This window comes from Malania oleifera, chromosome 6 (assembly GCF_029873635.1).
Source record: "Malania oleifera isolate guangnan ecotype guangnan chromosome 6, ASM2987363v1, whole genome shotgun sequence".
In the NCBI taxonomy this organism is placed as follows: Eukaryota; Viridiplantae; Streptophyta; class Magnoliopsida; order Santalales; family Ximeniaceae; genus Malania; species Malania oleifera.
Window position 1 is genome coordinate 80,644,365 of NC_080422.1, and position 72,089 is coordinate 80,716,453.

Sequence of the window (72,089 nt, forward strand, 5' to 3'; positions counted from 1 at the left end):
CTGGGGCAGTAACCAGCCAGTGCTTCAACTCGAGAAAGCACTGCTCGTAATCACTTGTCCAGTCAAACTTCACTCCCTTCTTAATCAATCGTGTCAGAGGTCCAGACAATTTAGAGAAACCTTCCACGAACTGAAGATAGTAACCTGCCAATCCCAGAAAACTCCGAACCTCCTGCACATTCTTCGGCCGTACCCAATCAACCACAGCTTCAATCTTACTAGGATCAACTGATATACCATCCCCAGTAACCACATGGCCTAAGAACATGACTTGATTCAACTAGAACTCACATTTCTTCAGCTTGGCATACAGCTTCTTCTTTCACAGAACTTGTAGTACCAACCTTAAATGGTACTCATGCTCTTCCGAACTCTTCGAATATACCAGGATATCGTCGATGAACACCACTACAAACTGATCCAAGTACTCATGAAATACCTTGTTCATTAGATCCATGAACACTTCCGGCGCATTGGTTAACCCAAACGGCATAACCAAGAATTCATAGTGGCCGTATCTGGTTCGGAAAGCGGTCTTTGCTACATCCTCATATCTAACCCTCACCTAATGATACCCTGACCGTAGGTCGATCTTTGAAAAGACCCGCATTCCCTGCAGCTAGTCAAAAAGATCATCTATATGAGGCAAAGGGTAACGATTTTTCACAGTTACCTTGTTAATCTCACGATAATCAATGCACATACGCATAGACCCATCCTTCTTCTTCACAAATAATACTGGAGCTCCCCAGGGCGAAACACTAGGTCGAATGAAACCCCTGTCCAGTAATTCCTGTAGCTACTCCTTCAACTCCCGAAGTTCTACTAGAGCCATCCGGTACGGAGCTTTAGAGATCGGTGCCTTGCCAGGCAGCAACTCAATCGTAAACTCCACCTCACGATCCGGAGGTAAACTGGGTAAATCGTCTGGAAACACATCCGAAAACTTGTTGACCACCTGAATGTCCTCAAGTCTCAACTCATCCCGCGGCAGTTCCTTCACGCAAGTTAGGTACCCCTGACAACCATCCAAGAGTAACCTCCTCGCCTGTAATGTCGATAAAATATATGGGGTCGAACACACCCACGACCCCACAAACTCATACTCCTGCTTCCCAGGAGGTTTGAACACTACTACCTTCTTACGACAATCAATCACCGCATAGTTGGAGAACAACCAATCCATTCCCAATATTATGTTGAAACCTAACATGTCGTATACTACAAGATTTTCCGGTTGCAGTCTCTCCTGAATCACAACTAGGAAGTTTCTTAACATCTTACTACAAATCGTTACACTCCCAGTCCACGTAGTCACAGACAACATCTCATTCATCACACAAGTTTCTGCCTCACACAACTTCACAAAACTAGCAAATATGAACAAATGGGTTGCCCCCAAATCAAATAAAACAACAGTTCTATTCGAAAGCAATAACATGGTACCTGTCACCATGTTCCCAATGTGTTCTACATCTACTGGAGTAAGTGAATTTATTCTCTCCGGAGCTGTGGTTTCCTGGTGGTTCCCTCGAGGCATCTGATTACTCCCACGGTTCTGGCTCTGTGTAGGCATAATCCTCCTCTATTCCTAATAGTTCTTCACCATGTGGCCTGACTTGCCACAGTTGTAGCAAACACCCCAGAATGGTTGACATTCGTCATCATGCCATTTATGACATTTGGCGCATAGTGAGGAGGATGGATCCCCCTGATAACTCGGTCGCTCGGTGTTCTGCCAATAACCAGAGCTGTTATTCTTCTTCTTCTTCCACTGACTCTATTGAGGACCACTCTGAGCACCAGAAGATACTGGCCTCTTCCCCTGAGCTTGCACTACCTCATCTCCCCAAAGGTCAGTCTCAACTATGGTGGCTTTATCCATCAAGATAGAGAACTCACAGATCTGCAGCATCCCCACAAGACGGCGGATGTCTTTCCTTAGACCCCTCTCGAACCTCTGAGCCTTCTCGTGCTCATTCGGAACCAAGTACGGCATGAATCGAGACAGCTCGATAAACCTAGCAGCATACTTCTGCACCGTCAAAGTTCCCTGTATCAGGCCCGAAAACTCATCGGCCTTTGCATCCCGAGTGGAGACCGAGAAGTATCTCTCGAAAAATACCTCCTTAAAGCGGCCCCACGTCATACCATATGGACCAACTCTCTGCCTCTCAAGTAAACTCACCGCCGTCCACCATCGCCCTGCCTCCCCAGTCAACTGGAAAGTAGCATACAAGGCCTTCTACTTCTCAATGGAGTGGAGGACTTCCAAAATCCTCTCGGTCTACTCGACCTAGTCCTCCGCCACTATTGGATCAGATCCTCCCGTGAATGTCAAAGGGAGCATACGTGTGAACCTCTCGATGGTACACCCCACATCAGTAAGAAAGCTCTCGTGTCTCCTAACACTCCGCCTAATCTCTCGGATCACCTGTCTCGCCAAACCATGAGACACGAAAGGAGACTCATCACTTGCCGTCTCCTCGGAGCCACTTTCCAAGTTCTTATCCTTGGGCTCCATTCTGAAAACAGAATAGGAATCAGTTAGAATTCCTATATCGTATGCAGTTAACACTATCATAGACCTAATCATGTCAACTATTACTCTCACAGGTCTAAGCCTGTCCCGTCACACCGACACGAAAGTTGTCAATGGTCTGCCCTGCCTTTACTAGAATCGTCATCCCAGGAAAAACACGAAATACTGCCGACAAATCACAATCTAGCAACAGAACAACCCCCGACCAACACTACCCACTTCCTACATCCTATACTCTGATATGTACACATCAATACTCCAAACCAAGTCTACAAGACCTAACAACCTGGTCAGCTCTGATATCAAGTTGTCACGCCCCGAACCTACAAGTGAGTCCTAGGTGTAAATTTAGTAACCTAACCTGTCTCTGTATCAATTTAAAACATACATGACACAATACAAATAGAGGGTCCGATCCCGTGGGGTGAACAGATGCCTACATACATACACACAACCTTCCATACTCATCCAAAATATGCAGCGATATACGGTCTTTTATATATAAACAGTATCATATCAGAGTCTACACAAGCTAGGATATACATTCCCATAATACCAAGCATGCCCCAGGTGTCTACAAAAACCATCCCGACAACCTAGATACCAAAACTCATACCTAATAGGTACTAGTAGTAGCTAAAACACCCACGGCTTCCAGATGCTAGGATGCTAATTATGGCTACCCGAAGGATCTGAAAAACATTTATATATATATATATATATATATATTCGGGGTGAGACACCTCTCAGTAAGGGAGAAAACAGGTTATATCAGTGTAAGGCATACTAGTGTTATTTTACATACTTCATAACACTATAAAATAAGGATACAGTTCGAAACATTTCCATACAGTTTCATACAGATACATACAGTTCCAGTATTTTCACAAAAACCATTCCAGTACATACGATACCCAAAACATACGGTCAGTGTCGTCACACTAGTTCGCAACTACACAAGGTCATCCAGTCTCACCACGATTACATTGCTACATACGCAACTACGAAGCGACGACTCAGGCCCAATAGTGATTACATTGCTCCATACGCAACTACACGAGGTCACCTAGTCTCACAACGATTACATTGCTACATACGCAACTACACTGCGACGACCGAGGCCCAATAGTGATTACATTGCTACATATGCAACTACACAAGGTCACCTAGTCTCATAGTACATTGCTACATATGCAAATACGCTGCGACGACCGAGACCCAATAATGATTACATTGCTACATACGGTGTAGAACACACCCTTCGATGACCAGCCGGAACATACTAGTGATATTTCACACCTCGGATATAGAGTCGGCCACTCTCGCCCATGGTAGTTAACCGATACATGGCTATTTTACAAATCCCTAGAATCATTTTGGAACTCACATTCCTATACATTTCAGCGTATGGTAATTAGTCGCCACATAACTGTTTTACAAATACCTAGAACAAATACATACAACCATACATATCACACTTATTTGGTTTATGAAAAATCGTATCGTTTACAAATTCAAGTATACAGTTTATGCAAATATGGATTACGGTCACCTCAATAATATAGTTTTAACAACACCAACAGTTTTCCAAACAAAGTAAAGATGATACCTGAAATCCCCAATTTTCCCAAAAACTGTAACCCAAAAATCCCGCATTTTTACCTGATAGATTTTCCCAAATAAGTAGCCAAAACATACATACAATCATAGCCTACAAACTTTTTGATCCTGATTTCAAAAATAAACTGATATAAACAGAATCCCCTTACCTTAACCCGAATTCCAACTACGAACTCTACGGTCCTCAAATATACGAACCGAGACTCCAAAACCTACAAACCACAGTACAGTACATACTTACACTACATACTACTACACATATACTGAATCAGAAATGCAAATCGAGCCTTACCTCGATTTTAGCCTGAAACCCAAAAACGCTCGAATCGAGATTCCGATCTGTTGGAAACGTAGAGAATCCTTCATTGATCCTCGCAGTAACTTTGGATCTGCAAATCAGGCGACAAACGGCGAAGAAAACTAGAGAGAGAGAGTGTAGGTAGAGTGCTAGAGAGAGAGTGTGTGTTTTAGGGAAACTTAGTCCCAAAGCAACCCAAAATCTTATTTATAGCACCTTTGACCCAGGTGGATTCATTGACGAATTGATGTCCTCGTCGAAGAATTCTCCACTAGCCTCGTCAATGAATTGGCAGCCTAGTCGACGAGCCAGATATTCCAATTTTTTCCTGAACCCCTCGGCATTCACTCGTCGAAGAGCTTCTGAATTTTGTCGACGAGAAGCCTTTAATCTTCGTCAACGAATTATGGCCTCATCAACGAAGTCTGTGAAATTTCATTTTTACCCCTCTTTTACATAATAAATCCATATATCACAATTTGGGTTCTTACACGACTTACCCACTTTCTACTAAACTTGGGATGGTTAGGTTTTATAAATATTATTTTTGGTAGTTAAGGACCTAAGCCTTGGCAAGCCTACTAGGTATTTATAGACTCTGGGAAAATTTTGACCGTTGGGGACACACTTGGTATTTTTGAAATTTTTAATTAGAAAATTAATTATATTTTAGTGCTTAAAAAATTTTCAATCGAGAGGTTCAGTCAGCTAACCTACAAGGTTGATCGACCGAACTCACACAACCTATTGAATTTTATAACAAGTTAAGTCGGCTATGGGAATGACCAGTTAGCTGAGCAAGGTGATTTTCCAAACTTTTGTAGGTTTGGTCGCCTAGTCTCAAGGCCAGTTTGTCGGTTCTTCAGGGCCGGTCTGCTGGTTCTTCAAGGCCGGTCGGGCGAGGCATTTTTGAACTACAAGTTCAATCGCCTAGGACTGGTGGAAGATTCAAAATCCTATGGTCTGTCGACCATGGAAAGTATATTCATTCTAAGGTTGGTCGGCTGAGGCTTTAGTCAACTATTTGACTTCTGATCTACAGAGCAGCCGATCGACCATGGTGATTTAAACGTCAATGGGTCAGTAGACTAGGGCTATTTAATTAACCAAAAAATCCAACGTCAGTCTGCCGAAGTCTTTGTCAAATTCATTTTAACCCTAATTTTTTATCCTAACCAATTAGTTATTAAGAAAAAGTTTTTCTGTGAAAAGTGTTGATCCCTAAGGTCTGTCTATGGCTTTTGATTCCCTATGGTCAATCTATGGTGCTGTCTAAGCATTCAAATCATATCATACAAGATGTATGCATTATTACAGATCAGATATGAAAACTAAATGCCAATACAAATTAAATCAAATGTCTTCTTTTCCCTTGCTCTTCAAGTCTTCATGGAACATGCCAGGATGATGTGAGCTTTAAGCGTTTCATGGCTTCCATGTTTCCTTGATCTTATGTGTGATCTGAAATATGTACTTGTTCACGCACTCAAAAACACATATAAGATATGAGTGTTTTTTTAACATCAAAACAGGGATCAGACTCAAAAGTTCAGCAAATTTTCATAAGGCCTATATGGATGACAAAGCCCCACAAAGGACCTTACAACTTCTTCCTTTTCCTACAACTTATACAGGAAGGAGTCCAGGCATAGAATTTGTGCAATGTAGTGAAAGTATTGAATTAGAGTACTTATGAATATGAAAAAGATGCATGAACATAGCAAGACTACTGTGATATGTGGCTCACATATGGAAATCAAGATGGAGTAGGGAAAACCATCGATGGTAGTCCTGTAACCGTCGACGATTTGGGTCAGTGACTGAGAGTTTTTGCTCTCTGCTTGAAACCATCAATGGTATGTCACAAATTATCGACGGTTTGGCTTGGGAGCTAGTGCAAATTTTCAAATTTTAAATAAGGGACGTTAAGTTGGTCAGGGTTTGGAGGGAAAGCCTTTGAAAACTCTATTTACATGTCATTTGTGATGTATTTGTAATGGTTGTTTGTGTCTTTGATACAAGATAGTATGAAATACTATCGATTGCTCCCATGGGTGTGGCATTGCCGAACCACGTAATCCTTTGTGTCTTTTGTTATTGTTTTCATATAATCTGCATGGTTGTGTTATTCTATATTTTCACCGTTGAGTGTTGTGTTATATGCTTGTGTCATTTCACTATGCATTTGATTTTACACAACATCTCAAGCAATAACAGACCTTCTAAGTCTCACTATATAAATTTTATTACTTGAACTCGCACTGTGCTAACTTATAAGAAAATAATACTCTTTATAAGATGAAAGATCACAAAATTCTTTCAATATTCTTTTTATCAAAAAATGGAACTTTACCATATATTTAGTGGTTTATATTTCGAACTTAAGATTTGGATTTATATGAATTTGAATAAAATGCCATTCAAAATTATATATACGAAATTTTGTTTAAATCAATAAAAATTTAAATCTAAATCCTAAAATTTATTTTCATTAACACAATCATAAATTTCAAAGTTTTTACTTTAAGACAAAATATTATACAAAATTAAATTAAATTTCATCCAAATTCACAAACTAACTTCAAAACTTGTAATTCATATTGGGAAGCACAATCATAGTTCAAAGTTTTATAGCTTTGTGCCTCCTATTATAATTTCTAATCCTTAGAAAAGAAATATTTTTTTTTGGTTAGCATGTTATTGAATTTATAGTGTAAGTGGCTAAGTTATCTTAAATGCTTTTTTCTTTTACATTGTTGTGTAAAATTGATATATTTAACTTATTATCAAAATCTTCATTCCTATTTTGTAATACCTACACTATTTGTTATTAATTCATTTTGAAATTAATTTGTTTCATTTCATTTGTATTTGAATTAAGAATTTTGTTCGATGCAAAGAAAAAAAGAAAGTAAGGAGAAAATTTATTTTCTATTGTATTTTTTCATATAAAATACTATTAAAATTATTAAAAAATCTATCTAATATTATTAAAAAATTTAAAATTAAATGCTAATAATGTGTAAATTAAATTTCTGTTATACTTTTCCTTTCACATTTCTCATCTGAAGCAAAAGCAAAGACTACAGTGAAAAATTTTTCATAGACGAATAAAAAGAACTGGAGTTCTTACAAACTCCGGATTTGACTCAAGTGGAAAGGGTGATTTGTGACTTTAATGACTCTAAGGTCACAAGTTTGATTTCTCCTTAAGAGTTACCCCGACGAATTATTAGGGGTGCATCAACAGACGGACGACTTTCACCATAATGTCCAAAGTGACGCGATTGTGATTGGAGTCTCCGATTTATCAAAAAAAAAAAAAAGCATCCTTAAAAACTCAATAATGTTAAGAGTAATAAATGCGGAAAGCCACCCATGGCCCAAGTCCTCTTTTTATTTTTATTGCTTGCAGAGATATTCTCACAATTTTCAAACATTTTGACTTTCACCCCAAATCCCAAACACAACCAGGGGATTACCTGTCACTTTCATTTTGGTATGACCCAGTGACAGAGGCCAGGAAGGTCAGCTCCAAGAACAAAAGCACAAGAAAAAAATTGTTGAGCTGACCCCAAGGATTAATTATAGAGCCCTAAAAGTACAGACATCGTCCTCTCAAAGGAACAGAAAAGAAAAGTACGCGCATTGAATCCTGGGTCAATCTTGCTACAGCTCCTCAACAAATTATTATTCTAACAAAACTTGTCAAGGGCATTTTCGTCATTTCACAAACTGGACAGGTCATGTCGAGTATGCATATCTAGGGAAAAAGAAGTTTGACTAAATTGATCCTACTATCTTTATGGGAAGGTTAATGAGGATGTTCCCTTCCTTAGTTCATTCTTTTCTAAATAAATTAAGACCTAGAAATGGTCAAATAAAAGTCCCAAGAGTTTTTTTTAAATTTTTTGAAGTATTTATGCTCTCCTCGATTAGTCTAAATATAGAATTAATTATTTTTTTTAAAAAAATTATTATTAACTCAAAAGCTAAATGAAGGATGAAGAAACTCCGTTACCGTGCATGTGATTTAGCACACAGATATGAAAGATGTCCCATTTCCGACTCACCCTTTTCCTGACTAACTCATCCTCCAAATGTTGGGATTTTGAAGAACGAAAACCAATGGCTTCAAAGGCCATCCATGCATTTTTATGTATGGTCCTATTAATACAAAATTTTTTTTTTTTTATCATGAAATCCGGTCACAATTTCATTCATTTCTAAGCTGATTTTCCCTTTTTGTTTGTATGATTAATCATGTCGACACTTTTTCTCTCCTCTGACTAATCAAATGAGATAGCAAAAAAAAGAATGCTTAAAAGTTTAAGTACTTTTAATGAGCAGATAAATCCCTTTTTTAATTTTCTGTTTATGAATATTAATTTGCTTAACTACTAAAAAAAGAACAAAAGAAGGTCATTGTCCCGCGTCGCCGACTGGCCCATACGTACGAGACCTTGCCAAAATTTTTTTAAGTGATAATGATAAATGAGACTGTGTGATTAGATAGGTTGCTTCAATTAAGAAAACGCCTTTGGTGGTCTATATGGGACAGCTGATCCAAATATACGTAATCTGTTTCAAAACAGATGAGAGGAACTCTCAAATGGATGGCTGATGGCTCCACCTCCACGGTCCGCCCTTTGGGACTTGGGTCTTTTGCTTTTTTGGGCGAGCCGGTGGACTTGGTGACACAGTACAAAATATCAGGCACATGATATTTTTGTGCCTGATTTTCTGCTATCCCATGTGTTACCAATGAAGCTTTGAGGTTGATTGATAGTGATGTTAGATATTCTGCACAACAATGGAAGAAACACTGCCTGCAAAACGATGATGTGAACAAACTCTGGTTATACCGAAACAAAAATCTATGGATTCATTTATTAGCTGGGTATAATAAAATTTATACAAGAACCTATAAACAATCATGATAAACTAAAACAGATTATTCTACACTATGGGCCTATGGCTATGCTCTGCCGAGCAACGGTATAAAGAATGACAACAAAATTAAAAATCAAAAACCAGCAGAAACCACTATAGAAACCCAGTTCCTGCAAGGCTATGGTGGAGGAGATTGTGAGCAATGTGATCCCGAGCCCGTGCGGCCTCCGTCGACCTCACTGCATTCTCCGGAACGGTCTCGTCGTCGAAGAGCTCGAACCCCATGAGTTCTGGCTCCACCTCCTCACCCCTCATTTCACAGATGTTGTGCAGAACGCAGCATGCGCCAAGAAGCACAGGCAGGTCCTCAAGCTTCACCTCTGTTCTCTTCTGCAGGCAAGCCCATCTTCCCTTCAGCCTCCCAAACGCTTCCTTAGCAACTCGCTGAGCTTCCCCAATTCTCTCATTGAAGGCGTGCTGAGTCCAAGTGAGGTTCTGGTGATTGTAAGGAACGAGAACCCAATCCATAAGAGCAAACCCAGAGTTTCCCACCATCCAAACATCCTTCAGGAGTCCCCTGTTTGCCCTCTGAAACAGAGCAGATTTCTCGAGAACTTGATCGTCCTGCATTGAACCAGGCCAGCCAATGCAGACGTCCGTGAAGACCCCTGTGTGATCGACCACGCCCTGCACTGTAATTGAATAAGAAGTCTTCTGGTTGCGTTCCGTGTGGCGCTTGTTGAAATACGCGGCGACGCTGATCTTGGGAGCTATGATGGGGACGTGGGTGGTGTACATTGACCCGCCGACATTGGGAATCCTGGAAATCGATTCAAACCCTGTCTTGATCGTGTTCAACCTCGCATCGTCCGGCCATTGGAGGAATTTGGGCATGAGGACGGCGCGAATCGCAGAGCAGACCTCGAGGACGAGCTTGTGGCAGGTGGAGATGCCAAGGCCGAACCGTTTCGACACGAGGCGGAGAGGCTCTCCCGTCGCGAGCCTCCAGATGCAGACCGCCACGCGCTGGCGGACGGGGATGGCGGCGCGGAGCATGGTGTCCTTCTTCGTCACGGCGGAGTCGAGCTCGCCGCAGATGAAATCGAACGTCGGTCGGCTCATCCGAAACGCGCGTTTGAAATCCTCGTCGGGGAAGTCGGGACTGCTGCACATTTCCCACCAAGCCTTGGACCGGTCCTTCACCCACAGCCGCCGCGCACCGCCGCCCGCGGGGGGACTCTGAGTGTCGGAGTTGGAGTTGGAGACATTAGAGTTGGAGTCTTCCGACGCAATTGCGGCGGCGCCGAGGGCGGCGGAAGTGGACCCACGAGCCCGCTTCAGTCGAAGACGGTCGTGCTCGTCGGAATTCGAGAAACGGTGTTGGAGCTGAAGATTGTACTCCTGCATCGCCTGGTGGGTGTGTTGGTAATTGGCATCGATAAGAGATTTCTGGTGCTGGGAGTCCATAGCCCACTTCTGCTGCTCTGTTTTCTCCTCCTCATCCAACAGAAGAAGAGACGCGAGGATCTCCTTCAATGCCACCTTCCCAGAACCTTCAACCTCGTCGCCGTCGCCGTCGCCTTTTCTTCGCCGCTTCCGAGTGGCGGTGGTACCAGTGGTGATGTTGTGGGCATCCATGTCCTGAAATATGCTGTAAAAGTTGGAGTAATCGTCTTGGTTCAGCAAAGCAGAGAAGGAAGTCATCTCCATGTGAACAAGAGAATTGAGATTGTTGAGTCTGAAAGGTTTGAAGAATGAATGAATGGGAACGCGGAAGGATTGAAGGATTGAAAGGAAGGAGACGGGGTTTGATTTTATAATTGGGGGACGGGGCGTGTGTTGCAGGTGTGAACGCGGTGGGAAAGATGAGAGGGAAGATTCGGAAGGAGGTGAATTTGACGAGGGGATTGGACTTTGTGAGAGCGATGGCGATGTTCTGTTAACGCGGTTGAAGCTGCTGGTTTGTGATTTTTTGGGCTCTGGATTTGAAGAAAACGTTCGGGAATGGGAAGGTCGTGGAGAAGTTTCGTTTTGCCAGTAGCGAGATGGAAGAAGGAAGAAGGAAGGCGGGGCCCCAATATTAATATTAATATTAATAAAATAATAATAATTTTAAAGGAACATGATATGAACCGAGACCGCCACCCACACGTGTAAGTTTTTGCCTTTTTTTTTTTCTTTTAATTCGGTTGGAGACTAAGTCACAGGGAGACTTGTGCACAGCTGGCTACAAAGCGAGGAAAAATACTTGAACAGTATTATGTCACTTCCGCACTTTGACTCGCACGAGTTTGAGATAGAGGTTGGTATTATAATGCCTCATCATTGGTGGTTTCAAATTTTATGTGAAAAAATTATTTCTTCTAAGAACTATGGAATTTCAATATAAAAGCTTTAACTTCAATTAGTGGAATGTTTAGACGGTTGAGTTATTCATATGCATGCATAGTTATTTTATGCTTGGAAGTATGAGTGAGTTATACTATGAGCTACTCGTTTCATAATTTAATTGCACTATGATCGGATCGAAACCAAATTTGAGTTCAATTTGAGTTAATTGAAAATTTTGAGTTGAGTATAATTTTTGTAGTACCAAGTACAAACTTACAAATTTAATTAATTGAGATTTTGTTATTTAAATATTATTTATATTATACCTTAATTGGGACATGTATTTAATATTTTTTAATTAAATGGAATTTAATCGAGTCTAGTTCAAGTTTTGAGAAATCATACTGGGTCAAGTCTACATTTAATAGCTATAATATTAATCGAATTTTGAGTTTAAAATTTTCAAAATGGAGTTAAGTTAAGCCAAATTTGGATAAAGGTCAACATGATTAGGATATACTTCTAGAGCTCATCCTAATTAACTAAAGAGTTAATGTTCAAGTATTCAATAAATTTTTTGAAATATTTTTCCTATTATGACGTTGAAAAATTACAATGACCGCACATAACATTTTAAAAATATGAGTATTTAATTTTAGTATTGGCAGCAAGACTCATAATTTAAGGGGTTGTAATTGTATTTAGTCTTAAGTAAAGAATTAGGTTACTTAACTTCGCAATAACACGTCAATAATGACATACCTTTCTAGCAAACCTTAGTTTTCTACTCATATTAATTTTGCAGTTTAATTAATTATGTAATGGAAAACTCATTGACACTCTCGATCTACCATATCTATTAATTAATGCAATTAAAGAGTTAATGAGTACTCTTGTTTCTCTTTGGAGACATAGTCTTTTTCATTTTCATTGTTTTATGCCATGAAAAACAAACAAACTATCTAAAGAACAAAACATCAAATTTATCAACAAGAAGCAATGACGCTAAACTATTTAGAGACTCTTACTAGATTTACTTTTTCTAGAACCCAATTTTGCCAAATGAACAATCCACATACTGATTCCTTTTGTAAAAGAATTTCATAATTATGGTACATTTTGAATTCTTGAGATATCTAATATCTGTAATAAGATTTTATAATGGATGTGTTGAGCAAGATCGCTCCCAAATTTGTCGTGTTTGGTGTTTTGTGATGTATGGTCTTGAATAATTCCCCTATTCTCTCTCAAGATTACTCCTCAAATTGTCGTTAACATTTATTTTTATCCGATCACTATTATGGGATATCATTGTACTACTGCTCAAGTTTGTGGTCTATAAGTCTAAAGTCATATAATGACCCAAAAGCACTATCAGCATATACCATCAACATCCTTATTTTAAAATTTTGTGATTGTATAGCTTCTACATTTTTATTCCTTCAAATAGCTCAACAAGTCATAATGAGGGCGCCGTTATACTATGAAATCACAGAGGAAGTCTGTTGAAAACATGAGATATTATACTCAATCCAAATAATCATATGTTGTATAAAGAAATATTTAATTCTTTTGAATAAATGGAGTTATTACCAAATATTTATTGCTTTCGAACAATCTTGGCGCATATGTATAACATCTTTTGTAATACCATAGCAGCGGCGGCCATAATTCTCTAAATTCCCAATTTATAATCATCCACAATACTAACTTATGTGAAGATGTTTATGAAAATAGGATATAGCTCCCAAGAGGGGGGTGAATTAGGTTTTAAAAGATTTATATTCTTTTTGAAAGTTTTTATATTACAACAATAAACAAAACACAATCACAAAGTAACAATAAAATAATCAATCCAAATCAACCACAATCAAGCACTTGATTCTTGTGACAATAGCCCTATAGTAATATGCAATGCTTGTTAGATTTATATAAGCCATGTATTCAAATTCACAATCACACTTCTTCCCAAGGTTCAGCTTTTAAATAAACCTTCAGTTTAATAAGTTTAGGATGATTAACCAACGTAGTTCCTTTCGGTTTCCGCAATCAATGCTGATCAAACCAAAACAAATTATCTTCCAGTCTATTTAATAACCAAACACTCAGAATTCAAGAATTATAAAGCATCCACGTAGTTTGTAAAGTATACTGAAAAGTAAAGAGTAGGGAAGAGAGAGAGGAACACAATGTTTTACGAGGTTTGACTTGTACCTAACCTACGTCCTCGCCTTTGGCAAACCACTGGATTCACTAGGTCAATTCCTTTGCCAAGCGGAACAATACAGTTTACAACACTCCTTCGATTAGGTTAAAGCCCGCCTCTCCAAATGATATCCCCTCGCTTGGCACAACGATCCAACAACCTTGAATCATCTAAAAATAAGAAACAAGTAAAGAAAAGTTTTTGTACAAGAGACACTCTCACAATAGAGCTGGTTAGTACAATATTCAGCACAAATATACTTAAATGTAATTAATTAAATGTAAATAAAGTCAAAAGGGAGGTCCAAGCTATGTGGGGCCTAATGGGTCTCGAGCTTACTTGTTTTGGTGTTCAGGCGATGGTATTTTTTACTACGTTGCACCCCTAAGGCTCCTGGTCGCACCCCTGGTCGAGGTTCTCGAGATTTTCTCAGTGTGCAGGCGACCTGGTCGCACTTCAAGGTGTCCTGATCTTGACCTAGTTGAGACTCTTAGGAAAATTTGCCAACTGTTGATGAATAATTTCAGTCGCGAATATTTTCAGTATTTAGGCCATAAATTTTGCTACAGAGTTTCAAATAAAGCGATCTTGGTATCAAAAGAAAGCTATCAAAATTTCCCACAACTTTTGTGTTAAACCCATTTGAAGATGGGAAGGTCTTGATAGAGAAATTTGCACATCAAATCATGGGTTCCTGTAAAACAGATTTAAGATTTAATGGTGGTGGACTTTCGGAGGCTGTCCACGTGTTACCATATCAGCGAACGAAAGTGGAAGTGGTTGCTGATCCCCATAAACTACAAATTATATATTTCATTCTTTGCATTAGATTAAATCAGGTCATGCCAATGGACAATGAAATATGTTTGTGACAATAACTTTCAAATCCGAATAGATTTCTAAACCATTAAAGTTCCAACATTTTTCATTAAAAATTAGATCCTGCACTACAAGGAGACGGGGATATAGTTTTAATTCTTTAACAAGTTTAGTCAAAACAACAAAGATCAATAATACACCAATACCATTAAGCGAGACCCCAATAGAGGCACATTAGGGTAAAAACACTAGTAAATGTACCAAAAAAAATTAACTTTTTAAAATAATAATCTCAATTATTTTTCAATGAATAAGCTAAAGAGTACACTCGTTTTCCCTCATTCTTGGATTGCCTTTGTTGAACAATGCTCCGCAGAAGCAAAAGGCTCTCAAGATGTATTATCAATGAATAAGCCCACATGCCAAAAACGAAAGGATGTAAAAAGACCACAAGAAGAAAGGAAAGGCACAAGCCCCTAACTATTAGAGTAATCAACATACAAGGAAATTAGGTTGGAATACTTCAAGAGAGCATCGTAGAAGGATAAAACCTCCAGCTCTATAATAGAAGATGATGAAGTGAATCCCATGGCACAAAAAGTTGATTTCGTTCGTGCCTTTTTATATTATATACAACTCGACCCATGATGTGTCTGCAATTGCAAATGTGGAGCATGAAGAGTTATGATACCAATTGTTGAGTGTAAGGTTTTAATTCAAAGTTAAGCTTTTGTCACTAAAGAGAGAGGAATTTGCTACCGTACGAATTTGTAATTGAAAGACTCTCCTTTGTTGTAAGATCACTGAAGGAAAGGTGAATATATATAATAGAAAATATTATATGTGGTTTTGTTTATAGACTTCAAAAAAACACGTTTTGATATCTATACTGTCTTTTCATATAAGTTAAACAACTTAAATGTATGACCAAGTAAACGCTTGTCTTGTACCAATTAAATTTTAATCATAAAAATAAAACCCACAGTTTTAAATAATAAGTTCAAGCACTCTTTTGACACAAAACTACTTTAATTTTAAAATCCAATTATTCTATAATATTCAAGGATAATAATAAAATTTTCAATCCACGTAAGTGTGAAATGGTAAAAGTATATGTAAATAGTCATATAAAATGAATTGTTCATATAAATTATTTATATAATTAATTTACAAAATATAAATATAAATATAATATCATAAATAAATAAGAATAAATAAATTGTACGTTGTGACAATTAATTGTGCATACGGATAAATTCCCCAATACGACGTCATTGCTGTCCCTATGGGGCCGTCATATGAATACTAATAAAAAAGTCAGACATACTGTTGCTTTGTCGGCTTTAGGCTTTAGCTTCGCACCCTGGATATTCTTCCAGAAAATTGTCTCTGAGCCCCTTTAATTTACCATAATTACCTATTTCGCCCCCTTGTTCTTTTACTTTACTAATACGCCCCTCAGATGAAATTGTGGCTGCTGTTTCTTTCCCCAAGCTCAGAAAGGAATTGGCTGCTGCAACTAGGTCGGTGTCGTAGTGAGTTTTTCCTCTTCCATGGCGTCTCTTCTGAGCCCATCTTCCACTTTCCCTCTCCGATACAAGGTAAGTTGCACGAGTTTCGATTCCTCTGCTTCGAAAGCCTCATCATTGTTTCAATTCTCGCAGTTTAATGTTCTTGAATGTCAGAAGTTGTGATTTTTTTCCCCGGCGAGATTGAAAATTTATCGTCTTTTTTTTTTGTGATTTATTGTTTTGAGAATCGGGTTGCGCTTAGGAATACGAATCTAGGGCACAAAATTGAAATTGTTTGATTTTGGGTAAATTTTATACAGTTTTGGCCCTTTTGGATTGAAATTCGACTGGTCACCCAATTTGAGAGTAACATTCCCAATTTCACATTGGCTAACATTACCTTACCTGTATTTGGGGGAATGTATTTCAGGCCTCGGATTTGAATGAAAGTGAAGACAAATTTATATTATATTTTGACAATCTACACAGATCCAAATTCAAATCCAAGTTTTGAAATTTAATTTCCTAAACACAAGGTTAAAGAATTTAAAACAGTTATTTGTATGTAACAGTGATGCTTTTTGGTTTGTGCCTGATAATTAAGGGTTGGTTGGTATCACTATAAAAAATTAGAGAAATAGAAACCCGAAACGAAAGCCAAAAACCAGAAACAGAGACTAAAAATTAGAAACAAGCAACCAATTTGGTTTGCATTTATAAAACTAATACAAATTAAAAACTTAATTAAAAAATACTCATTTTCATCTTTAAATCAAATAATATTATAAAAATATTATTGAAATAATAAATTTACAAGCAATATACATTAAAAAAATTAAGATAATAAAAATAAATTTTATTATAATTATTTTACTTAATTATACAACTTTCAAAATTTACTTTATATAAAAAATTTTAGTGGATATGACAATTGAAAAATAGTTAAAGTATTTTGTAATTGGCTTTATTATTATTTTTTTAAATTTATGTATATTGTTCTTTTAATTATATTTAAATTCATATGGTCATTTAATTTTGATTTTAATTTAAAAGTGTATAAAATGAATAATTTAATCCAAAACAACTATTTTTGCATATTAAAATTTCTGGCAACAAGTTACTAAAACAATTGAAAATCATAAAATCTACTTTTCAGTTTTTTGGCAAACAAAACCAGCAACAAAAACAGAAATCTGGCAACATAAACAAACGCGTTTTTATAACCTGTTTCTTCATTGTGGAGAAACAAAAACAGAAAACAGAAAACAACTATGATATCAAATAGGCCCTAAGTTATGGAGGATCATTTTTTGTTGTTTTTTTTTAGTTAACAGTGTAAGCTAAGGTCTGATTTAGCTTACATTATTGAAAATTGAGGGGGCTTTTTAGTAAAATTAAGTTTTTAGTCCTGAACACTGAATTCAAATATGATTTTGTTAACTAGTTCTGAATATTGAATTGTCATTCAATCTAAATTCTGAATTATTTTAGTTATTTGATATATTTGAATATCTGTTGCTTTTCAATTTTAACCTTTTCAATTCAACATAAATATTTGATAAAATTATCAGGCAATTACATATTTTTCATGTATTTAATTAATAAATATAAATAAAATAATACAATTTGTTGTTAGACAAAAATAAAATTATTATTATAATTTTTTAACTACTCGAGTGTTGAGTATTTTGTCATTTTCATTTGTTTATAAGTAATAAAATTGGAAAACAAACCTCTAAATTTATGAATTACTAAATCAGACATGTTTTTATATTTGATTTAGACTAATTTTTAAAAAATACAAAGCTGTTACCAAACAATCTGATGCCTGACCAGTTCACTTTCCCTTTTAGTTAATCTTCTCTTTATTTTCCTTTTAATTTCCTTCTTTTTTTTTTCCTGCTGTTTTCTTTTTGCTATTCACTCCTGCATCGTGTTCTTTTTTCTTATTCTCGGTGGAATTTGATTTTTGTTGAATTTATAATCAGTTCAGTTTGTTGCCATCACTGCTGTAAATGCATGTTGGTTTGTTTACTATGCACTCTCTTTATCTCTCTCAAATTCTGAAGATGATTTTTGTTGTTGTTTTTCTTTCCCCAAATTTTCTCAGGTAAGTTGCTTGAGCTTTAGCACCATACCTGCAAACTTTCTTGCCTTACCACCAAGCGAAAAAAGCCAGGCTGTTGTGAGAAATGGTCGATGTAATGGGCATTGCTTACCCACTCAAGCTAAGATGTATGTGGAAAGTGACGTATTGGTGAAAGAATCTAGTAGTGTTGATGATAGCAATGGTAAACTTCTCTTATTTCTCTGTCACTATATTTACACTTTCTTTCCAATAATTTTCAGTTCCCATGTGGGCTTAGGAAGGTAATAATACATCCCTACTAATTACTAAAGAGAAAAAAATGCTTACGTTTATGGCTAGAAACATGCCATTCATCACCAGAAAATCATCACAAGATTTTTTTTTTTTCCATTGGTGAGCATTTTGGGATTAGTTTTTATTATTTTTGTATGGATTAGATTCCAATGAATCTTGAAACACCACATTAGTTGTGACAATTCTTGTCATGAATAGATTCTTTTTGCTTGTCTATTTTTTTTCAAAATTATAGTGACTATGTATAATTGGGTATATATCCAAATGGTTAATATATCTAAATGGACAATCACCAATACATCCTTGCTGATGACATTTAGGTCAATCTAAGATGATCCATTTTGATCCAAGGTTGAAATCGGGATCCTTCTTAGGATCACTAGGATGGTTTGCAAGATCATATTGTACCATGGTTTTAAATCGCGGTAGCGGGTAGCGTAACGTAACGGTAACGAGTGAAATGGGTAGCGGGAGTAGCGGATGTTACATAACAGGAAGCAGGTGTAACGACCATGAATTTTTTTGAAGCATGCACAACCTTGTGCATATTAGCGTACTTGCATGTTTTAAGCTTTTAGTCCTTCTTAGAAAGAGTTTTAGTGTATTTTAGATCCTTTAGTTCGAGTAACTAAGTTTTTGGTAAGGGCAACACGTTTACATTTGTTTTAAACCAGCATTGATAGAAAAATTATGCGTCTGTATGTATTTATACTTCCCATTGTTCTTATTTGTGATAAATTTTTATGTGTGCTAAATTAATTAATAAAACAAGATACATTATACATTCCATTAATCTATTTGACACATAAGACAAATGAATAATAAAAATATAAAATAGCTAGAAAAGAAAGAAGGTTGAAATTGAAAAATATAGAACACAAATATCACAGTACTAATATTGTTAATTAATGCGTCCCTTGTGAGTATTTAAATAAATAGTAAATTTTGTATCATTGTCATCCTAATTATAATATTTTCCACCTCTCGACATATGGTATATTGAGAATGATTTATGAATCAGAGGGAAAAAGTAAGAAGAAAAGGTAAAAAATAAAATAAATTTTTTGATGTAACAGTCCTGTAGTGGTTACATAACGGCCGTAACGGCCTTTACGTAATAGTCACGGTCCGTAACGGCCGCTACAGCCACGATTTTTCTTCCCACCGATTTCGCGGTGTGTAATGGTATCGGTAACCACTGTTACGTAATGGTTGCGGCCTTTATTTAAAACCATGGATTGTACATTGTGGAATTAGATTAAGGAGCCTAAGATTCTACTAAATACATAAATAAATATGAAAAATGCATTTGTATGTTAGTTTTTTTTTTTTTAAAACTTCTAGGACATAAGTCTACAAAATTGGCTAGTAAGTGTTGAAGACTCAAAAAATTATAATTATCTATGGTAGGGGCCTTATATTACAAAAAGAAGAAAAGATGAAGTGTTTAAATTGTTGTATTTCCTAACTTAATCAAACTGGCTTACAAAGAAAAACAAATAGTCGCTTATAAAAACAAGAACATTATTTTGAACACAAATCAGTCAACCAACAATCATACAACATGAATATCCACTATCAAGCTAGCTTCTACTTGTAAAATGTCAGCATCCAAGCCACCATTTGGACTATCATCAATGACTTAATCAAGGCAATCATTAAAATCATCACCATCATTATCATTATTACTGTTAAGTGCATCAATGTGTTACTTACTTATCTTCATTCTTAATGGTTAAAGTTTGCACCCTTTAATAATTACTAATGAACCAAAAAGTAAATTTTTGAGTCATAATTTTGTCAATATAAGATAAACCAAATCACTTTCTAAGGGGTTGTCTGGTATCATTGTCAAAAGTTAGATAAACAAAAACCAAAAACCAAAAGCAGAAATTAAAAACTAGAAACCAACAACCTGTTTGGTTAACATTTATAAAAATAATGCAAATTAAAAACTTCATTAAAAAATGCTCATTTTCATCTTTGAATCAAATAATATTATAAAAATATGATTAAAATAATAAAATTAAAAATAATATACATTAAAAAAATTACTATAATAAAAATAAAATTTATTATAATTATTTTACTTTAATTGTTCTACTTTTAAAATTTACTTTACAATAAAAAAATTTATTGGACATGACAATTGAAAAATAGTAAAAGTATTTTGTTATTGACTTTATTACTATTTTTTTTAGATTTATGTATATTTTTATTTTAATTACATTTAAATTCATATGATTATTTAATTTTGATTTTAATTTAAGTATGTATAAAATGAATTATTTAATTCAAAAAACTATTTGTGGACATTAAATTTTTTGGCAATAGGTTGTCAAAATAACCGAAAATTGTACAATCTAGTTTTCAGTTTTTTGGCAAATAGTTAAAAATCGGCAACAAAAATAGAAAACTAACAACATAAACAAATGCACTTTTATAATCTATTTCTTCACTGTGGAGAAATAGGAACTGAAAATAGAAAACAACAATGATACCAAATAAGCCATAAGTTTTCCATTTCATGTATAAGTTGTATAAGACAAAAGCCTAGATTATATGACAAGTTTTTTAGTAAATATTTAAAAAATGTGAAAGAATGTGGGATCTTACGATCCCACTACAATCCTACTATGGTCCTATGATCCTACTATGATTCTATGATCTTACTGCAGTCCTACCAATTTGTGATTCTAGGTAGGATCAAGGTCGTTTTAGTAAGGATTTAGGATTGTATGATCTTACGATCCAAATCGCGATTTCAACAACCATGCTTTGAACATGTAAGAAAAAGATTAGGGCTTGTTTATATGTGGAAAAATTGTTTCATTTTTCATTTCAATTTTCCAAAAGATTATGGCCTCATTTGGAACTTGGCAATTCTTGGGGAAAGAAAAGGAAAGGAATCTACTTTTTCATGTTTGGTTATCAAGGAAAGTGAGAAAGAAAATAAAATATACCAAATCAATGAACAGAAATTTGATTTTAGGCATCATTAACATTTGTTTTTTCCTAATTTTTAATCATATTAGAACAAACTTTTTTTTATTTTAATAGTATTTGATGTTGAGAGAAAATGCTATGGAGAATGAATTTCCTTCTTATTTTCCTTTCTTTCACCAAACGAATCTTATTGGTTTTTGACATAAGGAAAACTTGGAAAACAATAAAAAGATGCTTTCAAAATTTTCTGTACAAATGTTTGGGCAATTGGAAATCAATGTGTCTTTTTAGGAAATATTTTCTTTTTTATACAAAAAAAATGGTTTTGTAAAACGAAATAGACCCCTAAGCTCTTATTCTTGTAAGCTACTAATCCCTCATACAAAAACTCCTTTGATGCATGCCCGCTAATTGTTAAAAAGGAAAAACTACTGTATTTATGGCTAGAACCATTTTATTTATCACTAGAAAACCATCGCGAGATCATCTTTTTTTTCCTATTAGTGATGGGGCACTCTGGAATTAGTTTAGTATTTTCGTACTGAAGTAGATTCCAATGAATCCTAAAAGATCACATTAGCTGTGAAAAATTCTTGTGATGAATAGTTTTATTGACTGTGTATAATTGGGTACATATCCAAATGGTTATAGATCTCAATGGACAATCATGGATACATCCTTGCAGATGACATTAAGTTCAATCAAAGATGATCAACTTCGAACATGTAGAAAAAGATTAGGGTTTGTTTAGTTGTTGAAAAATAGTAATTTTTCATTTCAGTTTTCCACAACGATTTTAGAAAAATGTCACATTGGTTTCTAACATTTATGAGGAAAACTTGGAAAACAATAAGAAGGTGTTTCTGAGATTTCCTATACAAATGTTTGGGAAATTGGAAAATAATGTGTTTCTTTTGTTTTTTTTGTTGTAATTATATTTAAAAGAAAACTGTTTTCTACAACGACACAGAACCTTAATCTCTTGTCTCTTGTAAGCTACTGATACCTCAACGCAAGCTCCTTTGATGCAAGAGCCCTTATACATTGATTGATTGATTGATGCAGATATTGGAGTTATGAGCATTCACCACGTTGGAATTCTATGTGAAAACCTTGAAAGATCACTTGACTTTTACCACAAGCTTCTGGGTATGTTTACTTTTTCCCTGATAAGTCAACACACTCAAGTCATCTCACAGAAGGGAAAAAATTCATTATTTATATTTGGAATCAGGTCTTCCAATAAATGAGGCAAGGCCAGATGATAAGCTTCCATATAGGGGAGCTTGGTTGTGGGTGGGTTCTGAGATGATCCATTTGATGGAGCTTCCAAATCCAGATCCCTTAACTGGACGACCCGAACATGGGGGACGAGATCGTCATTCTTGTATTGCAATTAAGGATGTATCTAAGCTGAAGGCAATCCTTGATAAAGCTGGTAATTTCTTTTTCCTTGTTCTCAAGTTTTTAATATTTTACATAAGGTGAAAAGGATCTTCAAGATCCATGTAGTTGAGATGATGTTTAAATTGCCCCCTTGCTAGTGCTAGGGAATGTGGACAAGGCAATTGTAGAGATCCTGGTAAAAGGCATAATAGATATGGGAATTTGGAATTTTTGTTTAACTATTTTATTTTGGGTTGGATCGTATTCAAGTCAAGTTCAAAGTTGACATGTAGTGGAATACTCAAAAATCAAGTTGTCGAAAATTTAAGCTCGAAACTTGACTTGAGTTTGGTCAATCTTATAATTGTTGAACTCAAACTTGAGTCCACTCAACTTTGATTCCTTAAAACTTAAGCTCGACTTGATTAAGCTTGATATTGTTATAAAATAATATTATATAAAATATATATTGTTAAATATGCATAATATATGTAGTATATCAATTACGCAATCTTAAAAGTAATAAAATAACGAAAGATCCATTAATCTCATGAATAGTATTGTAAAACTCGAACTTGACTCATTAGTTACTCAAGTATCTCAAGCGCAACTCAAACTTGAATAGAGTCAAACCGAGTTGTGCTCAAGTCGAGTAGCTTGTGAGCCGAGTTGACTCATTGATACCCCTTATTTTGAGGTAGTTGTAGTTGTAGAAATGTGGTGAAGGCATGATAGAGGCGGGGATGTGGAATTTTTATTGAAGTTTTATTTTACAGGTGTTCCTTACACACTTAGCCGATCTGGGAGGCCTGCAATCTTTACAAGAGATCCTGATGCAAATGCACTTGAATTTGTGCAATTGGATCACTAATACTTCAGCATCCATAGTGTATACATAAACTTGTAATATCACTGTTTCTTTTAGTTATGTTATTTCTCTGCACACCACATGTTGTACATATTATCAATGTCAGATGTATGAGATACATTGTTTCTTCAAGTCAGTGAGGCTTGTACAGTGATCTGTTATTCATAAAGAAGGGATTCAAAATTTGTGGTTCAGCAGCCTTTTTTGATCTCTCTTGTGGGTGATTCTGAATGCATATTGATTTTTTTATTTTTGTTCTCGCCTATTCTGTGAATTTTATTTTGTTTCTGTTTCAGAGAGAGAGAGAGAGAGAGAGAGAGAATATACAACGAAGAAGTGTGGTTTCACATTTGTAGGAGCTAGTCCAAAAGTTGTGTTCCCTCTGAAGTTCCCGTCACTAACCTTTATTTTTTGAAGCACAAGTAGCCGGTAATTAACGTGAGGAAGAAAAGAAAGAAGGAAAAGGTGAGTATAAAAAAAAAACTTTAAAAAAAAATCATTTCATAGAGTGAATAGTGGAGAAAGTGAAGTTTCACTCATTCCAAAATTGACTGCATTGGCTTTGTTTGGACTATAGAACTTGGAGCAAGCATGAAGATCTTCAAGATATTTTTTCGTCTTTTGAGCTGTTTTACTGGATTAATTGCTCTAGATCTTTGATCTCTATTTGAACCTAACGAAAAAAAAAAGGGATCTCTTCTAATGGATTTGTTGAGAATGATTTTGATCTAGTTCATCGCCTATGATCTATTTAGAAGAAGGTAGGGATGGAGAAAAAAAAGAAAGAAATAAATTAATTCTTTCATGATATATATTTTTATCTCTAATAATAATAATAATAATATATTCATAATTGATTGAAAAATAAGAAGAAATTAAAGGCAAACAGAATACACAAAAAAAAAAGGAAAAATTTATTCACTGATTTATTAGACATGTTATTTTTATTACTATCTTTCTTGATAATCAAATAGATAAGAAATAAGACCTGTTCAATTGTCGAAAAATAATTTTTTTTTTATTTTAAATTTTCAAAAAATTACAAAAAAAAGTTAATTTTTAAGTTTTCAATATTTGTATAAAATAAATGAACAATAATAAAAAAAAATTGTCACTATTTATTTGTTGATATAGTTTTATTTTTTAATTTGAACTTTTAAATAATTATAAATTAATAAATTTATATAAAAAAGTTGAAAATATTATTTCTTAGATTTCTAATTTCTTATTTTATGTATGGAAGTCTCTTTCAAATCTACGTATTTCAAAATTCATGATTTTAAATACTACTTTACATAATTTTTAGAAAAATTAAAATAAATTATCTTCTTTTTTTTTTTTTAATTATTTTGAAATCAAAAAATAAAAATGAGAAACTATTTTGCACAACTAAATAAAATTTTTATTTTCTACCTAATAGGATTCTTAGAAAACTAAAAAATAAGTTAAAACTTTTATAATTCTTTAAAAACTTTAACATAAAAGATATTTTACACAACTCAACGAGCAGTATTTTTTTTTTTTCATATCCTTCTCCTTTCCTTCCATTTTAAGTTTCAAAAGATCCTTCAAAAATGGGAAGGAAAAAAGAAAGGATTAGCCCATCAGATGGAGTAAAAAGTTCCTTTGATTCCTTTTATCCTTCCTTACTAGCAGAAACAGCATAGAGGTTCTGAGTTCGATCCAAAAGATTTTCCAACACCTTTCCAATATTTATTGAATATTCAGATGTACAAAAGATACAAATATTTACATTTATATAAATTTTGTCATGGCACTAGAGTTCAATCCTGCATTCAACATTCACCTATCTTCTTCGGCAAACTTCCTCCAAAAAATTCAAAAAGATAAAAAGGAAAAGAGCCAATGCCCCCAGTTTGTGCAGAGTGAAGCCTGTTTGAATTAATGCATGTTAGAGTAGTGTTTAGAATCATAAATTTCGAGACTACAAATTCAATTGAATTTGTGTAGATTTAAAAAAAACTCAATACAATTTTATATTATGTTTTGTCTAAATCTACACAAATTCAAATACAAAATCTGAATTCTATGCTCCTAAATGCAGGGCGTTCATCTTCCCAGTTCAGACCCCTGAAAATTTCATACGTAATCTCCACTGTTGTATAGCAGCATGTAAAGTGTGATTCGGAGTAAGTGTAGTATGCTTGAGCCTGAGCTTTGTCACAGGTGACACATTGTGTCTCTCAAGCCATGCCTTCATTGCCCTATGCTCATATGAAAAACCATCAGCTGCAATGTGTGGATCCTCCATTATTACCTGCAGAAAAGAGTTTGGAGCACCATCAGATAATGATCCAAACAAATAAATCAAATACTACAAGGGGAAGAGCGTGATAATTTCACCTGAAGGATCGGACAGAAGAAGTGGCTTGGTGCAGAAAAATTGTCTCTTCCTACCTTTGCACTAGCATCTGCAATATCAGCGAGTTTTTTGAGAACTGGCATCACTTCAGTATCCAGATCAGGCCTGTCCCTGCATCTGAGTCTTGAACATTTCAGCGCAATGTGAGCCAATTCCTCTGTTTCAGCAAGTGGCCAATCTGAAACTGACTTATCTAGCACATCTGCAAAGTTAGCATTAGAAATGGCATTTTCAATTATTGACAGAAGCCCTTTTGGATGGCGACCTGCCAACAATTGGAAAATAATTACTCCCAAAGCATATAAATCTGATTTGGGTCTGAGGGTGCCAGTTCTTTGATACTCTGGATCCATGTAGAAGAGGGTACCAGCAAGCATGGAATCTCTGTATGCTGTGACGCTGTCAGGAACAACATCTGAGATGAGTTTAGCCATCCCGACATCGCTAATTTTGCTCACATAATTTCTATCCAACAAAATATTGCCAGGTTTCAAATCCCGGTGAACAATAGGCTCAGGTTTTGCACCATGTAGGAATGCAAGCCCACAAGCTATCTCGAAGACTATCCGGAACCTAACAAACCAAGGAAGGGGTGGTCTGCCCTTCTTCTGTAGAATGTGCTCCTCCAAGTTTCCATTTTCCATGTATTCATATATCAGGCAACCGCTCTCTGGACAGGCTCCAAGCAACAGAACTAAGTGTGGGTGATGTAGGCGGCTAAGAACTTCAACCTGGAAGGAATTGGAAGAACACAGGAGAAAATGTTCCGGTTCAGAAAAAGGTCCATGACAATAATGGCAAAATCAGGATTCAGGAAATATCCAAACCATAAATGGCAAAATCAGGATTAAAGAAATATCCCACACCAGTAAAAATACAGAACTCACGACTTTATTCAACAAGATAATGCAAAAAAAGGTAGGGGGAGGGGGTGAGGAATCTAAAATTTGAAACAAATTTAGAAAAGAAACTCGTGAATGATTGGTAAAATTTAAATAAATAGATAAAAAATATAACTTTTGGATTTCTTATTTCTTTTTCATTAAAAAAAAAAAAAACAAAATCAGCCCAAAACCTTTATGAGATTAAAAAATAATGAAAAGCGAAAAATACCTCTCTCAGAAATTCCTCTTTTCTGGGAGATGCATCTGGATGGAGAACCTTGACAGCCACAGGGGTGTGATCAAGATTGCATCGGTAAACTTTCCCATACCCACCTTCTCCTATGACATTAGACTCAGAGAAGAAATCTGTTGCACTCTCTATTTGATTTCTTGTGTACATTTTGTACCTCTTGTCACTTAACAAAAGTGCATCAACAATTTTCTGTCTCTCCGATGAATCTTTGAGAGCACTGAGTTCGACCATCTGCCTTTCATATACCTCTTTAGCAAGAAGGCTTCTAGCCAACTCCACTTCTTTCATGGCTTCCAAATACTTTGCTTTCTCTTCAACAACAACTTTCCTCAAAGCTTCTTCCCTTTCCAGGGCAGCCTTCACTCTTCTTGCTTCTTCCAGGCATTCAGAAGAAACCAACTGGACCTGCAAATTGGAGTATCAATGGTGAAAGTTCTATGCTAGCAAGTGGAACACTAGCACACATATACATAGGAATAAATTTTTTTGTAAAGATCAAGCATCACATTCTCTATAATCAATTTTGACAATTTTCCCCTCATTTATCCCACTACAAGTGCATCAATACATATTCAATGTAAAATAATGAATTTAATTTTTGAATCTATTGTTACCCAGGCTGAAGCCAAAAATAATTCATGAAACTAGGAACTTCATCTTTGCATATTCTAAAGAGGCTTGAAATAGAAAATGTGTCTTCAACTAAATTCAACAGGTCATGTGTGCAGTGACATTTGGAATGCTCTTGAATCAAACTCTTACCTTATTTTGGGCATACACTAACTCTTCACAAGATCGTTTGTACATTGCAAGAGTATTTCGCAATTCAAGACGCAGCTGTTCTACTTCAGCTTGCATATCTGACTGAAAAAAAATACTCTATTATATTTAGTTGTATTACATACAGGAGTAATCTATATTTTATTTTGTTGTGCTGTGCACAGAAATATTAATTGCTGGTACATGAAAAATTTCTAATAAGAACTTCAACCGAAAATGTTTTTAATAAATCACCTGAACACTGTTTGCAGAAGCCAAAGAATTGCATTGCTCAACAATACGAGTTTCAAGGTCACCATCCCCCAATGTTTTAGCACTCATTCCTAGTTCTAAAACAGCACCTTTACAAGAGTCCTTATGCATAAAAGCTTGAGAACTTGCAAAACTTGATTCTGATATTGACGAGGCTTCAAAGGTTTTGTGAACATTGGAATCCATAGATGAATGAAACTTGGATATTTGCTTATGAATGCCACTGTAACTTTGACTAAATTCTCTCTGAGTAAATTTCAGGAGTCTGGCGCTGGTGCCTGTCAAGATAAAGAGACAAAAAGCATGCCAACTAGGAAGCAAATAAGAACACAATAACTTGTAGATTGCAAGAAATGCAAGATTTCCAACATACCATTGGTAGTCAAATGATTGGCCTCTCTTGTAATGATTGTACTCTTAGATACAACATAAATTTCACAACTGTCTCGTGCATATCTCAAAACAGTTGATGGTACTGTAGGGCCCTTGAACTTCCTGAAAAGTGAGCAGTTGACTTAAGATTTAGCAAAAGCGCAAGACAAAATGTCATACTTTTATCCACAGGATACCAAATGAAAAATTAAAACCATAAACAAGGCACTGACATACGCATTTAACCACAGATACAACTAAATATTGGTACAAGAAAACTAAAAGGATTTGTTAGTTCTACTCCAACTATTACCATGCAGAGAAACTTTCAAATGAGCTTGTGCAAAATATTAGTATAAGTAGAAAAAACTAACGAATGACTTTTTGTATTATGTTGTGTATAATGTCATTACATATTGCTGCTTTTATACATGAAGTCAGGTGTCTATAAATAGAAAGAAATCAACTCACACTTTAAACAATTAATTCTAGGAAATTATAGCTAATAAGGCAAGTCTAATTTAGGACACACTAATTGTGATTCTCAGCACACTATATTTAGAGTTCCCGAGAATGGTAGCTTTCCATATGCGGCAGATCTTCAACATTCCCCTCAAGCTGGCAAATAGATGTCAATCATTCCAAGCTTGTCCACCAGAGCTTCATAAGTCTTCTTGCCTAACCATTTAGTAAACAGATCTGCCACTTGTTGAGCTGTAGGGATATATGGCGCACACACTTCTTCAGACTCAATTTCCTCTCTAATGAAGTGTCTATCAATCTCAATATGTCTAGCTCTTTCATGCAGTACCGGATTGTGAGCTAATGAGATTGCTGATTTGTTGTCACAGTAGAGCTTCACGGTTCCATTGATGTTCATTCGCAGGTCCTTCAGGATTAGCTCAATCCACAGTATCTCATCTAATTCTTTAGCTAGGGCTCGGAATTCTGCTTCTGTACTGGATCTAGCAACAATTGCTTTTTACTCTTCCATGTAACTAAATTTCCCACCATATACACACGATATCCTGTAGTAGATCGTCTATCATCCAAACATCGTGCCCAATCTAAGTCAGTATAGACTTCTACATTCAGTGTATCATATTTTTTGTATAGGATGCCCTTTCCTAAGCATGACTTCAAATACCTTAGGATTCAATTCACAGCTTCCATATGTTCTTTACCAGGACACTACATGAACCTGCTCACATACCTTACCAAAAATGTATCAAGTCTAGTATGTGATCGGTAAATTAATCTACCAACTAACTGCTGATCTTCCCTTATCAACTGCTTCACCCCCTTCATTCACTATTAGCATGGCATTTGCTTCAATTGGAGTTCCTGCTGGTCTACTTCCTTCCATCCCAGCCTCTTTTAATAGATCAAGAACATATTTACTTTGAGTGATAAAAATACCCTGTTCAGATCTGGCAACTTCTATTCCCAGAATATACTTTAGATTTCCAAGGTCTTTGATCTCAAATTCTTGGGCCATCCTTAGTTTCAGATTCTCCATTTCTTCTTTATCATTCCCTACAACAATAATATCATCTACACACAATCAGGACAGCAATCTTGTTACCTATAGAGTGCTTGATGAAAAAAGTATGATCACTTTGACTCTGCCTATAACCCATTCCTCTCACGAACCTTGTAAATCTCCCAAACCATGTTCTAGGTGACTACTTTAGTCCATACAAGGATTTCTGAAGGTGACATTTTCCCCTTTACATCTTCTCTTGTTAGCCCTGGTGGAATTTCCATGTAGACCTCTTCCTCAAGTTCTCCATGAAGAAATGCATTTTTAACATCATACTGTTTCAGTTTCCAATCCAGATTTGTTGCTAGAGACAGCAGGATTCTAGCTGTATTAATCTTAGCTATTGGAGAAAAAGTTTCAAAGTAATCAACACCTGGAGTTTGAGTATATCCTTTAGCTACTAGGCGTGCTTTGAACCTTTCAACACTTCAATCTGGTTTATACTTTACTGCAAATACCCATCCGCAACCAACTGCCCTTTTTCCTCTTGGTAGTGTGCACAACTTCCACATCTGATTCTTTTCTAATGCTCCCAACTCTTCAAATACTGCTTTTCCCCAATTGTCTTGTTGAAGTGCCTCTGTGACATTCTTTGGAATGGAAAGACTTGTTAGGCTGCTAGTGAAAGCTTTAAACATTGGTCCAAGTCTATGATAGGATACAAAATTTGACAGTGGATGTTTAGTGCCTGTTCAAACCCCACTTCTTAATAGCAATAGACATATCAAGTTCACTGTGTAAATCTAAAGCTGAGTTTGTACCTTCAGATATACTCTCCTCTATTGTGAGCAATGAATAAGTTCAGTTGTGCCTGGTTCTTTGTATGGTATTGGCAGTGTCTTTCTCCTTCTTTGGTATGTCAGAAAGTCTGCTGTTTTTGGCAATTTAGAAGAGTCAGTCTGCTGCAGGCTGTCTGTGGGTTTGGGTTCAGGTTGCAAAGTGTCTGGTGGTAGGATGTCTCTAGGTGCATGTTCAGGTTGCAGGTGGTAAGACTGTTCAGGCTGTAGGTCAGGGTGTTCTGTGATAGTTTCATATTCCTGCACGTCAGTAGGCATAGCAATTGGCATAGAGACTTGATCTAGACCTTGATTAGGACTCCAAAACTGCTCGGGATTGACCCTATTCTCCCCCTGCCGAGCAGTAGGAAGGTAAAATGGGACAAACTTGTGAAAGGTGACATCTCTACTAATAAATAGCTTACAAATCTGTGGGCAATAAAACCTGAACCCTTCGTGAAACATTGACTACCCAAGGAAAATACACTTTGTTGCACAAGGTTCTAACAAACTAATATTGCTCAACACATTCTGAACAAAAGCAACACACCTGAAAACACGTAGTGGGAGATCAGAATAGAAATTAACCGAGGGGTAAATAGCTTTGAGTTTGTCCAGTGGAGATTCAAAGTCCAAAACTCTAGAAGGTATCCTGTTAATAAGAACGGTAGCAGTTAAGAGCGCATCACTCCAAATATGCTTAGGAACATTATGATTAAAGAAAAAGCTGCGAGTGACATCTAGAAGGTGCCAGTTTTTTCTTTCTGCTAGACCATTCTGAGGAGAGGTGTGTGCACACGACATATGGTGAATGACATATTCTCTACCTTGGTCGCTATGAAGTATTCTGATTTTTGTGTCGAAGAGATTTTGGATCATGTTGTAAAAAATAACAAACAGTGAAAAAAACCTTACATTTGTCACACATCAAATACACCCACATATGTCTAGTGCACTCATTTATGAATGTTACAAACCAACGATGACCAAAGACAGAAGATATGGAACAAGGTCCCCACACATCTGAATGAATAACTGAAAAAGGAGTAGATGCTTTATTAGTACTCGAAGGATAAGACACTATGATGTTTAGCTAATTCACAACTAGAACAATGAAACTGGGATACATCAGAGGGCTTTATTAGGCTAGGAAACATTTTACTAAGAACAAGAAAAGATGGATGACCAAGCCTCATATGCCACAGCCAAGCTTTAGGAGGATCACCAGGTCATTGCAATTCCATGAAAACTTGTAGATCGTATTTGCTGTTGGTGCCCGTTGTGCATCTTCACAAGGTACAACCTATTTTATTCCTCACCCAGACCACTCTTCTGCATTGATGTCAGATCTTGAAGAAAACAACCAAATTCAGAAAAACACACTAAACAGTTAAGTTGCCTACATAACTTTTGAATAGAGATTAGGTTTGTTGATAGTTGAGGCACATGCAGAACATTAGGTAATGTCAGTTTCCCTCCAAGACGAACTGTTCCTTTTCCTGCAACTACTGATGCTGAACCATCAACAATTTCAACTTTATGGTTACCAGGGCTAGGTTTATATGAGATAAAAATAGAGCTAATTCCGGTCATATGGTTTGAAGAACCTGAATCAGCAATCCACGTGTTATAGTTATTTGAAGTAGTAAAGAGAGCATAGGAAGTTTTACCAGTCCCTATGGAGTTAGCAGTTGTGGTATGAATTTCTAGTAACTTCATTAGTTCTGCAAGCTGCTTGTTGGTAAAAGTTGACTCAGTCTCCTCCCATTGTTGTGCACCTTCAGCTATATGTGCTTCACTCATGGTTTTACCTTTATCTCTATTAGCTCCTGGTCTTCCATGTATCTCCCAACAAGTGTCAATAGTATGCCTCCATTTATGGCATCAGTCACACCAAAGATTGTCCTCCTCGTTCCTTTTCTTCCTTTTATTTGGAGGTCTACGATCTATGTTGACTGCCATAGCCACGGATTCTCCACTCTGATCCTTAGTCATGGCCTTTCTTCTGCTCTCTTCACTTCGTACCATCTAGAAAGCTTCACTAAGGGAAGTTCTACTAATCACCATGGAGCACACATTATCAAACTCAGATCGTAAACCAACCAAGAATTTATATGTCCTACTCTTCTCCATAAGGCGAGTAACTCTAATTGGCACATGAGTATTCTCAAGTTCTAAATTTTGATAATAATCCAATTCCATCCATAATCCCTTTAGAGTACTGAAATAGGAGTTAACATTGGAATCACCTTGTTTAGTGTCTCGGACTTGATTCTCCAACTCATACATTGAACCATCATTACCTCCACTTGAAAATTCTTCTTTCACAACTGCCCATAGATCGCTTGCCTTCTCCATGAATAGGTAGTTACGTCCAATGTTTGGCTGCATAGTGTTGATCAGCCAAGCCAACACCTGTGAGTTCTCATCTTCCCATCTCTTTGCTGCAGCTTCATCTTCTTCTAGCAGCTTCTTAGAGCCATCTAAATATACCAACTTGCTCTTCCCTCTGATGGTCATCTTGACTGATTGTGCCCAATTGACATAATTGGTGGAATTCAGCTTCTCAAACACCATCAGGAGGTTGGATTGATCATGTTGGCTGTTGAATTGCATAGCTAACATGAGATGCTTAATGTCAACAGACATGGTGATTTGTGAGGTTTCTGGTTGCAAGTGAGTAGGGACGTGCGGCAGCTAGGGTTTTGCTTGAGAAGGGGGTGGCGGTTGAACTTCTTTCTCAGCCTGGGATGGTGGCAGCTGAACCTCGTGGCTGGACTTCTTTCTCGGCTTGATAGGGTGGCAGTTGAACCTCTTTCTCGGCCTGAGTCTGTTTGCTCGAGAAGCTAATGGTGTCTAGGGTTTTCCCAGGAATGGAATGTGCAGCAAGAGTTTTTTTCATGATTGTGAGGCTAGGGTGTTAAGAATCTTAGTGTAACGCCCCGAACCCGAAAGTGGGGCCTGGGATGCTACTCTAGTAATATCTGCATTCTCTGATACCACACTCATCATATAAATAATGTAAACATCCTCAAATACATTACCAGAGTTCTAGACTACCATCATACATAGAAGTCTCCAAATACCCATATTACAACCCAGCGAAATGAAAGAAAACTAACACAGTTCATACAAACCACTCACTACTACTAGATAGTCTAAACTCAGTCCCTTAGCCTGAAAAGTCAAATGATCATTGGGGTGAGACACCTCTATTGGGGTGAGACACCTCTCTAGTAAGACAAATTAAGTTATTATCAGTGTGTGGGCAACATGAGTTTTAGTTGAAGCAGAAAACATTCCTTTTTTCCTTTAACCCAAAAAATAGCATTTGTAAATTGTACTCACGCCTATATAGTTGAAAATACACATTTATTTCCACAGTATAAACTAGTTCAATAAATAGATAACACCATTTACATAAATTCACAGATATGCGTAGAAGAAACCCCCTGTTGGACAAACGACATGTTTAACCCCCATGACGGGTTGTGCGGCCTGGACTTAGCTTGGGTGATCAACCCATACTAAATCAAAATCGTTCCTTTGCGAGTACGTCTGCAGGCATCTGCAAGTTCGTCTGTAGGTCTGATTACCTTACCACTTCCTGGTCCGGACTCTAGGGAAGGTACAAAAACTCTTCACAGGTCAACCGGCTGGGTGCCACCTACACTTCCACTACAGTGTGGTTGCACTGGCACAACAACTCACTAGCAACGGTACCGTGCTCTTAATACAACCGGTCCTCAGGGTTCTTAAACCATATTATGCCATTTACGTAATAAAAATTGTAGTATAAATCTCGTTTCCAATATTCAGTACAAAACTTGTCATATCACAACTCGGCACACAGCCGTCTTGTCACAATCCGGCATACAACTGTCATATCAAAATCCCAGAATACAGCTGTCACATCACATTTCTAGTATTTTCCATAAACCAGTAAAAATCATATTATCACCGTATAATATCATAACCCTTACTCAGGCTCAGTTATACAATAAAACCATATAGTCTATTCTCATGCCACACGATTTGGGTATTATACCATAATCAAATAAACAATGGACAAAAATACCTCGTAGTATATTAGTTCGTATGATGAAAACCGGGGTACGATCACCTCCACGTTCTAGTTATTCAAAATATATATATATAGATATAGATACTTACATATAGATTTTCTAGAAAATGAAGGCGATCACCCCACACCTCTGGGCTATTCCCCACAACATGTATACAGCAACCAAACCACACTTTCCACCGTTCGAATCATTAAAAAATCACTGTAGGATTTTCCCATATTCATAAAGTTCGTTTTAGAACGGTTGGATTTCGAAATACCCATTAATACCGTAGAAATACATACATACAAACAGTTTAATCGATTCAATTTCGATAAAAACCTGACAACTTAATTCCCTTACCTGTTCCTAAAACATAAACTGATTACGTTCGGAAAACGGAAAACCCTAGCTTTCGAACCCACCGCCAAAAGTGAGCCGACAAGCTGAGAGAGGAGAGAGAGATGATCGAAGAGCGAGGACGAACTCCGGGTGAGTTTAGGGGAGAGAGAGCTACGTGAGAGAGTGAGAGTAAAGAGAGAGAGTCCCAAAAGTTAATTTAGAGAGAGAGAAATTTTAAGTTATAAAATAAAAGCTAGCTTAGCCCTTAAGTAAGGCCAGCCCTTGGTTTTCCTGGGCTCCAAAAAACCGTCGACGGTTTGGCCTTGCCAAACCATCTTTCCTTCCTTTTCTTTTCTTTCCCTTTAACTCTCTTTTCTTTTATTTATTTTCTTTTCCTTTCCGGGTTTGGGTCTCTACAATCTCCCCCCTTATAAAAATTTCGTCCTCGAAATTTACTAACTTTTATCGATCTCATCCTCTCAAACTTCCTTTAGATGATAACCTAACTCTACTAAAGAGTCGGAAGCCAACCACATAGCGGCTCCATCCCAAATTTATTAACTATCCTCTCATATGGCGGAGGAACACTGTGGTTACAATAACAGTCCTCGGAGGAGAACAAGTAGTCAAGCAAAATCTTCCCAAGGCACTCAAAACACAAAACTCGAAACGTAAAGACTTACCTCCACTAATACTTACCTAGACCAGCTGCACAAGACACATTATATTCACAACTGAACCCTTACCTGATAGTTTACTTACTTGTTTAATGTCTAATCTCATCGAATAACTGTGGATACTTCCGGTGTATTTCCTTTTCTAGTTCCCAAGAAACCTCCTCAATTGCATGATTTTGCCACATCACTTTTACTAAAGATATTTGCTTAGCACGCAGTTCCTGTACCTTCCAGTCTAGAATCTGAACTAGCACTTCGTCATAAGCCAAGGTGTCACCCACCTCTAACAACTCGTAGTTTATCACATGCGATGGATCTAGGACATATTTCCTCAGCATAGGTACGTGAAATACATCATGAATCCTAGACAAAGATGGAGGTAATGCTACTTGGTAGGCAACTGGCCCAATTCTCTCCATAATCTTGAACAGCCCAACGTACCTAGGACTGAGCTTACCCTTCTTCCCAAATCTCATTACTCCCTTCATCGGAGCAATCCTCAGAAATATCTTATCCCCTATCTCAAACTCTAACTCCCGTCGGTGAGTATCAGGATAACTCTTCTGCCGACTCTGAGCTGTCCTAATCCTATCCCTGATGAGTTTGATCTTTTCGGAAGTCTGCTGTATGAGTTCTGGTCAAAACCTACCATTCACCAACCTCGTCCCAATACAGCGGAGATCGGTACGTGCGGCCATACAATGCTTCATATGGTGCCATCTCAATACTAGCCTGATAGCTATTATTGTAGGTGAATTGCACCAGTGGTAGAAACTGGATCCAACTACCTCCAAAATCCAGCACACAAGCCCACAACATATCCTCTAATATCTGAATCGTTTGCTCCAACTGCCCATCAGTCTATGGGTGAAATGCGGTACTGAAATTTAGTTGAGATCCCAAGGCTTCCTGCAAACTCTTCCAGAACCGAGAGGTGAACCATGGATCTCGATCTAAAACAATTGACACATGTACGTCGTGAAGTCGAACAATCTCTTGCACATAAAGTTCTGCCTGCTTATTTATGGAGTAACTAACTCTGATCGGAACAAAATGCGCAGTCTTTGTCAGATGATCCACAACTACCCAAATGGTGTTTTGTCTATGCAATGCCGACGGTAAACCTGTTATGAAGTCCATAGAGATATGCTCCCACTTCCGCTCGAGAATGTGAAGTGGTTGCAGTAGTCCCGATGGTCTCTGATGTTCCGCTTTCACTTGCTGACATATCAGACACTGTTTCACAAATCAAGCAATCTCTCTCTTCATGTTGCTCCACCAGAAGAATTCTCGCAGATCTCTATACAGTTTTGAATTACTTGGATGTACGGTATAAAGGGAGCAATGAGCCTCTTCCAGAATTGCCCTTTTTTATCTCTGCGTCATTAGGTACACAGTCTGGCGTGAAATCTTAGAACTCATTCATCTGAAATATTAAACTCTGTTTGTTGCCGACCCCGTATTTTCTCCACAATTTTTACCAACTCTACATCTCTCATCTGAGCGGCCTTAATCCTTCCTTGCAAGGTCAGTTGGACTATCAGACTCGAAATAAACACCTGGTGATTCCCTGCTACCAATTCCACACCAACCCTCTCCAGGTCCATCCTGATATGATGTTGGGCCACCACTACCGAAACTGTAGCATTCATCAACTTCCGACTCAAGGCATCAGCCACTACATTAGCTTTCCCTGGGTGATAGCTGATGGTGCAGTCATAGTTTTTAATTAGTTCTAGCCACCTCCTCTGGCTTATATTCAACTCTTTCTGTGTGAAAATGTATTTAAGACTTTTATGATCGGTGAAGATCTCACACCTTTCACCGTAAAGGTAATGTCTCCAAATTTTCAATGCAAAAACCACTGCTGCTAAGTCCAAGTCGTGCATAAGGTAATTTTTCTCATACTCCTTGAGTTGGAGAGAAGCATATGCAATAACCTTTTCCCGTTGCATTAGTACGCACCCGAGCCCTTTTTGGGACGCATCGCTATAAATTACAAAACTCCCTTCTCCTTAAGGGATTGTCAGCACCGATGCAGTGATCAGTCACTGCTTTAACCCCTAGAAGCTCTGTTCACATTCGTCGGTCCATTCATACCTTATACCCTTCCTGCTCAACTTCGTCAGAGGGCCTGATAACATAGAAAATCCTTCCACGAACCGGCGATAATATCCTGCCAGTCCCAAGAAACTCCTAACTTCGTGGACATTCTTCAGTCTCGCTCAATCTACTACATCCTCTATCTTACTCGGATCCACAGAGATATCATCCCTGGATGTTACGTGCCCTAGGAATGCAACCTGTTCTAGCCAGAACTCACTTTTCTTGAATTTGACATACAACCTCTTTTCCCTCAACACCTGAAGCACGATCTTAAAATGATCCTCGTGCTATTCAATACTCTTTGAATACACCAATATGTCATCAATAAAAATCACTACGAACTGATCCAAGTACTGATGGAAAACCCTATTCATTAGGTCCATGAATGCAGTAGGCGCATTCGTCAGAATGGCATAACCAAAAATTCATAATGGCCATACCGGGTTCGGAAGGCGGTCTTCAGTACATCCTTTGACTTAACTCTCACTTCATGATACCCGGATCGGAGATCGATTTTTGAGAAAACCTACGTTCCTTGGAGTTGGTTGAACAGGTCGTCGATATGGGGTAGCGAGTACTTGTTCTTGATAATCACTTTATTTATCTCTCGATAGTCGATGCACATCCTAATCGACCCATCCTTCTTTTTAACAAATAACACGGGTGCTCTCCACGGGGATACACTGGCCTGATGAACCCTTTATCCAACAACTCTTACAGCTGTTCCTTTAATTCTTTCAACTCCACTGGAGCCATTATGTATGGAGCCTTAGAGATTGATGCCGTTCTCGGAGATAGATCGATAGAAAACTTCACCTCACGCTCGGGAGGTAATCCCGGCAAATCCTTTGGAAACATGTCAGGAAAATCCCCTACTATCGGGATATCCTCCAGCTTTAGCTCTTTCGTTGATACATCTTTCACATAAGTCAGGTAACCCTGACATCCTCCCAAAAGTAGCCTCCTAGCCTGCGTGGCTAATAGAATCGGTGGTGAGGCGTGCACGCATGTCCCCACAAATCTGTATTCCTGTTCTCCTGGAGGTCTAAACATCACCTCCTTCTTGTAGAAATTGATGCTGGAATAACCGGAAGCTAGCCAGTCCATTCCTAGAATTACCTCAAAACCATGCATGTTCCAAGACCACCAAATTCATAGATAATGTCCTTCCCTGAATACTGATCGGATAATTCTTTAGTATTCTCCTACACACTACTACAGTTCTTGTCAGCGTAGCTACCGATAAGTTGACGTCCATTGATTGAGCCACAAATGAATGTGTCGCCTCTGAATCAAACAACACAATAGCTTTATGTGACAAAATTGAAATAGTACCTGTCACCACGTTGCCGACGTCTTCTGCATCTCTTGGCGTAAGCGAGTACACCCGCGCCTGAGCAGTGCTCTTATGGTGACCACCTTAATGAGCCTGTTCGTGTCCCCGAAACTGGTTAGGTGTGGACGCATCACCCAGCGGCGAACGACAGTCTCGTGCCTTGTGGCCGGGTCTGTCACAACGGAAATAGCCAGCTACTTTACTCCGGCACTCACCCACATGCCTCTGGTGACACCTGGGACAGGGAGAGTGTGATGGATTCCCCTGATGGCCTCGATGTCCCATCTCCTATTGCTGGTCCGCGAAATTGCCAGGCCTCCTCCACGTACCCTGACTGGTGCCGGTCTGAAACCCATGAGGCAGGAGTCTCTTCCTCTGGTTCGCTACCCCCTTACACTGTCATGGCCTTGTCCACCAGATCAGAGAAACTCTAGGCCAAAAACGCCACCACCTGCGCGCGTATTCCCTACCTCAGACCTCTTTCAAACCTTCGGTATTCTTCGGTTGGTCTGAGATCATGTATGAGCAAAGCGAGATAACTCCACAAACTTGGCCGCGTACTACTGTACGGTCAAGGGCCCTTGAGTCAGATTTAGGAATTCCTCCGCCTTAATTTCCCTGGTGAAAGCCGGGAAATACCTGTCGAAGAAGATCTCCCTAAAACGGCTCCAGGTAATAACCGCAAGTCCTGGCCTCTATTCCTCCACTAGCTTTACCGATCTCCACCACCGTTTAGCCTCCCCAACCAATTTAAAAGTAGCGTACTGCACCTTCTGCTCATCGGTGCAATGCAAAATGGCCATAAGCTCTTCAATCTCTTGAACCCAATCCTCAGCCACGATCGGGCCCGCTCCTCCTACAAATGCTGGCGGACTCATCCAGGTGAACTGCTCGATGGTGCAGCCCCGGTCTGCCAATGGCCTCTGAAATCCCGCCGGATCTCCTTCCTAACCTACCGTGCTAAACCCCGCAGCAGCGCCGAGGTATCTACTTCCTCCTCGCTAAAAGTATCCACATGATTATCCCCTCCGGCATGAATGTTCTTTTCCCTAGGATCCATCCTGAAGATAGGATAGAAACAAACTTAGAATTTCCACATTTATCATGTTTGGTGCAAGTATTAAACTAAGAAACTAATATAACTCCCAAATTCTCAGTTTAAGATTCCTTCTCACAGTCCTGCCACAAAACCGTAGACGGTTTTATAAAAGGTGCCAAAACCGTCGACGGAAAACATGAGATACAGAGAGCCTATTTTGGAGAAAACCATTGACGGTTTGTATTTCCCCCAAGAAACCGTCAACGGTTTGACTCTTGTAAACCATTCTACCCCTTTTCTTGTATACCCTTAGTCATTTCAAAGTGTCGGCCTCTAATCACGACACCAGCACTACACACATACTAAACCGACCTAATGTTCCAACTCAAATTTCCAAGTTTCAGTCTCTCAACCTAGAAACGAAACCATCAATGGATTTACCGTGGCTTTCCTGAAACCGTCGTTTAAGGAAAAACACAGAAGACCGTCAAGGGATCTCCACCTCCATGCTTCCAGACCAAAACTCAACCTAACCTTCCAACTTTTATTGTTACCTTATCTCCACCTATACTCTGGTAATCATCAACTATCAAAGTCTACAGAACCTAATAACCTAGGCTCTGATACCACCTGTAATGCCCTGAACTCGAAAGTGGGGCCCGGGGTGCTACTCTAGTAATATCTGCATTCTCTGATACCGCACTCATCATATAAAAGTAACGGAAATAATTTAAACATCCTCATATACACTACTAGAGTTCTAGACTACCATCATACATAGAAGTCTCCAAATACCCATATTACAAACTAGCGAAATGAAAGAAAACTAACACAATTCATACGAACCACTCACTACTACTAGATAGTCTAAACTCAGTCCCTTAGCCTAAAAGTTCAAATGATCATTGGGGTGAGACACCTCTCAGTAAAATGGATTAAGTTATTATCAGTGTGTGGGCAACATGAGTTTTAGTTGAAGTAGAAAACATCCCTTTTTTCCTTTAACCCAAAAATAGCATTTGTAAATTGTACTCACGCCTATATAGTTGAAAATACACATTTATTTACACAGTATAAACCAATTCAATGAATAGATAACACCATTTACATAAATTCACAGATATGCGTAGAAGAAACCCCTTGTTGGACAAACGACATGTTTAACCACCATGACAGGTTGGGCGGCCCCCATAGGTTGGACTTAGCTTGGGTGATCAACCCATACTAAATCAAAACCGTTCCTCTGCAAGTACATCTGCAGGCATCTGCAAGTTCGTCTGTAGGTCCGATTACCTTACCACTTCCTGATCCGGACTCTAGGGAAGGTACAACAACTCTTCGTAGGTCAACCGGCTGGGTGCCACCTACACTTCCACTATAGTGTGGTTGCACTGGCACAACAACTCACTAGCAATGGTACCGTGTGCTCAACACAACCAGTCCTTAGGGTTCTTAAACCATATTATGCCATTTACAAAATAAAAACTGTAGTATAAATCTCATTTCCATCATTCAGTACAAAACTTGTCATTTCACAACTCAGCACACAGGCGTCCTGTCACAATCCGGCATACACCCATCACGTCACATTTCCAATATTTTCCATAAACCAATAAAAATCATATTATCACCATATAATATCATAACCCTTACTTAGGTTCAGTTATGCAATAAAACCATATAGTCTATTCTCATGCCACACTTTTTGGGTATTATACCATAATCAAATAAACAACGAGGAAAAATACCTCGCAGTATATTAGTTTGTATGATGAAAACCGGGGTATGATCACCTCCGCGTTCTAGTTATTCAAAACATACATACATACATACATATATATATATATATATATGTATGTATGTATGTATGTATGTATATACATAGATTACTTATATATAAATTTCCTAGAAAATGAAGGCGATCACCCCACACCTCTAGGCTATTCCCCACAACACGTGTACAACAACCAAACCTATATATATATATATATGTATATATATATATAGATACTTACATATAGATTTTCTAGAAAATGAAGGCGATCACCCCACACCTCTAGGCTATTCCCCACAACACGTGTACAGCAACCAAACCACACTTTCCATTGTTCAAATCATTCAAAAATCACTGTAGGATATTCCTATATTCATAAAGTTCGTTTTTAGAACGGTTGGATTTCGAAATACCCATTAATACCGTAGAAATACATACATACAAATAGTTTAATTGGTTCAATTTCGATAAACACCTGACATAACTTAATCCCCTTACTTGTTCCTGAAAAATAAACCGATTACGTTTGGAAAACAGAAAACCCTAGCTTTCGAACCCGCTGCCGAAAGTGAACCGGAAAGCCGAGAGCAGAGAGAGAGGCGGTCGGGGAGCGAGAACGGACTCCGGGTGAGCTTAGGGGAGAGAGAGCCACGTGAGAGAGTGAGAGAAGAGAGAGAGAGTCCCAAAAGTTAATTTAGAGAGAGAGAGAAATTTTAAGTTGTAAAATAAAAGCTAGCGTAGCCCTTAAGTAAGGCCAGCCCAAAGGAAAACCGTCGACAATTTGATCCTGCCAAACCGTCTTTCCTTCCTTTTCTTTTCTTTCCCTTTAACTCTCTTTTCTTTTATTTATTTTCTTTTCCTTTCCGGGTTCGGGTCCCTACACTTAGGCTCTGATACCAAGTAGAAAAAACTAACGAATGGCTTTTTGTATTATGTTGTGTATAATGTCATTACATACTGCTGCTTTTATACCTAAATTCAAGTGCCTATAAATAGAAAGAAATCAACTCACACTCTATACAATTAATTCTAGGAAATTATAGCTAATAAGGCAACTCTAATTAGTGATTCTCGGCACACTCTATATTTAGAGTTGCCAAGAATGGTAGCTTTCCATATGCGGCAGATCTTCAACAATATATAAACTTTCACAGATGCATCTCCCAACATATTGTCATCTTGTCACACTTTAGCAATAGATGATTAACTACAAGAATTCCTAAATGCTAGCAATCTATTCCCAGAAAATATTTTAGATTTTCGAGGTCTTTGATCTCAAATTCTTGGGCCATCCTCAGTTTCAGATTCTCCATTTCTTCTTTATCATTCCTTGTAACAATAATATCATCTATACACACAATCAGGACAACAATCTTCTTAACTATAGAGTGTTTGATGAATAAAGTATGATCACCTTGACTCTGCTTATAACCCATTCCTCATGAACCTTGTAAATCTCCCAAATCATGTTCTGGGTGACTGCTTTAGTCCATACAAGGATTTATGAAGGTGACACATTACTGCCATAGCCATGGATTCTCCACTTTGATCCTTAGTCATGGCCTTTCTTCTGCTCTCTTCACTTCGTACCATCTAGAAAGCTTCACTAAGTGAAGGAAAAGGAGTTCTACTAATCACCATGGAGCACACATTATCAAATTCAGATCATAAACCAACCAAGAATTTATATGTCCTACCCTTCTCCATAAGGCGAGCAACTCTAATTGGCACATGAGGATTCTCAAGTACTAAATTTTGATAATAATCCAATTCCATCCATAATCCCTTTAAAGTACTGAAATAGGAGTTAACATCGGAATCACCTTGTTTAGTGTCTTGGACCTGATTCTCCAACTCATACATTGAACCATCATTACCTCCACTTGAAAATTCCTCTTTCACAGCTGCCCATAGATTGCTTGCCTTCTCCATGAATGGTAGTTACAACCAATGTTTGGCTGCATAGTGTTGATCAGCCAAGCCAACACCTGTGAGTTCTCATCCTCCCATCTCTTTGCTGCAGCTTCATCTTCTTCTGGCCACTTCTTAGAGCCATCTAGATATCCCAACTTGCCCTTCCCTTTGACGGTCATCTTCACGATTAGTGCCCAATTGACATAATTGGTAGATTTCAGCTTCTCAAACACCATCGGGAGGTTGGATTGATCATGCTGGCAGTTGAATTGCATAGCTGACATGAGATGCTTACTGTCAACAGACATGGTGATTTGTGAGGTTTCTGGTTGTAGGTGGGTAGGGATGTGCGGAAGCTAGGGTTTTGCTTGAGAAGGGGGTTGGCGTCTGAACTTCTTTCTCAGCCTGAGAGGGTGGCAGCTGAACCTCGTGGCTGGACTTCTCTCTCGGCCTAATAGGGTGGCAGCTGAACCTCTTTCTTGGCCTGAGTCTGTGTGCTCGAGAAGCTGATGGTGTCTAGGGTTTTCCCAGGGATGGAATGTGCAGCTAGGGTTTTTTCATGACTGTGAGGCTAGCGTGTTAAGAATGTTAGGCTCTGATACCAAGTAGAAAAAACTAACGAAAGGCTTTTAGTATTATGTTGTGCATAGCTTTTAGTATTATGTTGTGCATAATGTCATTACATACTGCTGCTTTTGTACATTAAGTCAGGTGCCTATAAATAGAAGGAAATCAACTCATACTCTATACAATTAATTTTAGGAAATTATAGCTAATAAGGCAAGTCTAATTTAGGACACACTAATTGTGATTCTCGGCACACTCTATATTTAGAGTTGCCAAGAATGGTAGCTTTCCATATGCAGCAGATCTTCAACAGTATATAAACTTTCACGGATGTATTTCCCAACATATTGTCATCTTGTCACACTTCAGCAATGGATGATTAACTACAAGAATTCCTATATCTACAGCACATCAGAAACGCTAAAATGTAATCTGAAAATTGTCATCAAACATAGTTATGGGTCAATGGACAGAATTTTTAGCCAAACAGAGCCCCCATGTGATTATAATGAATTTTATTATGCTGTATAACCTGCAGTAGTTTGAATATTGACAACATTATGCATCTGCGATATAAATGACAGCCCAATATTCACTTCTGAAAAAAAGGACCATCAATTCAAAAGTTGTTTTAGTAATTTCAGAGATGCCTCTTGCTATAAAAATTCTCAAATTTGAATATAAACATAATATACTTCTGTTTGTTTCACTGAAGAAAACCTATACACTTTGAGCTTCTTTGTTCATTATTCATGCTTAATCACCTTACACTTTCTGGGTTTCAGCTAAATAATTTCACATTTAACCCATAAGTTCCCAAAGCATTCTGACTTATTCAGATACAATTGTAAAGCATTGACATACAGTGGCAGATCCAAGAATCACGGCCAGGGGGACCAAGATATATATATGTAAAATTAAAAATATTTTTTTTCCAGCTAAACTGTCTACCATATTAACATTAATGAATAACAAAAAGAAAAGTTTCATTAAATAGAATGATGAATAATTACATCCCACCAATATTACAAAAGAGTCAATATATATATATTGTTAAATATGAACTTTAAATTAATAATCCAACTTGACTAATAATCCTATATTTGAACTTGTTGTTCCTCACTAGAATAAAATTTAAATGTGTAAAATTCGAAAAAAATTCAACACTAACTTAGATTGATATATATAGTTAAAAGATCAACTTTAAATTAATAATCCAACTTGACTAATAATCCTATAATTGTACTCGTTGTTCCTTAGTAGGATGAAATTTAAATGTGTAAAATTAGAAAAAATTCAACACTAACTTAGATTGATTTTGTCCAAATCCACAATTTTAAATTCAAGGCTTAGTCACTTCCAAATACAACTCCAAAATATTTGTCTTAAAAAAAAAATACAACTTCAAAATATTACATGAGAACATAATGGATGGTTTGGAAAGCAAATATTTGGAATCATGACTTCAAAATTTAGATGTGTAAAATTTGGGGGAAAAAAAATGCAACATAAACTTATATTGATTGTTGTCTAAATTTACAAAATTTTAAATTCAAGTCTTAAATTTGTTCCTAAATACAATTTTAAAATATTTTTTACATGAGAACATATATACTAGCATAGGAACTTTTCCAAAAGCCAAATAAATTTTAGGCTTAAAACTTGTATTGATTTTAGCCCTTACTTTTAAGTTAGGAAAAAAAAAAAATAAAGAAGGGGGCGGGAGGCAGATCTGAGTGGAGAGGGAGCAATGGGATCACCACTACATTGAAAAAATAAATAAAAATCAAAGAGCTTGTGTGGGGGAGGGGTGGGAGCAGCCCCTGCCAGCCGCCCTTATATCCACCACTGTTGACATATGTCCAGCAATATCCTCCACCACGGTATGCAGGTTCCTATCATCCCATAGCCTTGATATTATATTTAAATCTCTGGCATTGACAAAGGGGGTTCGACTCATCAGCAATCTTTGGCATAACCTTGAGGTCCTTGATCTCCAGACTATCATTAATCAAAGTACTTGACAGTTGTTATCTTAAAAAAAGGACTCACCAGTCATAAAAAGCCAATCAATTCACAGAAATAAGAAAGCAAATAAACTAAAAACCTCTTTTTCAATGCGTTAAAAGTAGATAACAGGAAAGTCCATTTGTATTTTGAGGTCAGCACACTTTGATTGATGACAGCAAACAGGTGACAGTGTAACGAAAATGTGATCGCAATTGAGTTCGTAAAAAATATCTTAATAGAACCCCAAAAAGTAGTACATATAGTATCCAATTCAAGTTAGTAGCAACATCTTACTATGTGGTAACATCTGCAAGAAAATAGTCATAAGATGAACTACAATTTTGAACATGAGGAAAAAAATACAGCTAAAAAGAAACCAACCACTATGACTAATGAGAACAAAGAAATGCAAAGTAACTGGATTGCTGTTTATATCATATTTGTCCTACCATACCTCCAAATGAAATTAAGAGAGCAAGAGCCCAATACTAAACTACTGATATTTGTCTCAGATATGTATCTCTGAAGAGCATTAGCGGGCTTGTCATCCTCTAGAACCAAAGTTTCCACCTGAAAATATTTTAAAATTAAATCATACTTCAATAACTTATTTTGAGCACAACCTAACAGCAAAAAGAAGAACATAATCACCTTGTCTGTTTTGCATAGTTTCTTGAAAGGGGTAAAGATTTCTTCACTTTTTGACCTCATGTCTTGCACATACATTGCCACCACATTTGCGTCCAAGTCCTTGATGAGGATGTTATTTCCCACTGTTGAAAACCCAGTTCCAACATTAGGACGCCTAAGTGTCTCATTATAGAAGAAATAAGAAATTTCAAACAACTTAACTCCATTAACATTTAACTAGGCAAACCACTTCATACACATCAAACAAAGCATCCACCATGATAATTCCAAAAGTAACATTACCTCAACAATTTGCCTGGCTACTCAGCACTCTTTGGTAGGCAGAAATATCCTTTTGCCTTTTTTCTGTGCTCAATTCATTGTTAACAGAACTAGGATCCAATTAATGTTCACACTGTTTAATTTATAACCTATAAAGCCATTAATAACAAAAACTAAAGGAGCGAGCAAAACATTATGTCAGCATGCATAATTAATTTGCAATTTGTTATCCTTGAACTATTAAAATTGCAACAAACTTGAGAATATTATTTTGGAAACTTATTTGAAAGGAATTTTATAAAGATAGTGTGGAGTTGATTAATATTTTGATAAATGATGGGTTTCATATGATGATCTTGGTTTCGATGATTCTAAAAATTCCCTGATTCTCAAAATATTGCATTAGGCTTAACTAATGTATTAGCGTCCAATTCTTTATAATGTTGTACTTATCTAGTGCATGGTGTATACTTTAGTGCAACACTATGGTCTCATATTTCTAATGGCTGTTGTACGAGCCATAGAGAATTGATTTGGTATTTTTAATAAAATTTAACACAACTGCTAGCATTTTATTAGAATGGAAACACATCTTCAAATTTGTCTTGTTTGGCAATTTGCTTCAAATTTCAAAGGGACATGCGTACAGCGGTACAGCCATATTTTCTTGGTGAAATTCATTTATTCTTGAAAAGGCTCAAAATCCAATCTGTTGGCATAACATGACTTTCAAATCTTATTTTGATGATAACAAATCAAGGTAATTTAACATGTTGTGGTTTAAGTGATGATGTTTCAGGAAATGAAGTATATGAAGTTTGACAGAACTAGGATCCAATTAACGTTCACACTGTTTAATTTATAACCTATAAAGCCATTAATAACAAAAACTAAAGGAGCGAGCAAAACATTATGTCAGCATGCATAATTAATTTGCAATTTGTTATCCTTGAGAATATTATTTTGGATACTTATTTGAAAGGAATTTTATAAAGATAGTGTGGAGTTGATTAATATTTTGATAAATGATGGGTTTCATATGATGATCTTGGTTTCGATGATTCTAAAAATTCCCCGATTCTCATAATATTGCATTAGGCTTAACTAATGTATTAGTGTCCAATTCTTTATAATGTTGTACTTACCTAGTGCATGGTGCATACTTTAGTGCAACACTATGGTCTCATATTTCTAATGGCTGTTGTGCGAGCCATAGAGAATTGATTTGGTATTTTTAATAAAATTTAATACAACTGCTAGCATTTTATTAGAATGGAAACACATCTTCAAATTTGTCTTGTTTGGCAATTTGCTTCAAATTTCAAAGGGACATGCGTACAGCGGTACAGCCATATTTTCTTGGTGAAATTCATTCATTCTTGAAAAGGCTCAAAATACAATCTATTGGCCTAACATAGCTTTCGAATCTTATTTTGATGATAACAAATCAAGGTAATTTAACATGTTGTGGTTTAAGTGATGATGTTTTAGGAAATCAAGTATATGAAGTTCAAAAGTTCAAGTATTATGAGTTCAAGATCACAAGTGTTATTAAAAGCTCATATTCCAACAACAAGTGATCAAAAGGAAGCTTAAAAGGTAAAAAACAGACAAATCCTATGAAAGCTTAAAAAATATTGAAACTCAAGACAAGATGGACTCAAAGCAAAGATATACATGAAGACTTCAAGTTTAGAAAATTTTAAAATCTTAAGGAAGTCTTGTGCAAGTACTTCAACTAAATATCAAAATGAATGCTTGGAAGCTCATTAGGGTTAATCATTGACTTAGAGATCATATTTTGAAAACCCCGGAAAATACTTTCAAAAATATCAAAACAAATTGGCAAGAGTTTTTGGAAACAAGTTTTAAAAAACAGTATTTAACTGCCTAGGCGACTGACCCTTGTCTAGTCAGGCAACTGACATTTATGCTGAATTAAATTTGGTAAGACAGTATAGGCCCAGGCGACTAACCCCTGTGAGTCTAGGCGACTGACCCCTGTGAGTCCAGGTGCCTGACCCTATTCTGACTTTGATATTACGCTGAATTTCAAAAGTCCAGGCGACTGACCCCGATGAGTCCAAGCGCCTGACCTTCGTAACGGCTATTTTTAAACAGCGTTTTAAAATTTCCAAATTTTATGTTGCTTGTGCCCCAAATTTTGTCAAAACTTGGGAAACACTCCAAGTAACTTGGGCAACATGAAAATATGACTTTTTAATTCTATAAATACATGATTTCACAAATCAAATCAATACCAAGAATTCATAACAGCAATCAAACATACAACTTTCATACTCTTCCAAAAGCCATCTTGCTCATATACTTGTTGAAGTTTTTATGAGACTTGCTGAGCTATTTTTCATCGATCTTGAGCATAAACTCTAACTTTGATCAATTCAAAGAAAGATCTCGGTGATATAATCTCTGAGCTTCAATTCTATTCTTCATTGATATTTAAATTGAAGTATTCTTAGTTGTGCTATAACTTGTACTAATCTGCCCTTTTGAGAGTGATTCTTGTACACAAGAAGTTCTTTCTTATTTTTTTGTTTTCTTGACGGTTCAGGGTTGTTGAATCATGGTACCGAACGTGTGGTATCGCTTGGAGAGGAGGGCTCCAACCTATTGAAGGAGTGTTGTAAAGGTTTGCTTTGTCTGTAAAGGAGTGATATAGTGGAATCCTTAAGTGTGTTGCCTAAGGCGAGGATGTAGGTGGGTACAGCCGAACTTCGTAAAAATCTTGGTCTCACTCTCTTCCCTAAATTCTCTTTAATTTTATGCACAAATATTAACCGTGTGGATTGAATATTAAATTGCTAAAAAATAATTTGCTTTTGGGAATTGCGGAAACCAAAAAGGGAGCATGTTGCTTGATGAATATATATTGCGGAAAGGGAGTACGTTGATTGATTAACACCCAAGACTCATTAATATTGAAAGCGATTTATTTAATTTCTGAGTTTTGGATGCTTGATTGGAATCTTTATTTCTTTTCATCAAGCTTATCTTGTTAAGTGAGTTGACATATTCAAAAGGCTAAAATCTTGGAAGCACTGCTGAAATTCATACTTCATTTAATTGATTAACTTGTGGATTGTGATTGGCTTATTGATTGGGTACTAAGTTAAATTGCTGCAAGATCAAATTAAAATACTCTTTCATAAAGATTTAAAAGTGAATATTGATTCCTAGTTGATATTGTAATTGAAATTAAAACCATCTTTGTGTGATTGCTAAACTTACAATAAGTTGGGAAAAGAATTTATAAAAAGAGTTCAAAGAAATTTTTAAAACCCAATTCACCCTTCCTCTTGAGACTACACCTTACTTTTCGCAATCTGTTTATATTCTCACAAGTTACTTATGTTAAGCCATTTCTGCCTAATGGGAAGTGGTGTGGTTCAAATTTTTGATTGAATTTAGAATCTTTTAATTGCAAACAGCTCACATATCTCATTGTTTATGGTGGACTGCGCATATATTCTTGAGTGTGCACATGATTCTTAATTTAAATTTCACTCTTCCCTATTCAAAATAATTGAGGGCGGGCCTTGGATCAACGGTAAGGTTGCTCCTTTGTGACCGGTTGGTCATGGGTTTGAGTCCAAGGAAACAGTCTCCTTACATAAAAGTAGGGGTAAGATTGCGTACATTGTGATGACCCTCCCCATACCCTCGCGAAGCAGGGAGCCTTATGGCCCGGGGATTCCCTTATTCAAAATAATTATCAATTAAATATTAACTTATTTTGGTTGAAGAAAAGATTTTGTATTGATTATCTAATGTTTGGTTTTAAAACCATATATTGTTACTATATTTCTTCGGCTAAGATATTAAATATTGCAAGAGCCCTAAAATTATAAAACTTAATCTTGACGGAAAAGAGGAATGTTGGAGTACTAAATGACTAATAGCTTGGAGGCTGGAAATAGATTGTGGAGCAGCCATGTAGAACAAGACTTGCTGTTGCAGTTGAATTGAGCTTCCTCAATTGATTCTTATGTAATTGAGATGTCCTATAAATCATTGACTATAAGTTCCTTGAGTTGTTATTGTTTTTAAAAAGTTCATGGGGGTGTGTGAAATTGTCTTCTCTAGTGAGATGACACGTGAAGGCAGGTAGTTCTTGTGTAATGCAAGTTTAGGAATCTTGTGCAAGTGATTCCTTGGTGGTTCGTGGAGAACAGGAATTGAGATGCGAGGTTGCTACCTTGACGGTTTGAGGAGAGCCAAGAATTAACAGTGACTTTATCTTCACTGTGAAGAAGATTATGGTAGAAAGCTCAGGGTGAGATCCTTAAGGACTCTCTCTCTCTCTCTCTCTACATTTATCATATTATTTGAATTTGTGTGGGTTGCTTGAAATTAAATAATAACTTAAATTAAACTGCAAACTCAATTCAACCCATCCCCCTTGAGTTGCATTAATTTTGTATAACATTTGCATTTTTTTTCAAAAACTCATTGCTTCATATAACTGAGTCCAATTAATAATCTGCGTCATTTAATTTATACCAATAAGCTCCCCGTTACTAATGCAAATAAAGGTGCTATTAAAACTAGATTGATGTCAATGAGTCCCACAGTTCAACAGTCAATCCAAGCGACTATTTCTAGTGGAGGGAGTTTTGCTAGTCGCCTAAGATAGAGCTCAAGCTAGCTAGCTAGAGGAGATTCTCTAGAAAAATTCGATTAAGTTGATCGAATTCAGCAATGTTCTAATTGACAGGTGAAAACGCTAGAGGAGAAGAGGTAATCTTCAATTTCATGATGGTAGCATTGGGAGTACAAACTTTAGACCGTAAACTTCAAATTGTGTAAATTTAGAAAAATTCTAATACCAAATTGTATGAAATCTTATCAAAATTATATCAAATTCACGGCCTCAAATCGTTGTCCCAAACATACACTACAAAATTCCAAATTTTTTTAATCTAGAGTTCAAGCTCCAACTGTAACTTTTCGCAACAATTCAACACGTTCTTCGACGGAAATTAAGAACGTTCTGAGAGATTAAGAGAAATTCCACAAGGGCATAGAGAGAGAGAGAGAGAGAGAGAGAGAGAGAGAGAGAGAGAGAGAGAGAGAGAGATGTACATGGAGTAGGGATTGAAGTGATGGCAGGCATGACATGAACAAGGATAAATCGATCTGCTTGTGGCAAGAGGTTCTCCACCGCAAAATGTACAGCACGATGGCTGCCTTGGCCGCCGGCTCTGCCACGTTTGTCGCCGCGTACGGCCACCGCAACGGTCGTCATCGCCGCCGCGTCAGGCGACGTCGGTCCAATTGTGTATGGATATTGATTATGAAGCAAACTTGAAAAGATTATATGGCTATGTAGTGCGAAAAATATTAAGCATATGAAAGATGTATATATAAGCACATGACATTACACAAAGTTATTATCTTTATTACTGACTTTTTTTTTTAATTGTAAACACACTATCCAGGTCAATCTCATTTTTTAATTTAAATTTTTAAAAGAATGGATTCATTTTGTTGTCACAATAATCTTTCTAAAATTTCTTATTATCAAAGAAATAAGTGAGGTGAAACAATTCATCCTAATTCAAAATAGGTTGAATAACAAACTATTATTTCAAAAACTTATGATAGAAATATATGAAATCAACAATTCAAAAATTTCAAAATTTAACATATGAGTTATGACTAATGATTGAAGGGGAGCCTTGGCGAACGGTGCCAAGTGCTAAAAACCATGGCTTTGGGGTATGGAAACAACCTTGTATAAAAATGTAAGATAAAACTATATACTAAAGATCCATTATGGCTCACTCCTCCCCTAGACTTGTATATATGAGAGTTTTGTGCACAGGCTATGCCTAAGTTCTGAGAAATTATTAGATATATTGGGTGTACACACCAGATTTATTACGATTTCACTGTGTATGTATGTAACTAGTTTAGATAGTATTTTTTTATATACATATGAAAAAATCATGTTAGATTCGGTGTATCCAATATTTTTTTCCTTAGTTATTGCTAGCGATTACGTGGAATAAAGGAATCCAAATCAATATGTTTGAAGTAGATGAATAGGTCAAGTTCTGTATTATTTGTGAGGATGAGATGAGCATCAAGGTCTTGATTTGATGAGACACTAATGGTAATTAATAACTTATGGAAGAATTATAGATTAATGAAAATGTACAAACTTCACAAATATATAATTATAGATTAATTAAAATTTACAAACTTCACAAATAAATAATTAGCAAGCAAGCATAACCTCTTAAGTAAATATTTCAAACCTAAAGAGAAACAATCATAAGTGAATGCATTGTTGGATCTTGTATGTGGAATATGAAAAGAGTGTGTGATTATAAAGGGGAATATAAAGAAAAAAAAATCAAGTGAAAATATCTTCCATAGGAGTAAAATACAAAGAGAGAGGGAGGAGGAGAGACACTTAGTAAACTAATGTCCAATAGTCATCCTTCATTACATTCCTTTTTGAAATGAGGACACTTTGAAAGTTGACTAAATAACACAAATAGTTAAACCCAAATGACAACAAGAGTCTCTCCTCTTACACTATTTTTATAGACTTATAAACAAATGTGAGCTTTACAAAAATTCACAAATAAAAGTGAGCATTCACTAAAATAAGTGGTGGGATAAGTTAGTAATAACCCATCCCCTTGGTAAATTTCTCATGCGTAAAAAAAGCTAAATGACAATTTTAAATACTAAGATTTTACTTTTATATTACGACATTGATAACAAGAAGACATATTTCTAATGAACCCTATGCTCTTCCTTGCATAAAAATTCATTGTCAATCTACAGCATATCTTTCTTTATTTTGTTTGTTGCGGCAATGAGACGTAAAGATAAAGGGAGCATTGAACCAAAGAACTCTAAAATAAAAATCATAACACAACTTAAAAATTTTGAAGAAGAATAATATAGGTACCACACACTGTCTATGTGACGCCCCAAAATCTCACTTAACATAATAACAATAATACACTTATTCACTTATAATAACACTATATCTCTGATACCACAATTGTGGCAACCCAAACCCAAAAGGGGATCTCGGGTTCATTTGTTCCATAACATTATTTAAATGCACACAACAAGAGCAAAAAGACCATCCATTCCATATGTACCGGAGTACTATCTCACAATCATTACGTCTACCATACCTAAAATTCATACTACAACCCACAAAACCAAAAACATCTAAAATAAGCAGACCAATGTCCCACCCACACTCACCCTCAGCGTGATCGTCTAAGTCCCGTTCTGGAGCTCCTAGGCTCGATTTCCTATAAACCCTAAAAGGTTGATATATTTATTGGGGTGAGACACTTATCAGTAAGACGAAATAAATTATTATCAGTGTGTGACTAATATGAGTTTCAATGAAATTAAACACCTTCATTAGTTTACTTTAACTGACCAACATGACATTTGTAAAATATAACTCATACCTATGTAGTTGAAAATACATATTTTCCTTCGCGATATAAATTAGCTCAATAAATAATACCATTTACATAAATTCATATATATGTGTAGAAGAAACCCTCTTTTGGACAAACAACATCATCATGTATAACCCCCATGATCGGGTTGTGTGGTCCAAAGACTGGACTTAGCCTTGGCTAACCTACCACCAAGCTAAGTCAATATACCTTGTCTTCAAGTCTGATTTGCCTACCACAACTTGGTCCGGACTCTAGGGGGGGTATAACAACTCTTCGCTGCCAAATCGACTTTCCATTACCAATACTTCTCAGAACAGTGTGGCTATAGCACCTCGACCTACCACGTGGGTCCAGAGAGCTAGTGACACGTATAAATACGCTTTCATACCAACTGTAGCGCCCCAACCCACCACGTGGGTCCGAAATGCTAGTGAAACGTATACATACTCTCTGATACCACACACATATATAAATGCAACCCGCGCTAACCAGGGAATCTCAAGTGTGCCTGCCATTTCTAAAATTAAAACCATACAATAGAAGATTTCTAAAACATCTAAACATTTTACCAGAGTTCTAACTATTCCCAAATACATACATACATAACACTATTTGTCTACATATTACAATCCCAAAATAACAAAATAAAATATCAGGTATCTCACTAGTTCTGATTACTACTCCCAAAAGTCTAGTCCCAGCCCCGAGGTAAGTTAAGCACGATTCCTTGAAGGTCCTGAATAATAATTTGTATAATGGGGTAAGACACTTCTCAATAAGACGGACTATATTATTATCAGTGTGTGGCTAGCATGAGTTCCCATGTGAATATAAAATTCCGTCATTTAACTGTATATGAAAATGACATTTAAACTGTACTAATCAGTATATCTGAAAATACATAATTTCTGAATAATAAATTGTCGGCTCAATATAGCCCATTTATAGTAAATTTGCCCATATATGCATAAAATATGTTGAAATTGGTGTATTCCCAAGAGGGGGGTGAATTGGGTATTTTAAAATTTCTCTTTTTGGTTCAATTTAACCAACAATAGTAATACACAATCTAGGGTTTGTCTAAGTATTTCCTAATCATTCACAATAGTAAAACAAATCAACTATTGAGCGGATATGTAAGCAATTAAAGTAATCTCAGTATATCAAACATTCAAAGTAATAAATATTAACATACAGGTGCAGAAAGTAAATTGTAGAAAATAATATTGACACTAGATATGTTATCAGGGTTCGACCAATGCTGCCTACGTCCCTGCCTCAAGCTAACAAGCAATAGAATTCCATTATGGTTGCTCACTTGTAGGTGGAGCGACACCGTTTCACGTAATATCATCGTTAACGGGTAACGGTGCCAAGTACTAGAAACCATGGCTTTGGGGTATGGAAACAACCTTTTATAAAAATGTAAGTTAAAACTATATCCTAAAGATCCATCATGGCTCACCCCTTCCTTAGACTTGCATATATATGAGAGTTTTGTGCACTGGCTATGCCTAAGTTATGAAAAATTGTTAGATACATTGGGTGTATACACCGGATTTCACTGTATATGTCTGTAACTAATTTAGACAGTATTTTTTTATATACATATGAAAAAATCATGTTAGATTCTGTGTATCTAATATTTTTTTCCTTAGTTATTGCTAGCAATTATGTGGAATAAAGGAATCAAAATCAATATGTTTGAAGTAGATGAATAGGCCAAGTTTTGTATTATTTGTGATGATGAGATGAACATCAAGTTCTTGATTTGATGAGACACTAATGCTAATTAATAACTTATAGAAGAATTATAGATTAATGAAAATGTACAAACTTCACAAATAAATAATTAGAGATTAATTAAAATTTACGAACTTCTCAAATAAATAATCAGCAAGTAAGCGTAACCTTTTAAGTAAATGTTTCAAACCTAAAGAGAAACAATCAATAAGTGAATGCATTGTTGGATCTTGTATGTGGAATATGAAAAGAGTATGTGATTATAAATGGGAATATAAAGAAAAAAATCAAGTGAAAATATCTTCCGAGTAAAATACAAAGACAGAGGGAGGAGGAGAGACACTAAACTAATGTCTAATAGTCATCCTTCATTGCATTCCTTTTGGAAATGAGGACATTTTAAAAGTTGACTAAATAACACAAATAGTTAAACCCAAATGGTAACAAGAGTCTCTCCTTTTACACTATTTTTATAGACTTATAAACAAATGTGAGCTTTACAAAAATTCACAAATAAAAGTGAGCACTCGCTAAAATAAGTGGTGGGATAAGTTAGTAATAACCCATCCCCTTGGTAAATTTCTCATGCACAAAAAAAGATAAATGACAATTTTAAGTACTAAGATTTTTCTTTTATATTACCTCATTGATAACAAGAAGATATATTTCTAATGAACCCTATGCTCTTCCTTACATAAAAAATTCATGGTCAATCTACAGCATATCTTTCTTGATTTTGTCTGTTGCGGCAATGAGAGGTAAAGATAAAGGGAGCATTGAACCAAAGTAACACAACTTAAAAATTTTGAAGAAGAAGAATAATATGGGTACCACACACCATCTATGTGATGCCCCAAACTCTCACTTAACATAATAACAATAATACACTTATTCACATATAATAACACTATGTCTCTGATAGCACAATTGTGACAACTCGAACCCAAAAGGGGGTCTCGGGTACATTCGTTCCATAACATTATTTAAATGCATACAACAGAAGCAAAAAGACCATCCATTCCATATGTACCAGAGTACTACCTCACAACCATTATATCTACCATACCCAAAATTCATACTACAACCCACAAAACCAAAAACATCTAATATAAGCAGACCAGTGTCCCACCCACACTCACCCTCAGTGTGATCGTCTAAGTCCCACTCTGGAGCTCCTAGGTTCGATTTCCTATAAGCCCTAAAAGGTTGATATATTTATTGGAGTGAGACATTTTTCAGTAAGACGGAATAAATTATTATCAGTGTGTGACTAATATGAACTTCAGTGAAATTAAACACCTTCATTAGTTTACTTTAACTGACCAACATGACATTTGTAAAAAATAACTCATACCTATGCAGTTGAAAATACATATTTTCCTTCACGATATAATAAATAATACCATTTACATAAATTCACATATATGTGTAGAAGAAACCCTCTTTTGGACAAACAACATCATCATGTATAACCCTCATGATCGGGTTGTGCGGTCCGAAGACTGGACTTAGCCTTGGCTGACCTACTACCAAGCTAAGTCAATATACCTTGTCTTCAAGTCTGATTTGCCTACCACAACCTGGTCTAGACTTTAGGGGGGTACAATAATTCTTCACGGCCAAATCGACTTTCCATTACTAACACTTCTCATAATAGTGTGGCTGTAGCGCCTCGACCTATCACGTGGGCCCAGAGTGCTAGTGAAACGTATAAATACGCTTTGATACCAACTATAGCGCCTCGACTTGCCACGTGGGCCCAGAATGCTAGTGAAACGTATAAATACTCTCTGATACCACACACATATATAAATGCAACCCGCCCTAACTAGGGAGTCATGAGTGCGTCTGCCATTACTAAAATTAAAACTATACAACGGAAGATTTCTAAAACATCCAAACACTTTACCAGAGTTCTAACTATTCTCAAATACATACATACATAACACTATCTGTCTACATATTATAATCCCAAAATAACAAAATAAAATATCAAGTATCTTACCAGTTCTGATTACTACTCCCAAACGTCTAGTCCCAGCCCCGAGGTAAGCTAGGCATGATTCCCTGAAGGTCCTTAAAAATAATTTGTATAATGGGGTGAGACACTTCTCATTGAGATAGACTATATTATTATCAGTATGTGGCTAGCATGAGTTCTCGTGTGAATATAAAATTCTGTTATTTAACTATATATGAAAATGACATTTAAACTGTACTAATCACTATATCTGAAAATACATAATTTCTGAATAATAAACTGTCAGTTCAATATAACCTATTTATAGTAAATTTGCCCATATATGCATAAAAAATGTTGAAATTAGTGTATTTCCAAGAGAGGGGGGGGGGGGGAGGTAAATTGGGTATTTTAAAATTTCTCTCCTAGGTTCAATTTAACCAACAGCAGTAATACACAACCTAGGGTCTATCTAAGTATTTCCTAATCATTCACAATAGTAAAACAAATCAACTACTGAGCGGATATGTAAGCAATTAAAGTAATCTTAGTATATCAAACATTCAAAGCAATAAATATTAACATACAGGTGCAGAAAGTAAATTGCAGAAAATAATATTAACACTAGATATGTTATCAGGGTTCAACCAATACTGTCTACGTCCCTGCCTCAAGCTAACAAGCAAGAGGATTCCATTATGGTTGCTCACTTGTGGGTGGAGCAACACCGTTTGCACCACCTTACTAGGTTGGTGCACTTAGTTCTCTTAACCAGGTTGGAATTAGTCTGGTGCTCTCCTAACAGGGTCTGAGCAAGTCTGGGACTATTCGTAGGGCTCATCTCCCTCTTCTGATCATACGTTGGGAAACAACCAATATTCAAATTAAATATTTTGTACAACCAGATTGCTTCTAATATAAGTAGATATGTACCATTACGCACAATCAACTAATGCACTCACATATGATATAAAGTAAGCTTAAGTGAGATTTTCACAGAAAAATAAATTTCTCAATCTTTGAGTGAGATGTATATGATAAGTACCTCAAAGATTTAAACCCTTAATAGCTATTTCTCCAAAAATGTTTTTCAAAGAAAATATTAGAGAACTTAGGGTTTATGCTTTTCAAATGATTTTTGCAAAAATAGAAAATATGATAGTTTGAAATCTATGTGCAAAAAGGTTTCCAAATCAAAAAGTGTTTCTCCAAAGATTATTTACCAAGGAAATATGTGGAGAAACTTATAAGCTCACTTTCAAAAAGGTTTTCAACAAATAAACACAAGTGAGAGTATAATGCTTTACAAAACTGAATGCCCAAAAATAAATGTTCCTAGTCAACAACCTTCAAATTCAAAGAACTTGTAAGTGAAAGAAGTAAAGGAATTAATCAAACTCTCTTCAAAATGATTTTCAAATAAAAGAGTATAAGAGAGTATGTACAATAAAGCTTTTGAAGATAAAAAAGTTTGGAAGAATTTTCCTCACTAATCTAATTGTTAAAAATGAGTAATGGAGGGGGTATATATAGACCTAGCAAAGCGGATCGGGCCAGTTTATCCATGGCGGATAAGGTGGATTATCGGGTGAAAAAATCATAATCCATATTCGATTTGTTTAAGTGGCGGATTAGGCGGTTTCGGGTTGGATAATTCATGGCGGATGGGTAGATAATCCGCCATTCTCAAATATAATATTATTAATAATTTATTTTTTATCATAATAATTTAAATTGTATACGATAACTTGCGATTAGTTTGTGTATTAACTTTTTTAGTAACTAAAGGCAGGACATGCTTGGCTGAGCTCTCTTACCCATGTTTGGTGGGCAAAAAATCCACACCCCATTATCCTGCAACTTATATATGGCAAGTCAAACACCTAACAAATAACTATTATAAACTATATCCAATCTATACACCAGTCCAATCTTGCCAAACAAATACACCCAAAGAGAACTAGGCCTACAATAGCCTAGAGTGGAAGATTTTGCTTTCTTGGGTAGCAAATAATTTACTGAAAAAAAAAAAATCTAGAATCTGAATTCGTTTTTCACTTTCCTCCCTTCGTTTCCTCAGCAACCAGGCATAAGGCAATAAACCAAGATTGTATCCAAAAAAAAATACGCGAGTATAATAAAATGAAAATCAAAGTGCGACTAAGCACCAGAAAGTTCACTTATTAGAACACTCGCCAAATACAATATATTGCATCAATTGTACACCAAACCTAAGACGAACTCTACAATTCCAATCTTATGATGTAATACAAAAAAGGATGTTAATTTTTTTTATTGAAAAAAAAGATATCGGAAGCATGAATATACCGATGTCGTTCCAGAAACGAATGGCAGATTTATTAGATCTATAGAAGAACTGAAGAAGAAGAAGAAGAATACTTACGAAGAGTATTTTGTTGCAAAAGCTCCTGTTGGTTCGAAACCCGAAGGGTTCACGACAAACTCACGAAGGCCAGAACTGAAGGCCGAAGGGTCTCCGTCTCTCATTCTCTCCTCTCGTGCTAGCTCTTTGAATTCTGAATAAAGATGCTCGCGGCTCATCACGCTGAAGAATTGAATAGGGTAGCAACACTCTCTGGCAATAAACTCAAGCTACTGTTCCATCGAGGGCTTGTGAGTCTAGTGATGGTGGTGGTGTGTTCCAAAAATCATTAGACTATGGCAGCACAGCAGGTAGACTGGCAAAGGCTGAGACTTGAGAGGTAGCTAAGGGCTAGTCAGGTAGGGCTCAAATTGAATAGGGGTTGTCAGGCTCGGCTGGGACTTGGGAGTGGGAGAGGTTGAGGCAGTGAGGCGTTGAGAGGGGCGTGTGGCCGTGTGAGCACTTAGGCAGTGGGCTTACTAGGCTGGCTAGGTAAAAAGGTTTGGGCTGTAGCTTGTTGGGCTTTCCTGGGTTAATATTAGAGGTGGGTTGGCGTATATCCACCAGATAAACCCGACCCGACCCACTAAGGGGGCGGATATGAAAATTAAAAACCACATTCGACTCGTTTAGCAAACGGATAATTATAAGTCAATTAAAATGGGTCGGATGCGGTTTGGATTAACGGATTTTTATCCATTTTGCCAAGTCTAGGTATATATAGACTCCTTAGAAAATTTGACCATTAGGGGCATATTAGGGATTTTTAGAAATGTTTAATAAGAAAATTACCCTAATTACTGCGGTTAAAATAAGGTAATCCGAGAGATTCTGTTGCCTAGACCTTAGGTTTGGTCGCTTGAATAGACACATGAAGAAAAGTGCATTTTTTATGTTCGGGTGTCTGGTCAAAGCTTTGGGTGGCTGAGTCTAAGGTGATTTCTAGCCTGCTTGAGGTTTGGTCACGTGGGCCTACGTTTGGTCTGCTGAACTTCAACTTTCAGTCGCCCGAGGTCAAAATGACCGTGAAGTTTGGGCGCCCGGGTTGTTGGAAAAGTCAGGATTAAATGTTCGGTCGATTGAGAACACTAAGTTCATTTCGGTTTGGTTGCCCGACCTTCAGTCAACATTTTGACTTTTCACAAATTCAGTCGACCGAGGCATTTTCAATGCACATGTTTGGTTGCCCGAAGCCCTTTAAATTTTAACACTTAAGTCCTATTTTTACCCTTGATTGCATATATGATAGTGGAGATTTTTCTAAGTGTCTGTGCAAGGACCTAGGGTCTATCTAAGGTCTTTAAGCTTTATAATTAGTCCCAAAAATTCAGCATTGGTTGACCTTACCCTAAGGTCCTGTGGTTCCCTATGGTCAAAATATGGCCATTTGAGTTAATTCATATCATGCATGCAGATGCAAATATTACAGACCCAAATATAATAAATGCATTTACAAATGAAGCACAAACAAGTCTTCTTCTTTTGCTCTTCATTTTCCCATTGAATATGCTAGGAGTATGATATTTAAGTTCCTTAGGCTTCCATAAATCCACTCTTATGTGTGTGCTGTATTGTAAACCTGCTCACAAACTAAATGCACACATAAGATCCTTGTGTTTCGTCAGCATCAAAACTAAAGATCAGACTCAAAAAGTCAACAAAAGACACAACTTGGACTGTTGAAGTAGCATCGTCATGCTATCACATACTCATATGACACGTTTCCCCACATGATGGGTTGTGCAACCCGAAGGCTAGACTCAACTCGCAGCCGGCGGTTCCGCAACTAAGTCAAACTAACGCTATAAGTATGATTGTGCCTACCTATGGTCACCTGGTATACCACGAATGGGGGCCCTCGACAAAAACCTCGAAGTAGTACTGCAGCCCAAGTCTCCAATCGACTTATCACACTTGCATGCCCATGTGATTGCACTCACTGCCCACATATAGTTATGGTACCATGCTCACAATATCACATATCGCAAATCCATAGGGTTCTAAAATCAAATATGGCAATTCACACAATAAAAATTGTCTTATAATTCATTTCATATAAAACCTGATATTCAGTAAACCTAGCCCCTGACCGTTATATCAAAACTTGGCCCCCGACCATTATATCAAAATTCGACCCCTGACCGTTATATCAAAATACTGTATAAAAAAAATTAGTTTAAGCATTCTAGTCACATATGCCATTTAAAAGTCGTTCCCATGTCACACAATTTTCATTTGTTATCCATAAATAAAATAACTTAATTGGGAAAAACATAAATTGCTAAAAATAGGGTATGGACAACTCGAGGGTTTTATTTAACTTAAACTACTTATATTATAGAAAATAGGAGATGATCAAACCACCCACATTAATTTTCCCAAAAACATATATTGCATTTTAATTGGTCCATATTTCACAAAATAACTGACATAATATAATCCCCTTACCTGTTTACTGAGAAGGTTCCTACAACGCTCCTAAAATCCACCCTACGGCAATACGGAGCCCAAAATCCTGAAACCACATTTCCCCCAGTTTAATCAACTCAAATTCCTGATAAGCAATCATTAACCATCCCCTAGTCCATACACCCCATTTAACTAATTACATGCTAAAAAATAGCACATTTCTACTCTTACCTCAACTTTGGAATGATGCCTGAAAAGACGCCGTTCAAAAACCACTTTGCTAAACTTGTAGAGAAATGCTCCTAGATTCTTGTGGCGGCTTTTGATAGTCAATTCGGGCGATAAACGGTGAAAAAATTGAAGAGAGTGAGGGGTGCGGGTTTAGATATATATAGTTTTCTTAATCAAGAAGAAATTTTAAAACCTATTTATAACCCTTTGACCCGGCACAATTCATTGACGAAATGGAACCTTCGTTGACGAACTGCAGAAGGACATTCGTTGACGAAAGAGGGGTTCATCGACGAACTTTAAGTCTGAATTTTCCTATCATTCAGGATCTCTTCGTTGACGACACTTGAATTTCTTCGATGAGAAACGGAAGGGAACTCATCGACGAAAATAGGGGATTCATCGACGAGTCCTGTTGTTTGCCCTTTTTAAATTTTCTTTTCTTCTTTTCTTATTTATTTCCTTATTTTCCAGGTTCAGGTTTCTACAATCTCTCCCCTTATAAAAATTTCGTCCTCAAAATTTGATAATTGATTTCCTTTATATCCCTTGAATTCTCACTGATTTGTTGATCTAACTCTAGGAAGAGCCGGTGGCCACCCATATAGCAGCACTATCCCAAATTTATTAACTATCCTCATTTATGGTGGTGGAATACTGTGGTTACATATTCTATCTCAAGAGATTACAATATACACACAAAACTCTCGCAGAGACTAACCATGAACAAAACAGTAACAACTAATCACTCTAACAAACCTACTCTAAGCAACCTATAAATACAAAACTAATACTCACCTACCATTCTACTTACCTATTTAGTGCCGAGCCTCTTCGAATAGCTGTGGATACTTCTGACGTATTTCTGTCTCTAACTCCCATAATACGTCCTCTATTGCATGATTACGCCAAAGTACCTTTACAAGAGAAATCCTCTTAGTACGTAACTCCTACTTCTTATGGTTTAGGATCTGAATCGGTATCTTCTTATATGCCAACGTATCCCCAAGTTCCAAAAACTTGTAACTAATCACATGCAAAAGATTCAGAATGTACTTCCTTAGCATAGACATGTGGAACACATCATGAATCCTAGATAGTGCTAGCGGTAATGCTATTGTGTATGCCACCGAACCAACTCTCTTTAGAATCTTGAATGGCCCGATGTATCTGGGGCTTGGCTTCCCCTTTTTCCCAAATCTCATTACCCCTTTCATTGGAGCAATCCTAAAAAATATGGCATCACCTACCTCAAACTCCAGCTCTCGCTGGCGTGTATCTGCATAGCTCTTCTATCGACTCTGAGCTATCTTTATTCTTTTCCTGATAAACTGAACCTTGTCAGAGGTCTGTTGAATAAGCTCTAGTCCTAAAATCTGTCGCTTATTGACCTCATCCCAATACAATGGATATCAGTACCTCCAACTATACAATATCTCATATGGTGCTATCCCGATACTGGCCTAACACCTGTTATTGTATGCGAACTCAACTAACAGTAGATATTTGATCTAGCTACCCCCAAACTCTAGTACACATGCCCGCAACATATCCTCTAGAATCTGAATAGTCCTTTCTGACTGACCATCGGTCTGTGGGTGAAAAGTCATACTGAAAGTGAGTTGAGTTTCAAAAGCTTCTTGTAGACTCTTCCAAAATAGGGAAGTAAACCACAGGTCCCTATCTGAAACGATAGACATAGGCACCCCATGTAGTTTGACTATCTCCTACACATAGAGCTCTGCTAGCCTATTCATGGAATAACTAAATTTAACCGGAATGAAATGGGCAGCCTTCGTCAATTTGTCAACAACTGCCAAGATAGCATAGACTACTACTACCAATTCCATGTCATGCGTCAAATAGTTCTCCTCGTACTCCTTGAGTTGGCAAGAAGCATATGTGATAACTTTTTCCTACTGCATTAAGACACACCATAACCTTTTCTTAGATGCATCACTGAAGATCAAAAATCCACCATCTCCTGATGGAATGGTTAATACTAGGGCAGTAACCAGCCACTACTTCAATTCTTGGAAACTCTGCTCGTACTCATCAGACCATTTGAACTTTATGTTATTCCTTGTAAGCCATGTCAGCAAACCTGATATTCTAGAAAAACCAGCTACATATCGGCGGTAATATCTTGCCAGACCCAAGAAACTTCTAACCTCATGAACATTCTTCGGTCTCGCCCAATCAACAACCGCTTCTATCTTGCTCAGGTCCATTGAAACACCTTCCTTGGACACCACATGTCCTAGAAATGCCACTTGCTCTAATCAAAATGCATTTATTGAACTTCACAAACAATTTCTTTCCTCTAAGTACTTTGAGTACCAACCTTAAATGAGTTGCATGCTCCTCAGGACTCCTCAAATAAACCAAGATGTCATCAATGAATACCACCACAAACTGATCTAGGTACTCGTGGAAAACCCTATTCATCAGGTCCATGAATACTGCAAGAGCATTGGTTAATCCAAAAGGCATAACCAGAAATTCGTAGTGTCCACACCTAGTACAGAAGGTCGTCTTTGGTACATCCTCTGATTTAACTCTCATTTGATGATACTCGGATCGCAGATCGAACTTTGAGAAGACCTGTGTGCCTTGTAGTTGGTCAAACAAATCGTCAATTTGGGGTAATGAGTACTTATTTTATACTATCACTTCATTAATCTCTCTGTAGTCGATGCACATCCTCATCGACCCATCCTTATTTTTTACAAACGACATCGGTGCTCCCCAGGGTGATACACTCGGTTTGATAAACCCCTTATCAAGAAGTTCCTGTAACTGCTCCTTTAACTATTTTAATTCAGTTGGAGCCATTTAGTAAGGAGTCCTAGAAATAGACACTGTTCTTGGAAGCAACTCAATAGCAAATTCCACCTCGTGATCAGGAGGCAATCCTAGTAAGTCCTCTGGGAAAACATCTGAGAACTTTCTTACCACAGAAATATCCTCTAGTTTAAGTTCTTCCCTTGGTGTTTCTTTTATGAATGCTAAGTACCCCTGACATCCCTCCAGAAGTAGCCTTCTTGCCTGAATGACTGAAAGGATCCATGGTGCAGAGTGCACACACGACCCAACAAATATACACTTTTGCTCCCCAGGAGGTCAGAACACTACTTCGTTCCTGTGGCAGTCAATACTTGCATAACTGGCTGCCAACTAATCCATTCTCAGAATGATATCAAAACCATGTATGTCAAAGACAATCAAATTAGCAGACATATTTCTCTCCTGAATTCCCACTGGGAAATCTCAGATTACTTTACTACACACTACCACTGACCCTGTCAGTGTGACCACCTCTAACTCAGCATCTAACGATTGTGTTTTTACCATGCACAATTTAGTGAAACCTCGAGAAATAAAAGAATGCGTTGCACCTAAGTCAAACAATACAATGACTTTATTTGAAAAAATGGAAATTGTACCTGTCACCACATCACCAGCGTTCTTAGCGTCACCAGGAGTCAAGGAATACACCCGCACCTAGGTCGTACCCCCCTGGTAGTTTCCACGTGGTGCCTGGTTAGATCCTTGATATTGCCGCTATGGAGGTGGGAAGTTCAATGTCGCGCGGCAATCTCTTGCCATGTGTTCGGGTTTACCACACCGGTAACAGTCACCTAGTCCACCTGCCACACTTAGGGCAAACATGGTGTGATGAGGTACCCTAAAATGCCCTAGCACCCATATCTTGTCGCTGGCCTCTACTGTTACCGTACCTCCTCCAAGGACCCTGCTTTGCACCCGTATGAGAACTAGAAGGCATCAACCTCTTCTTTGGGTTTTGGGCAGCCTCCACATCTCTCTGCAAGCTTGCCTCTACTATAGTGGCCTTATCTACCAGTGTAGTGAACTTCTGCACTTGTAACATAGCCACCTGTTTAATAATCTCCTGTCTCAGACCCTTTTTGAACTTCCAAGCCTTCGTAGACTCATCTGGTACCATGTAAGGAGCAAACCGTGACAATTTTATGAATCGGGTGGTGTATTGCTAAACAGTCAGTTGTCCTTGAGTCAGGTTCAGGAACTCCTTTGCCTTTGCTTTCCTAACAAAGGCTAGAAAATACCGATCAAAGAACACCTCTCTGAAGCAGCTCCACGTCATCACCCCTAGTACCAGTCTCTGCTCCTCTAGCAGCTTTACTTCTTCCCACCATCTCTCGACTTCTTCTCAACAGTGCATCGTAATACGACTAAGATCTTCTCGATTTCTCGAATCCAATTCTCTGCAAGAATCAAGTTGGTACTTCTCGCCAAGGTAGGAGGCTTTAGGTGAGTGAACTTCTCAACAGAATCTCCTAGCTCAACAATGGGACGATCCTGCCCTGAAGAACTCCACATAATCTTAGCCATAAACTACATTGCGAAATCTCGAAGCGCCACTGTAGTATCACTGCCACCCTCATGGGCAACTCCCTCACTGCTACTTCCTCCGATGACAGCATTATTGTCCCTGAGATCCATCTTGAAGATAGAACCAAAACGAATTTAGAATTCTAATATCCTAACATGTCTGGTGAAATTATAACACTAAAATATTCACTTTAAATAGAACCCAATACCAGTCTAAACCTTCTCTCCTAATTTACAACATACTCTGCCAATTCCTTATTTCCATTCTAATTTTCAAGTTCCTGCCCCTTCGCTTGGAAACAAAACCATCAATGGATTGTTGTGGTTTTTTGAATTTTTCGACTGATCCAGAAAAACACAGAAGTCCATTAAGGAATTTATGTCTCCAAGCTTGCAAAGAAAAATTCAACATTCATATTCTACCCATTCCTATCCTCGTTCCCTAATCCGAACCTATACTCTAGTAAAATCATCCCACCTGGTCTGCAAAACCTAACAACCTAGGCTCTAACACCAACTATAGTGCCCCGACCCGCCACGTGGGCTCGGAGGGCTAGTGAAACGTATAAATATGCTCTAACACCAACTGTAGCCTCTTGACCCACCATGTGGGCCTATAGTGCTAGTGAAACGTATAAATACTCTCTGATACCACACACATATATAAATGCAATCCACCTTAACCAGGGAATCCTGGGTGCGCTTGCCATTACTAAAATTAAAACCATACAACAGAAGATTTCTAAAACATCCAAATACTTTACCAGAGTTCTAACTATTCCCAAATACATACATACATAACACTATCTGTCTACATATTACAATCCCAAAATAACAAAATAAAATATCTGGTATCTCACTAGTTCTAATTACTACTCCCAAAAGTCTAGTCCTAGCTCCGAGGTAAGCAAAGCACGATTCCTTGAAGGTCCTGAAAATAATTTGTATAATGGGGTGAGACACTTCTCAGTAAGACGAATGATATTATTATTAGTGTGTGGCTAACATGATTTCCCGTGTGAATATAAATTTTCGCCATTTAACTGTATATGAAAATGACGTTTAAACTGTACTAATTAGTATATATGAAAATACATAATTTCTGAATAATAAACTGTTAGCTCAATATAGCTCATTTATAGTAAATTTGCCCATATATGCATAAAAGACACAACCTGGATAGCTGAAGTAGCGTCTTCATGCTATCACATACTCATACGACATACTTCCCCCCATGACGGGTTGTGCGGCCTGAAGGCTAGACTCAACTTGCAGCCGGTGGTTTCGCAGCTAAGTCAAACTAAAGCTATAAGTACGATTGTACCGTGCTCACAATATCACAATATCATATATCGCAAATCCACGGGGTTCTAAAATCCTATATGGCAATTTACACAATAAAAACTGTATTATAATTCATTTCATATAAAACCTGATATTCAATAAACCTGGCCCTCAGCCGTCATATCAAAGCTCGGCCACCAGCCATTATATCAAAACTCGACCCTCCGCCGTTATATCAAAATCGGCCCTTGGCTGTTATATCAAAATACTGTATAAAAAAAATCAATTTAAGCATTCTGTTCACATATGCCATTTAAAAGTCGTTCCCATGCCACACAATTTTCATTTGTTATCCATAAATAAAATAACCTAACTGGGAAAAACATAAATTGTTGAAAACAGGGTATGAACATCTCCAGGGTTTTATTTAACTTAAACTACTTATTTTATAGAAAATAGGAGATGATTAAACCACCCACATTAATTTCCCCAAAAACATATACTGCATTTTAATCGGTCCATATTTCTCAAAATAACGAACATAATATAATCCTCTTACCTATTTACTGAGAAGGTTCCTACAATGCTCCTAAAATCCACCCTACGGTGATACGGAGCCTGAAATCCTGAAACCACATTTCCCTTAATTTAATCAACTCAAATCCCAGATCAACAATCATTAACCATCCCCTAGCATATACACCCCATTTAACTAATTACTTGCTAAACAGATAGCCCATTTTTACCCTTACCTCAACTTTGGAGTGATGCCTAAAAAGACCCCGTTAAAAAATTCACTCTGTTGGACTTGTAGAGAAATGCTCCTAGATCCTCGTGGTGGCTTCCAAACATCAATTTGGGCGACGAACGGCAAAAAAATTGAAGAGAGTGAGTGAGGGGCACGAGTTTAGAGAGAGAGAGAGAGAGAGAGAGAGAGAGAGAGAGAGAGAGAGAGAGAGAGAGAGAGAGAGAGAGAGATTTAGTTTCTTAATCAAGAAGAAGTTTTAAAACCTATTTATAAGCCTTTGACCCGGAAAAATTCATCGATGAAATGGAACCTTCGTCGACGAACTGCAGAAGGACATTCATCAATGAAAGAGCGGTTCGTCGACGTCACTTAAGTCTGATATTTTCCTATTGTTCGTGATCTTTTCGTCGATGAGACACGAAAGGGAACTTATCAACGAAAATAGGGGATTTGTTGACAAGTCTTTCGTCAACGAGTTTTGCTATTTGCCCTTTTTAAACTTTCTTTTCTTCTTTTCTTATTTATTTCCTTATTTTTTGGATTCAAGTTTCTACAGTGACTACACTAACTCATTTACTAGCTACGGCACAGTGCTCTCATTGCATTTGGTCCTCAGGGTTCTTAAACCATAGAATGCAATTTAAGTAATAAAAATCATAACATGATCTCATTTTCTCAACATACATTTCACATTAGTAGTTCCAATCAATCACAACCCGATATAAAACCATCATTTCACAACTCGGTATAAAACCGTCATTTCACATTTCAAAGCTCGATATTAAACCGTCATTTCACAATTCCACTGCATTCCTAATATTTCCATAAAAAGTATAAACCACATTCTCACTGTTATAAAACCATAAAAATCCTCAGATTCAATTATACAATAAAAATAAATCATACTCATGCCACACGATTTGAATGTTAATTCGTAATACAATAAACTGCTTGTGAAAAATATATTTTTGCTAAAAACCAGGTCTGATCATCTCCATAATTTTATTTAACTCAAAATATATGTTTTTTAGGAAACACAGATGATTAACCTATTCACTCTAGTTTTCCCCAAATACGTATAATAATCAAAATTGTCAATTTCATATGCCTAAATCATTCAGAAAATCGTACACAACATTTATGAGCCCATATACTCAAGTTTAATCGGTTCAAATTCGAGAAAAAACTAACATAATCTATTCCCCTTACATATTCCTGAAACTATGCCTACAACATTCCCTGGAACGAACCCTAACCTTTCCTTAAACTTGCTGAGAAGTTAGATGCTAGCAAGCCGAGAGGAGGGAGAGAGCAATCGGAGAGTGAGAGGGAGCTCGGGAGGGCTTTAGAGAGGGAGAAACACTTGAAAATGTAGAGAGAGAAAGGGATAACCGAAACCCTAAGAGAGAGAAAGTTTTTCTAAAAAAATGAGCTCACTCTTATTTATAGATAAGTTGGCCTGGGTGAAACCATTGATGGTTTGCCTAAAACCTTTGATAGTTTGGTCACTTACTGGACCAAATTTCACCTTGTTCATTCTCGATTGTTTGAAACCGTCGACGATTTCCCTAAGATTTTTGAAACCGTTGACGGTTTGGTTTTACTAAACCGTGCCCTGTTGAAACCGTCGACGATTTTTCCTAAGGTTCCTCAAACCGTTGACGGTTTGGTCCTATCCCAAACCATTTTCCTTCTTTTTCTTTT

At 37.0% G+C, this 72,089-nt stretch overlaps 3 protein-coding genes across 7 annotated transcripts; 1 reads left to right on the forward strand and 2 right to left on the reverse strand.

Moving 5' to 3' along the window:
- Positions 1 to 9,319: 9,319 nt before the first annotated feature.
- LOC131158673 (protein ALP1-like) lies at positions 9,320 to 11,368 on the reverse strand. Its single transcript, XM_058113541.1, has one exon. It carries the CDS (start codon positions 11,061 to 11,063, stop codon positions 9,507 to 9,509), a length of 1,557 nt encoding a protein of 518 aa, XP_057969524.1. The 5' UTR covers positions 11,064 to 11,368; the 3' UTR covers positions 9,320 to 9,506.
- A 4,797-nt stretch (positions 11,369 to 16,165) lies between these two features.
- LOC131158029 (glyoxylase I 4) lies at positions 16,166 to 23,997 on the forward strand. 4 transcript variants are annotated; one of them, XM_058112577.1, is made up of 6 exons: positions 16,166 to 16,310; positions 18,331 to 18,511; positions 22,615 to 22,698; positions 22,784 to 22,987; positions 23,712 to 23,849; positions 23,910 to 23,997. In XM_058112577.1, exons 1-5 carry the CDS (start codon positions 16,263 to 16,265, stop codon positions 23,804 to 23,806), a joined length of 612 nt encoding a protein of 203 aa, XP_057968560.1. In that variant the 5' UTR covers positions 16,166 to 16,262; the 3' UTR covers positions 23,807 to 23,849; positions 23,910 to 23,997. The 4 variants fall into 4 exon arrangements, 3 of the variants coding, with proteins under 3 accessions (XP_057968560.1, XP_057968562.1, XP_057968561.1); XR_009137387.1 differs by having other exon boundaries at positions 16,172 to 16,310; positions 23,712 to 23,859; XM_058112579.1 differs by having other exon boundaries at positions 16,172 to 16,310; positions 23,712 to 23,842; positions 23,898 to 23,997.
- A 1,497-nt stretch (positions 23,998 to 25,494) lies between these two features.
- On the reverse strand, positions 25,495 to 53,138 carry LOC131158031 (U-box domain-containing protein 34). Of its 2 annotated transcripts, XM_058112580.1 has the most exons (9): positions 52,891 to 53,138; positions 47,527 to 47,648; positions 47,330 to 47,445; positions 28,729 to 28,850; positions 28,338 to 28,633; positions 28,086 to 28,187; positions 27,300 to 27,728; positions 26,168 to 26,917; positions 25,495 to 26,081 (listed from the first exon to the last, which is right to left on the reverse strand). In XM_058112580.1, the coding sequence occupies exons 1-9, from the start codon at positions 53,051 to 53,053 to the stop codon at positions 25,887 to 25,889; spliced, it is 2,295 nt and encodes a 764-aa protein (XP_057968563.1). In that variant the 5' UTR covers positions 53,054 to 53,138; the 3' UTR covers positions 25,495 to 25,886. The 2 variants fall into 2 exon arrangements, with proteins under 2 accessions (XP_057968563.1, XP_057968564.1); XM_058112581.1 differs by lacking the exon at positions 28,086 to 28,187 and having other exon boundaries at positions 52,891 to 53,125.
- Between the last annotated feature and the right edge of the window lie 18,951 nt (positions 53,139 to 72,089).

Coding starts and splice junctions, on each gene's coding strand:
- LOC131158673 (XM_058113541.1), bottom strand. CDS start 11,063: ATGGAGATGACTTCCTTCTCTGCTTTGCTGAACCAAGACGATTACTCC.
- LOC131158029 (XM_058112577.1), top strand. CDS start 16,263: ATGGCGTCTCTTCTGAGCCCATCTTCCACTTTCCCTCTCCGATACAAG. Junction 18,512..22,614: donor TAGTGTTGATGATAGCAATG/GTAAACTTCTCT, acceptor TGATTGATGCAG/ATATTGGAGTTATGAGCATT. Junction 22,988..23,711: donor GGCAATCCTTGATAAAGCTG/GTAATTTCTTTT, acceptor TTTATTTTACAG/GTGTTCCTTACACACTTAGC.
- LOC131158031 (XM_058112580.1), bottom strand. CDS start 53,053: ATGACGACCGTTGCGGTGGCCGTACGCGGCGACAAACGTGGCAGAGCC. Junction 47,446..47,526: donor AACTATGCAAAACAGACAAG/GTGATTATGTTC, acceptor AAATATTTTCAG/GTGGAAACTTTGGTTCTAGA. Junction 27,729..28,085: donor TAGTGTATGCCCAAAATAAG/GTAAGAGTTTGA, acceptor TCCAATTTGCAG/GTCCAGTTGGTTTCTTCTGA.